This window comes from Rhizophagus irregularis, chromosome 25 (genome assembly GCF_026210795.1).
Source record: "Rhizophagus irregularis chromosome 25, complete sequence".
In the NCBI taxonomy this organism is placed as follows: Eukaryota; Fungi; Glomeromycota; class Glomeromycetes; order Glomerales; family Glomeraceae; genus Rhizophagus; species Rhizophagus irregularis.
Genome location: NC_089453.1, coordinates 3394395 through 3455118, shown reverse-complemented (window position 1 = coordinate 3455118; position 60724 = coordinate 3394395). Strand labels below are relative to the sequence as shown.

Sequence of the window (60724 nt, the reverse complement as noted above, 5' to 3'; positions counted from 1 at the left end):
CATTAAAATATATAAAGAATTCGCCACTTATTTCATCATTTTCATTTCATATATAGAAATTCTAGATTTCATTTAACCTAAAGGTAAAAATAACTCTAGGTAATCACTAATCACAAAAATTTTTCAATTATTATGTCATACAAAAATGTTAAACTACTTTCATTTTAAAATAGAATTCCATATGTCCTTATATATATATGCGATATTTTGATATTTGTTTGTTGTTTAGAAAAGTGGCTTATTCTCAAACTTCTTTTTACGGATATTCTTTGTAAAATGAAACTTGTATTTTTATATAATAAAGCCACACTAATTTTTTTTTTATGTTGTTTATCTAATAGATCCCGTGTTAAATTATTAGTACATTGGCTCGGAGATTATGAAATAATTTGCGTAAAGAAAAAATCACTTTATTTTTTTTGACAGGTGAATTTTTTTGCATAAATTTAATGTAATCACCACGAGCTTCACACGTTATCTATTATATCTTTTTTTCTCAAGGTTATTAATAATTATTCACACATATTACATTATTACATATATTTACATATATTACATATTTTTACCACGCGAATTTAACATTTAAGCCACATATTTTAAACTGTGGCTATTAATTCTATTTATAATTTTAAAAAGAAAATTGGAATATACTGTAACACACCCGGATAAAGTAATATGAAGATCTCGTGATTTTTGTGTTCCATTATTTTATATATTTTTTTACTTTAATAAGTACTGATTTATTTGCTTCCTATAATCTCCGTAATGAAATATAAATAATGTATGATGTTTAGGATAATGTGCGTTAACCAGCATATGTCGGGAATTATGCAAATAAATTTAATATTTTTTTTTTTTTTTTCTACGCAGTATTTCTTTTTTTTCTTACAGTACGATCGATACTGAAAATTTCTTTATTAAATAATCTGCATGATTTTTTAATGTATTAAAATGACGCCAAAATTGGTGTCAGAATTCTCAACTTGAAACCATCACATAAAGTTGTACGGCTGCAAAGGCCAAGTGTCAAAAAGTAAATGTCAAAGAAACCATCTTTATCATGTTGTACCTCTTGCATTGAACTTTCTTTTCGCTGGACATTCCTCTTATTAGCTGATTATGTTTAATTACTATACGAATCATTACATCAATTAACCCTTATTTAGCATTAAGGTTATAAGTTTTATAAGGTTTAATTACACACATAAATGATCACGTGTAAATCGTATCATGATATTTTTTTTTTTTCAAACTTTATCTTCTTTGTTTGGGGTTCGAGTAAATAAAATAATAAAGATGGAAATGTTCTGTCCAACTGCATTGCTTTGTTCAACCTTAAGATCATACTTAATTTATTATTATTAAAATGATTCCGTTCTAGGGAGATAAGGATTCATTTTATGCGATAAAGAATCATTCAACATCTTTCATTTCTTTCTTTCTTTTTAATTCTTTCTTTTAAAGAATTTTATAAAGAAAAAAACTTTAAATAGTAAAAAGGAAATTTTATATTGATAAAATAAAATTTTATTTGATAACAAGGAATTCTAACAACGAAAGGAAATTTTATAATTAGTTAATTACACAATTTTACATAAAATTATGAAAAAAAAGATCGACATAATTTTATTCCATATTTTGCTCACAAAAAAAAAAAAAAATAATTAATCTTTTTTTAAAAATATTTTTTTTTTAATACGTTTAAATTAAAAAAAAAAATTTTTTTTTTTTATAATAAATTAAGTAATCAATAATATTAAACTTACTAATCGTTTACCCCACATTTTTCTCATTTCCCAATTTGTTTTAGTACAAAATTTGACAGCCCAAAGAATTTCGGAAAATTTTTTTTTTTAAAACCCAAAATCCACGTTTTTTAATTAATAGAACAATCAATACATGAGAATCATATTGTTCGTAATTTCAAACAAACAAATATTTGGATGTGAATTGGTTGGGCCGAAATTTATTTAAAAGAGGAGGAATATAAAATGTGATTACGTAAGTTGTATATATTTTTTTTGACGTTTTTTACGTTAAAATTTTAGTTAATGATTTAAAAATTGAAATTATCTCAAAACTTTACTAAATTTTACTTAAGTAGGAATTAATTTTAATAATTTACATATTTTTTTATCCTTTTCGTTCCCTTTCTTCACTTTGATCTTTTAAATATTATCATCTTATTCATCCTTTATTACAATTAAAAAAATATAATCATATTATTTTACATAAATTTATTTTCATCACACAAAATTTACAAACATTTCAAAAAAAAATCTCATAAATTACAATCGAATAAATTATAATTATTATATTATACATAAGTAATTAATCGTACATTACCAAACATTAAAAATGTTTATTATTTTTCCGAAATTTTCTACAAATTACTTGCTTTTATTATTGTCTTTTATTAATTCAATTTACAGTATTATTATTATTATTCAAAGAAAATTTTAAACAAACAATAAATCTTTATACATTGTATTTAATGCGTGAAACGCATTGACCTTTTACTTACAAAATCCTTTGTATACATACTATGTTTATCATTAGAACAATTCGGATTTTCTAGCTTATTGTTCATAAAGATAAATGATAAACCTGTTTTATTGGAATATTGAACTACGCCATTATTTTTACTCAACTCTGGCCAAATTTATATTATACCCTTAACCGATCCTGTTTTATTGGAATATTGAACTACGCCATTATTTTTACTTAATTCTGGCCAAATTTATATTATACCCTTAACCGATAAATAACTCTCTGTCCTCGATATACCCAAATTGATATAGCATTTTTTTCGATTTTTTCATATGGATCCAAATATACAGTATCGTTATATCAGAGTTTGGCTATCATCGAAAAAAATACCTGTATGTATTCAATTAAATTGAATGTTATCTTTCAATATTTTAATCACAATCGTTATAAATAAAATGGTATTATTTTTTCCTTTCAATTTTTTATATTAAAATGTTCATTTCATCGCCATGTCCTTAAAAATTATGTGACAATACATTTCAATAAGCTTTATCCTTTACAAATTCCCAACTTGACTACTTTGAGTTGAATCGGTATTATTGCTTACTCTGATACGATTATAATACGAGATACGATTATAATACGAATTACCATATTCCTCCTAAAATAAGCGCTCCCCGAAAATATGTGCCTATAGCCAGATTTATGTTGATTTTGACCGGCATTATGATTCCTTTGACCAGCATTATATTCAAAAAATGGTACTTATATTTTTGGAAGAAACTGGTACTACTTTTTGCAATAGCTAAATCTACACATAGTATTATACAAAAAGGACTTTTTTACTTTTTTTATAAATACACAAAATCCTGAAAAACTTGAGTAATAATTAAAGGATCAAATATTTTAAATTATTAAGGAATTTATAAATATAACCTATATACTACTTATATATATATATATATGTATTATATTATTCATTTATACATCTAAATAGAATTATACTTATACTAATTTTGATATACTGATATTTTATAGGCATAAATATTATTATATTATTGATACATTACATTATTTAATTTAAATTATATAGATCCCAAACATCTTTTATTTATATTAAATAAAAAATTACTTCATATTGTATTTCAGTAAATATTAAAGTTAAAAAATAAAATTATTATTATTAGATTTCAACAAATTCAATATATAAATTTTATTGAATTTGAATTATTAATTAACTAAAAATCAGAGATATGTAGTTTAAAATTTTTGAAAAGTACTTCTAAAAATAAGCTAATTAATAAGCAAATTTTAAGTATAACCTATATATAAATTGGTTGAAATTCTAATTATATTATATTAATAATTTATTTAAATTTATTTATAAAAGATTTTTAATATTTATAAAATAATGTAATTATTAGATATAGTAGTAATTAAAATTTAGTAATATTTTAATTTTACTATTATTAATAATTCATCTTATTAAAATGAATCTAATGATATCAAAATTATTAAAATCTGAATTATTAGATAAATTTTAAAATTAAAAATCATTAAATAATTTTTTAAGAATATTCCATTAATATCAATCATAAAAATATAATCTTATTACTACTTAATTTACTTTAATGAAATTTGAATAATATTAAAATTATTGAAATCTAATCACTAAATAAATCTTTAAATTAAAAATTATATAATTTTTAAAGAATTACTTCTATTTTTAAATTTTATTTAATTAGTAATTTTTTAATGAAATTCCAATTTTAATAAACTTTTTTTTAATTTATAGCATTCATTTAGCTAGCTTTACAAAACAAAAAAAATTGAATCACTAGAAGCCAAAATAATTATATAATACTAATTATTATATATAATATTTAATATTTTAATAGTAATAATTTTTTTAGCCAATAAGATTTCAATCAGGTGGGGGTGGAAGGTTAAGGCTAAGGTTGCCTGCCTAAACCTTTCCAAAATCCTACGATTAGTTTCTTTAAGATTTTACTATAGTTTTATTATAGTTTCGGCAAGGTTTTGGCAGTTTTGGCCTTTATAATAAGTTTTGTCAGATTTCGCTTTTCTCTAAAGTTTCGCCAACTTTTTAATAAGACTTTCATATAGTTTTAGCAAAGTTTCGCTATTTTGGCATTTCACCAACTTGCCAAAACCCCTTAGTTTCTCCAGCAACCTTAATTAAGACTACTAATCACTGGTTAAAATAAAAACTTTCGGTCATGTGACAAATCAGCTGATCTGTCACACATTTCGGCCAAATTTCAGAAATTATTAAAAATTGGCCAAATTTCGATATATATGATTTATGGTTGATTTATTGAATTATTTAATCAAATGTTACGTGTTATACATTACGCGTATTAAAGTTTAAAAAAGGATCATCTTATACATCCTTTTTTAAACTTTTTTTAATTTTTTTCTTCCCTTTCCTTTCCTTTGTTTCCCTTCCCTGTTTCCCCTTCTTCCCCTTTCCCTTCCTTCGTTCTCCTTTCCCTTTCTTCTCTTTTTCTTTCTTTTCCTTTCCCCTTTTACTTTTCTTACTTTTTTTTATAGGTTCTGCTTTCAGGTGGGCTTCTGAAGTACAGAAACTCCAAAGATTCGTAAGTACGAATTCTTTGGAGTTTATTTTATTTTTTTAATACGAACGGTTACTAACCGTTTTTTTTTTTCTTTTTTTTATAGGTTTGGCTTTCGGGTGGACTTCCAAAGTACAGAAACTCTAAAGATTCGTAAGTACGAATACTTTGGAGTTTATTTTATATGAACGGTTACTAACCGTTCTTTTTTCTTTCTTTTTTTTAGGTTTGGCTATTCAGATAACTTCCGAAGAACAAAAAAAACTAAGATTCGTAATTATATACGAATCTTGATTTTAATTTTTTTTGTTTTTTTAATTTTATTAATAAACAGTTACTAATAACCGTTTCTTTCTTTATTTTTTAGGTTCAGGTAGGCTTTCGAAGAACAAAAACCCAAAGATAAAGATTCATAAGTACAAATCTTTACTTTTTTTCTTTTTTTTTAATTTTATTAATGAACGGTTACAGTCAACTCTCTTTATAGTCACACATTTGGGACAGTCCATATTTGGTAATTATAAAGAGATGTGACTATATAAAAAATTTCTTATATTTGTATATCATAATTCCGGCCAAAAATTAACATAATTTTAGCCAGAATTATACTTAAAACTTTATTGTATCGTAACTTCGCCAATATTAATCGTAGAGAGATGATCTTACCGCCATTCGATTCGTCTTGATGAGACGGTTCTAATGGTATAAAATACGTCGAAATCCAATTACTAGATTAATTTCCGAAATTAAAAAAATATTAATGGTTTTTGTGTAATAACTCTTCCAATATTGATCCTAAAAAAGAAGATCTTACTACCATTCGATTCGTCTTGATAAGACGAATCTAATGGTATAAGATACATCAAAATCCAATCGCTAGATCAATTTCCGAAATTAAAAAATATTAAATGGTTTTTAAGTAATAGCTCCGTCAATATTGATCACAGAGAGATGAGCCTACCACCATTCGATTCGTCTCGATGAGACGATTCCAACGAGCTATAAATCGTCTTTTTACAATCACTAGGTACCAAGAAATCTAGCAAAATGTTAAATAGTGCAGTAAACGTAAATCAAGAAATATTATAATGCCGATGTTTAACATTTTGTTGAATAACTCGTCAGCCAGTGATCGGAAAAGGATAAAACTGGCATGATCTACAACCTGCTCTGCCACTCCGATCTATTTTACCTCATTCCATTTTTCAATCGAGTTGGAAACTTTGGAAAAACCTGAATATATTTGTGCTTGCTCAGTTGGTTTCTCCTTGTGGACGTTATCTTATGAATTGGCCTGACCTTCGTTATCTTGGCATCGTTGGTCGTAAAGGACGGATCCCTAATTGGTTTACTTTTATCAATAATAATTTTCTCTTCTTCTTCTTCTACTTTACTTTTATCTTCATATTTTATTAATTCTTCTTTTACTTTAGCTTCTCTTTGTTTATTAGATCATACTGTTAAAGATTATTCTTTTTATCCTCAATGGGCTATTACTCTTGACTCTGCTACTCAAACTTTATTTGTTGGTCGTGTGTGTATCACTTATAAGAAACAAAACTCGGCTATTATGTCTCATTGGCTTCCTGTATCTACCTCGGCTGATGAACGATCCTATGACCCTTGTCCCGGTTGTGCTCTTAACATTCCCGCCTTATCCATGAAATCTGCCATCAGACAACGCTGTAATAGCGAGAAATGCTTTTTTAATGTAACCCTATCGGATACTGTGGGCTATCCTACCAGAAATGCCAAAGTTTTCGCGGCTTATCTTCCCATTACTCTATCTACTTCATGGAGCTATGCATCCTCCTTGGCTCTTGTTCATTTTTCGAACGCGTCTCCTGCTCTTTCTCCTCTTTTTAAGGATAGTATCGATAGAATTGAAGACACTATTTTACCACTTTCGGTGCAATCTTTGTACACAGATGGTTCGTTCCATCCTGCCAATGATTCTTCGCCTTCTTCCATGACTTCTGCTTGGATTGCTCTTGATGATGATGGACTTGTTCTGGAATCTTCTTCCATGCATCTCCCTTCTTACTTTCCTTCCGCTTTGCGTTCTGAAATTTCTGCTGTTCTATTAGGATTGAATGCCCTTTTCCGTGATTCGTCAATCTCTATTTATACTGATTGTAGTCAGTTAATTTCACTATGGACACGGTTTGTTGATGCTCCTTTCTCACCGAAGTTGCTCCGAGAACCTAATCATCTTCTTTGGCTTTCTATTCGACAACTTATCATGGATCGTAATCTTGATGTCGAATTGATTAAAGTCCCTGCTCATGGCGATGATATCTACAATATACAAGCGGATTCTTTGGCAAAAGATGCTCATTCGTCTTTACAACCCACTACTCTACTTTCAACATTTTGTTATGCTCCATGCTTGTTGACTTTTAACTCCTTGCCTATTGACGTGAATATTCGACATTTTCTCCGCTCTATTGCAGATGCTCGTGCTCTTTTATCTTTCTGTTCACTAGCGCGTTTTACTGCTCTTGGTGCTCCTTCACTTTTTGATTGGGCTGGTATATATTTTTGCCTTTCACAAATTAAAGGTTTTGCTTCACATAGGAATGGTCGTCCTGAATTTTGGATCTTCCGTATCAAACTTCTTTTGGATATGTTACCTACCTTAACTACTCTTCAACAACGCAAGCCTTATTTATATTCTCCTGACTGGCTTTGTCCGCAGTGTAATTCTGCTCCTGAAGATTTGAATCATCTTTGGACTTGTCCTTATATTTTACCGGAATTAAATCCTTGTTTAACGCACCGGTCTGAAGTCATTAAATTTAGAGATTCTTGTTTATCTTCTTTCCTATCCTTGAAATCTTTGGATAAATCCTTTCGTACCGATTTCTTTGCTTTGGATTGCTGGAACTATGAAGCTCCCTCTTCATCTTGTCTTTGGCTCACTCGAGGATTGTTGCCTGCGCATTTAACGGCATTTTTGAACCAATACTTTCCTCTCTCTGTTATATACAAGATTATTTCTCCTCTTCTTAATGACTTCCAAGTCACATTATATGGTGAAATTTGGCTGTGTCGGAATGTTCTTTTCCATGCTTGGGAGGAGTCGCAGGGTATCTCGGCTGCTTCCAAATTACGTGGCCCATCTACAAATTCTTTCCCTAATACCACTTCACAACAACACAACTCTTCTTTGGCGTCAGTTTCTCAGGATACCTGGATTTCTTGGATATCCTCTTCTATAATTCGGGGTGGATCTTGGATCTCGCACTTGGATTTTCTGCGCCGCTTAACAGTTCAACCTCTTAGGATTTCTTTCTGGTAACGGACTGGATTTTTGGATGTTGGATAGTTGACTCACACTGGCCTTCGGGTAAAGTTGGGGTATGCGATTCTGTAATAGTTCAGTTTTTCTTTGCTTTAATTTTATTTTAGTTTAGATTTCTTTACTTGTATGAGTCGTGAAGCTACTCTTTTTATTTTTTATTAGTTTATTTTCTTATTTTTGTAATATTGTTCGATTATTCTTCGAAATTCAAATATAAATAAAAGATAAAGTCATAAGACTGTTTGCACAGGAAAAGGATAAAACTGGGTTGGTCACCCTATCTTGGTGGTTAGTCACTGAGACCCTCATTAAGCCTGAGTATGGTGAGGTCGCAGGTTCAATTCCCATGACCACGGAAATAAAAAGAATTTTACTGCGGACGCTACAACCAATAGCGTGAAGGTACGGGGATTAGTGTAGTTGGACTGCATCGTAGTGAATTAGTGTGTACGGTTAGGCCGCACATTTCAACTAAGGGTCATGGTGTCCTTCTAACGTTCCCTATGAGGCCATTGGCATGTGCGCAGTCTTGTCCTTGAGGTCACTACTATACCTTGGGGGGACTTCCTGTCCGGGTGGTCACTCTATCGATACCGCTTGGGGTCAGTAATGGCTAGATGGTCGTCCCTAGATGGTAAAGCTGAGGGTGCAATGTCTTAGTGGTAGTTAGACCTTATGTTAGGTCTTAGACCAACCAAGGTGTTCGTGCGTAGAACAGGTAGCGTATGGCTATGGGGTTCGATTCCCTACTTTCCTGGCAGGTGCCAGGTTTGGTGATCCCTGGTGGTTGATACCCACCATAAGGGGTGATCCTGGACAGATGCCTGCTACTTCCTGTTTGAGTGGTCACTATAAAGTATACCACTTGGGGTAAACAACTGTACTATCGGTACTAGGTAATCGCGGGCTGTAGTGGCCTTTGAGTGAGACTTAGTACCTAAAATGGTGGTATGGAAGGGTACTAGATGGTTGATGTTACCTGTTGAAAGTCCTCCATGAAAGTAGATGCTCTCTAAAGGTCGTTAAATAAATTGAGTATCAGTATCGTGCAATGGGTATAGGATGAGTAGGCGGCGTGTACCTAGCTTCAGATCAGCCTAAAATGGCCCGATGGGGGATGTCTTCTATAGTGGTGCTGTTACCTGAGGAATTAAGTACTCGGTATAATGGTTGCCCATTGAAGATGATAGGACACAGACCTGAGATTAGTCTCATAAGAGGCAATGGGTGGTACTGGCCGTAAACACTTGCAAAGGAAAAGGATAAAACTTATGGAAGGGTACTAGATGGTTGATGTTACCTGTCGAAAGTCCTCCATGAAAGTAGATGCTCTCTAAAGGTCGTTAAATAAATTGAGTATCAGTATCATACAATGGGTATAGGATGAGTAGGCGGCGTGTACCTAGCTTCAGATCAGCCTAAAATGGCCCGATGGGGGATGTCTTCTATAGTGGTGCTGTTACCTGAGGAATTAAGTACTCGGTTTAATGGTTGCCCATTGAAGATGATAGGACGCAGACCGAGATTAGTCTCATAAGAGGCAATGGGTGGTCTGGCCGTAAACACTTGCAAAGGAAAAGGATAAAACTTATGGAAGGGTACTTAGATGGTTGATGTTACCTGTCGAAAGTCCTCCATGAAAGTAGATGCTTCTCTAAAGGTCGTTAAATAAATTGAGTATCAGTATCATACAATGGGTATAGGATGAGTAGGCGGCGTGTACCTAGCTTCAGATCAGCCTAAAATGGCCCGATGGGGGATGTCTTCTATAGTGGTGCTGTTACCTGAGGAATTAAGTACTCGGTATAATGGTTGCCCAGTGAAGATGATAGGACACAGACCCGAGATTAGTCTCATAAGAGGCAATAGGTGGTCTGGCCGTAAACACTAGCAAAGGAAAAGGATAAAACTGTGTACCTAGCTTCAGATCAGCCTAAAATGGCCCGATGGGGGATATCTTCTAAAGTGGTGCTATTCCACCGAGGAATTAAGTACTCGGTATAATGGTTGCCCAGTGAAGATGATAGGACACAGACCCGATATTAGTCTCATAAGAGGCAATGGGTGGTCTGGCCGTAAACACTAGCAAAGGAAAAGGATAAAACTGGTGCTAGGTAATCGCGGGCTGTAGTGGTCTTTGAGTGAGACTTAGTACCTAAAATGGTGGTATGGAAGGGTACTAGATGGTTGATGTTACCTGTCGAAAGTCCTCCATGAAAGTAGATGCTCTCTAAAGGTCGTTAAATAAATTGAGTATCAATATCATGCAATGGGTATAGGATGAGTAGGCGGCGTGTACCTAGCTTCAGATCAGCCTAAAATGGCCCGATAGGGGATGTCTTCTATAGTGGTGCTGTTGCCTGAGGAATTAAGTACTCGGTATAATAGTTGCCCATTGAAGATGATAGGACACAGACCCGAGATTAGTCTCATAAGAGGCAATGGGTGGTCTGGCCGTAAACACTTGCAAAGGAAAAGGATAAAACTAGGGGTTGGTCACCCTATCTCGGTAGTTAGTCACTGAGACCCTCATTAAGCCTGAGTATGGTGAGGTCGCAGGTTCGATTCCTATGACCACGGAAATAAAAAGAATTTTACTGCGGACGCTACAACCAATAGCGTGAAGGTACAGGGATTAGTGTAGTTGGACTGCATCATGGTGAATTAGTGTGTACGGTTAGGCCGCACATTTCGGTAAGGGGTAAATGTAGTGTCCTTAGCATTCACCTATGAGGCCATTGGCATGTGCGCAGTCCTGTCCTTGAGGTCACTACTATACCTTGGGGGGGACTTCCTGTCCGGGTGGTCACTCCACGATACTACTTGGGGTCAGTAATGGCTAGATAGGACCCCGGATATCTAATATAAAGGTCATAATGGACTTTTGGCCAAAAACACCCCTTTTTGCTGAAACTCAAAAAATCGTTTTTTGTAAATATCTCAGCATCCAGTAATTCAATTTTAATGAACTTTTTTTATTTTGTAGCCCTCATTTAGCTCTACAATTTAAAAAAAAGTTCATCAAAATTGGACTACTGGATGCCGAGATATTTACAAAACGATTTTTTGTCCTCTAAAATGGGTCAATCTGCCGAAAGTGTGACTTATGACCTGTTTTGAAGATATCCGGGGTCCTGGCTAGATGGTCGTCTTAGATAGTAAAGCTGAGGGTGCAATGTCTTAGTGGTAGTTAGACCTTCTGTTAGGTCTTAGGCCAACCAAGGTGTTCATGCACAGAACAGGTAAGATTAGCATGGGGTTCGCCCCTCGATTCCCCACTTCTGGCCCCTTGGTGCATCCCTGGTGGTTGATACCCACTATAAGGGGTGATCCTGGACAGAAGCCTGCTACTTCCTGTCTGAGTGGTCACTACAAAGTATACCACTTGGGGCAAACAACTATACTATCGGTGCTAGGTAATCGCGGGCCTGTAGGCCTCCTTTGATGCCGACTTCGTACCTAAAATGGTGGTATGGAAGGGTACTAGATGGTTGATGTTACCTGTCGAAAGTCCTCCATGAAAGTAGATGTTCTCTAAAGGTCGTTAAATAAATTGAGTATCAATATCATGCAATGGGTATAGGATGAGTAGGCGGCGTGTACCTAGCTTCAGATCAGCCTAAAATGGCCCGATGGGGGATGTCTTCTATAGTGGTGCTGTTACCTGAGGAATTAAGTACTCGGTATAATGGTTGCCCATTGAAGATGATAGGACACAGACCCGAGATTAGTCTCATAAGAGGCAATGGGTGGTCTGGCCGTAAATAACTGCAAAGGAAAAGGATAAAACTGGTGCTAGGTAATCGCGGGCTGTAGTGGTCTTTGAGTGAGACTTAGTACCTAAAATGGTGGTATGGAAGGGTACTAGATGGTTGATGTTACCTGTCGAAAGTCCTCCATGAAAGTAGATGCTCTCTAAAGGTCGTAAAATAAATTGAGTATCAGTATCATGCAATGGATATAGGATGAGAGGCGGCGTGTACCTAGCTTCAGATCAGCCTAAAATGGCCCGATGGGGAATGTCTTTTAAAGTGGTGCTGTTACTTGAGGAATTAAGTACTCGGTATAATGGTTGCCCAGTGAAGATGATAGGACACAGCACCCTAGTATTAGTCTCATAAGAGGCAATGGGTGGTCTGGCCGTAAACACTAGCAAAGGAAAAGGATAAAACTACCACCATTCGATTCGTCTCAGTGAGGCGATTCTAACAAGCTATGATACATCTTTGTACGATTATTAGATGCCAAGTATTTAATATATTCTTTATATAATTGTGATTATAAACGGTTCTTTTTAATATAAGATTTTTGAGGATAGATGTGATAGTGACTATAGATAGATTGTGACTATATAGGATAGATTTTAATAATAAAGTGTTTTGAACATTCAACTGGTGTGACTATATAGTAGAATGTGACTATAACGGGAGTGACTATAGAGGGAGTTGACTGTAATTGATTATATATTTAAAAAAAATAAAAACTTTTTTGAGTTTATTTGCTTTATTAATTATTATATAATAATTAGTAATCATTTAGCAATTAGTAATTAGCATGATTATTTTATTTATTTATGATAATATCACATTATAATTTTTCTTTTTGTATTTTTGCATTATTGTATTATTTGTATAAAAATTAAAAATGAACTCTAATGATTATCCTTAAAGTAAAGTATAGAAGCATTATGAGAAAAAATCTTTTAAGTCTGCTAGGCATTTTTTTTGTTAAATATAATTATTGTAAAAAATTTTGGATTCATAATCATTTATACCAATTAAAAGAATATTTAGCTAATAATAATAAAAAGAGTTTAGAATTGGTATATACATTTTATTTGAATGTAATTTTATTATAAGATTTTAAAAGTGAAGATACTATTGTAATTCTTTTATCAGAAAATAATAAAAAAAGAAAAATTTAATGGAGCAATAAAAGTTAACTGATTGGTTTGAAACAACTAACATATTCCCTTAATAAAAAAAAGCTTCTATTATTCATACTCTTATATATATATTTAATATTATGGTATATTATTGCAATTATTGAAAATCTATTTTTTATCAAATTTTTCTATAAATGAGATTGAGATATATTTGATATTGCATATAAAATACTATCAGATAACTATAAAATTTTGCTTTATATGATCCTATGGAATATCAGATATTATTTTTTATTAATTCACAATTTATATAGTGCAGAATAATATGAAAGAATTTTTTCTACTTTTGATTAGCTATATGATAAAAGAAGGTAACATTTTTAACAATAGAGTTTATAGCAAAAATTCATTCATATTATTTGTTTAATATGAAAAATGAGCTTTCTTATATCAACAGTAGTATATAAATGAAGAATTATATAAAATGATAAATAATTCAATATTTTTACAATTTGAAGAAAAGGATGACAAAATTGATAATAAAACAAACCCACTTACCTTAAAGATTTCTAATCACAAAATTCAAGTTTTAATTATTAAAAGTTTTTTTGATTTAAAAAATATAGTAAAAAGTTTGGATAACAATAACGAAAATTTTTATTTTTATTTTTAATATTGATAGTAATAATAATAGTGATATTGATAATAAGGATTTAAATAATAGTATTAATGATAATAGTAAAAATAAAATGAAAAGTGATTATAATATTAAAGAATTAACTTAACAACATTTATTGGATAATAATTTAGTTGAAAATATTTTATAACTAATTTTTTTATCACTTCTGAAATGTAAAGTATAAAATAAAAAGTAATTTTTTTTTTTGATATAATTTGTAATACAAAATAAGTGATTAGTACATAAAAATAATTGAATTTAATTAATTTAGTTAGTTTAATATAATAATTATATTTTGTTATTTTGGATATTAAATTAAATTTTAGAAAAAATTTCAGTTTAGAATAAGTTTATTAGTATTTCAGATTTTAGAAAACAATTTCACTTGGCATTACTATAATTAGATAAATATAGCTTATAATAATTTGTTTATATGGTATATAAACTTAAGACGTGATCTGCGAGTGATTGGCATTAAATTACTATAAAAATTGGAGGAACGTTTCACAGTTAATATCGCATAATTTAGTGATTGGATTTTGATGAATTTTTTTTTTGTAGCTTTCAATGCCCTCTTCAAAATAAAATTCGTCGAAATTGGACTTATACATGGCGAAATATGACAAAAAAATGATGTTTTTGAACATGGATGGATTTGAATATTGATCAATTAAAAGCATTATCTCATGATCTAGTGATTGGATTTTAATGAATTTTTTTTAATTCGTAACTCTCAATACACTCATCAAAAGCAAAAATTTTTTTTTGAAAATTGGACTATTATATCTGAAATAATCACAAAAAATGATTTTTTTGAAACATGAGAATTTTATGCTTCAAAAAAATCATTTTTTGTGATATAATAGTCCAATTTTCAAAAAAAAAATTTTGCTGTTTATGAGTGTATTGAGAGTTACGAATTAAAAAAAAATTCATCAAAATCCAATCACTAGATCATGAGATAATGCTTTTAATTGATCAATATTCAAATCCATCCATGTTCAAAAAAATTGTTTTTTATGATATTTTGCCATGTATAAGTCCAATTTCGATGAATTTTTTTTTATTTTGAAGAGGGCATTGAGAGCTACAAAGCAAAAAAAATTCATCAAAATCCAATAACTAGATCGTGCGATATTAACTGTGAAATATTCCCCTAATTTTTTATAGTAATTTAATGCCGATCACTCATCGAATCACGTCTTAATATTAATAAAGTATATTAAATTATTAAAAGAAAAAAAAAAGTAAGAAAGATATATAAAACCTTATATCTATTTAAATAAGAAGTGATGAATATCTATTATATATTATATGTTAAATAAAAATTCTGATTTGATTAATTATGTTTCCAAAATTGATAAATTTTCTAAATTTTATTGATCTATATGATATAACATATCGGCGGATTTGTTTATCATCTAAATATGGGGATAAGCACAGCAAAACAAGGGGATAGCCTCAAAAAAAAATTTCTTAAGTTTATATGATAATTATGCTCCAATTTATCCAAAAATTACAGTTGTAATGAAATCTCAAAAAAAAAATTTTAGATCCTATCCCCTTGTTTTGCTGTGCGTGTCCCCATATGCTGAATTTTAGCATTATGCAAGCACAGCAAAGTTAAGGATGCATTGCACGATATTCATAAAGATGCATGATTAAAAAAAAATCAATTTTGATATGATTTTAATTTTGGCCAGAATTAACATAATTTTGGCCAGATTTATGATATGTAGATCAGTGTAACATCATATGATAACACTAAGCCACTCCAATAAAATATTTTTTTTACTTTCACTTCTTTTTAATTTAATTTCTAATTTTAAAAGATACACAAGTAGTATACGAGTCTCAAGTTAAAACTAAAAAATTGATTTTTAAATTATAAATTTAATCTATTACAGTATTTATAATACCGGCTTTAAATTTAAGTATAATAAGAAACATAAAATATTTTGAACGCTCAAGTCTTAACACTTGTGACAAAAAAGTAGTGAAATATAATGATAACCATCCAAACTCTTTTCAAAAATTCACTTTCAAAATATTTTTACAATAAGTCTTCTCAAATGAATCTATATAAGCAAAAAGGGAGAATTTAGAACAATATTATTTAAAAAACTTAGATTTAAAAGGTAAAAAGAAAAAAAAAGAAAAGAAATAGAAAACTAGCCAAAAGAATAAAAAAAAACTCCAGCACTAAATATTCATACAACTCACAGACTGACATACCTTAAGTCGGATGGGTTCATATCATTTCTACTAAAAACTTTTTTTTATCCTAATATATATTATCATGTATTTATAACATAACACCATTTTACATATATACAAATAACTTTTTTAATTAATATTTTTTCAATATGAGGTAATTTAGCAATTTGTTTTTTTTAAATATTCATTATTATATAAAAGTATTATATATTATTTGAGATTATCTGCTATAGTTTTAGGTATTGAAAAAGTATCTCTGTTTACAAAAAAAGAAAATTTAGAAAATCTTAAAAAAAGAAAATAATATATAGTTTAAAAACTGACTTTTACTTAATCAATATAATTTCTGAAATTTGGTAAATATAAAGTTTATGGTAAAAAATTTACAAAATTGCAAGTAATTACAAGAGACTAAACAAAACAAAGAAATTTTATTAGAACAGTTCACAAAAAAATGGAGGAAATCAGAAAAATCAAAATTGATTATATATTATTATACAATTGGAGGTCGCACTGATTTTTACTGCCAAGATTCTTTTAAACAATTTAAAATTTTGGCTTTTAAAGTTTACTAAAATATTTTTAAGATGTTAATAAAAGACTTTAATTATTATTAGTTAAAGTATTATATTGTGAAAATGCAATGTTACATTTGACTTTAAATTTTCAATTTTTATTTAATTTAGGCCGGAATTACGATCTTGGCCAGAATTAACAAAATTTCGGCCAGAATTAAAAATTCGAAAATCGTAACCTATTAAATAAGTTATGATCAATTTTAAACTTTGCAGATATATTACATATTGGAAAAGAATGCTATACCAAAAATTTTATTATATCAAACAAATTTTTGTGGCATGACCACTGACTGATATGTTTTAGCTTCATTAATCAATTTATTAGTTTCAAATAAATATTGATCCTGAAATTTGGTTTAAAAGTGGATCAAATACAAATTATGCTGAAGCAGCTCACTTTATGGTAAATAGAGAAGGAAAGAATTGTCATTATTATTAGCTATTTTGAGGTATACTAATTTACTAATAATTTAGCATTATTATATAAAATTATTAAACTAATATAAAATTTTATTCTATATAAAGAGGAAAACGATCACTTGTAAAGATCTTGTACCCATAACAGGTCATGATGGTGTTTGAAATTAAATGTTCCTGTATATGGCCTCTCAGTAACAATCTCGATTGCAAGATTTAAAGGAAAGTCATCAAGCACAGATTTCGTACTAAAGTTTTTTGATACTTTTTTAAAAGTGGTTTTATAATTTGCCATTTATCCTGGCGGGTTGTCTTAAATTTTTCTTTAGATGGTTCTGACTAAGAAGAGTAGGCAAGAATATTAAAATTAAAGTCTCGCAAATGGCAATATGAAGAGTATAATAAAAAAACACAGTACCGAAACCCAAGCCATTTTTGGTAACCGTCTTTCAGCTTCTGTTTAACTGGATTCGTAATATTTCGTTCTGATAAATTAACTACACGATATGAAAGAGACGATTATCTTACGGACTTCCTCCGCAGCAACATGTGAAGTCTAAAAGTAGAACATAGATTAGATGAGTATACTGTAATATTTGAAGTTGCGCAAATAAGCGTTGTTACCTTCTGAGATAAATGGACGGCTTCTAGGTAGTTAGCCCGTCAATCCTCTTCATAATGCCAGTCGCTGTCCCAGCCTGTAAAAGAAAAGAAGCGGTGTTAGCTGTTATGTGTGTATATTAAATAACAGGAAATATTGCAAACCTCTGCCAATCGCATCTCTCTCCCCTTCATTTCAATTCAGCATCAAGGCTAATTGTGACTTTATTATATCCCAGAATAACTTTGAATCCATTTAAACGATGACCCTTTTAATACGCAAATAGAAGAGTATTAGCATTGTTCACAGAGTAAGAATTCTATTAATATTAAATTATATGTGGACCACAGCGAACACGAAGATCATCAGGAGAATAACACGAAGATATTCTATGTGAGTTTATTACCTCTATAAAGTTCTATGACGAACACAAAGATCATCAAAGAGACGACGCGAAGACTTCTCTCTTAGTCATAGAAGTTACAGAGACTCAACTACGACGAACACGAAGATCATCAAGAGATGACACGAAGACTTCTCTTCTAGTCATAGAGAGTACTCTAAACCGTTGTTTAAAACCCTCAGCAACGAACATTACTTGCCTTGAATGTTTATCCAAAAGAGTAGCATAATTCTTTGCTTCTGGTGAGCCGCCTTTCATAAGATAATCGAGAGATCTCCTAAGTATAAAGGTTTCCTTCTGGAACGAGCTGGGGAAGTCCTTTTCTTTCTGGAGATACTCGTAAAACTCGGAAATTTTCCATTCTTCAGGTCGTATATTGATAAAATATGAGCTGACTTTGGCTCTTGCCATGGTAATGTGTTTGAAAGACGAGTTTATGTAAAAAATTTCTGTGTAGCAATTAACACGATTATCGAAAAATTATAGTTTACGACGTAAAGGCTTTAAAGAATTTAATTCTTTTTTTCGCGTTAAAAATAAAAATATTAAAAACTAAAGCATATTTATACTTTCTTGTGTGACTTAAAAATAGTTAAAATGTAATTAAACACATCAGTGACTGAATGTTTATCATGTGACGTTGGGAAAATCGGTTGGTCAAATTCATTGGACACACTACATAAATCTGTGGATTCCTCTAGGGATCTACCAAAATCATTTTGACGGGCTTCTAAAAAACTTTTTGCGCTTCTGTGGCGTAGCCCAGTCGTACCCGCATCACGTGCTTTAAATGTTTCGATTTCAGTAATTCTGCAGAGCTCCGCAGTGAAAGAAGAATTAATTTCGGATAAGCGTGCGGTGAGTTCATTGGCGATCTTATTGCCACGTGCAGAGACTTCATCTGCGATTTTAGTATAGTGATCTCCGCAGTAATAGAAGTATTAATTTTTTTGTCATTCATCAGCATAACAGAAGTTTGATTTCATTGGTTGATCTACAAGGATTCTGATTGGTAAATCAAATTTCATAAGAACAACTTCGTAACGCCAATCTTGGAGTTTCACAAAAAGCTTTAAAAGAAATGATCATCTCTTCATATTTCAACCTTGCTCACGTGAATATAAAAGGATTTTTTGTAAGAAAAAGACCCAAGTTTCATTAATATTTTGGTCTTTAAAAGGTATAAAACCAATATACTGACTTTGTGTAACGTGTTCGTAATTCTAAAGTTCTTCCTAGTAAAACTTGGTGGAATAAAGAGATCATAGAGATCATAATGCATATAATGGTAGAGTAACAGCAGAAATATGTTCTAGTGAAATTTCGCGTCAAACGGATAGGTCTTTAATGTAGCTTAATATGACACATCATGATTTACTATATGTGCTATTCTATACGCTATATAAATAGTTCGTGTAACCAATGATTATTTAAGAAACTCTGTTATGCTATCGGAGATGCAAGGTTACGTTGCCGGTTGCTCGTTAAGGTTCATTACCATATAGGCGGTATAGCACTGCTTAAAGTATCCCCCTAAATCAGTAACTCCACATCATAAGACCCCGGTCAGTTTTTACATTCTTTTCAATTTTTCCGACTAACATTCATTTACAAAAAAAACATAAATAAAATTTGGTATTTACACCTTTTAAACTTCTTGCGGAGTATTAAATCATTTTGAGGTTTTCCTTTTTTATGATAGTAACCATCACACGACAGGTCTGTACTACAGAGGTCTTCCACTGCAACAGAAGCTCCTAGCTGATGGGCTTATTTTAAGGCGGACCTTGAAATAATTTGCGGGCGGGGTTGATGGTCATGCATTTTTCAAGACAACCACAAAAATATTAAGGATAGATAGAATTTCGTCATGTATTAGGGACTCTGTTTACTGCGGAGTACGTGTCTAACTATGTTATTTATATGTGAAACAGAAAATACACACCCTGCGTTGTGTTCATGTATTCTCAACGAAATCCTCCAGCATGATTTCGAATACCTCGATATACTCGCCCAATATTTACTTTATCAATTCCAGTTACGCGTTGTGCTTCGGCTATGAACGGAAATTCTTGAATAGAACCATCATCAAAAATCTGCTTGACGGCACGTTTGATAGGGTTATTGCTGCAAAGCCCAAGACGTACGGCATGTTGAACGTTTTCTTTCGGTGTACACCATTAATTCACAAAAATTCAGTGTCTCATCCTTAGGAAGGGTTCAGTTTACCAACGGCTTAATTACCAATGGATCATTATATAAAATCTATTACCGAATTGGCTCGATTCATAATGTGAACTATATTGACGGTAACTCCACAAACAACAGAGCGTCTAATTTCCTCTCCATTCTTCATCAGGATTTCGTTTTACAGAATCTTCATAATATATCCAACACCAACCACCGGAGGTATTTAATTTTTTACTACAAATTGCCAAAATGCTATTTTTTTAGATTTTAAGTGTATCACCAGCAATGCGGATGGAATTCCAGACTCGAACAACATTTCCATCTAATGTTTTCTGAATGATTTACCTCGACCACGACTAGGATTTGGGAATACCCTACATTCAGCATTTTCTTTAGGGGTCACCTATTCCAAATTAACAGCCCGATTATCATGTCTGATTGTCTGATGCCATTAATATGATTAACTTGAGACTGATTAGGAATGAATGTTCGAGCAAATAAAATATGAACACTGGTATGTTTACGAATACCATTAACCTTAAACTCTATTTGTATATAACCATTTCTTTTGCAGGGATTTCGCCTAAATATCATACCTTTTTTGTTTTTGATGCGCCCAAGGTTGGAAACTAGTAAGTTTGGGCAGTTACTACTGGCGACCAAACTTCCATTACTATTCCCTGTTAACTAATTTCTTTAATTTGGATTGCAAGCTCGAATAGAGGATAATTTACTGCGACACACATTACTGTACCTGTGACTTGCATGTCTGTTATAGTGTAAAAATTAAAGTTCCAAAAACATATATTAATAAAGTTTTGCCCATATCAGGCCTAGTGTTTTTTTTTAACATGTGTGATGGTGCAAATGTGATTCTGTACAATACCATGTATTATTCCAGAAAAAAATATAGTTATATCTATTTAATCTGTGTATACTGCGCATGGCATATTATGCGGATATAATTCACATTAATTAATGACGACTTACTGCGCACGATATATGCGTCTTTGGCTAAGCCACCCACGTGATTCGAAAAAAAAGAAATAATAATTGAGGTAAAAAAGAGGTGATAGTGAACTTAATAGCAAAACGTAAAAGAAAGGTATCCGGGTATATATCCAGGGGATAAGTCTTCTTTGGAATCATTATATAAAAATATGGAAGAAGACATATCTTTTCTAGATATATATTCGGATATGTACTCGGTATGGTATGAAGGCTTCTCCGGAATTATCACCCTATATATATTTGGCAATTCTCTGTCACTAATTAAATTGAAGGCATGTGATTGGTCACGTGGAAGGTGTGGAGATCGCGTCGCATCCCCCTGTATCACTGATTTTTCACTGATTTTTCATGTATATTTGCGCAGTCTCTGTCACTAACAAGATTGAAGGTGAGACACAGTGGTTCGAATCCGGGGGATGATTTTTTTTTTTACATTTTTTTTGATGAGGTCACGAGACACGGGTTCGAATCCATATATTTTTTTGACATATTTCGCAAGATCACGGGTTCGGATCTTTAAGCCAAGCCAAGCCGATCAAGCCAAGCCAAGCCAAGCCGAACTTCAAGCCAACCCAAGCCAACTCGTATTGGCTTATCAAGCGAAATCATGGCAAAGTATATCGGCTTAAAGGATCAATCAAGCCAAATTTTATCAACTTAAAGGCATTCAAGCCAAACCAAGCCAAAGCGTATCGGCTTAAAGGGCATTCATATATGTATACTTTCGTGTTAGTGCATGTAGAGACGTACACGTGATAAAGTGTATGTAAATGCGATCAAGTAATGCCGAAGCAAAGCCAGCCAACCGATGGAGCCAAAATATATCACGTGATGTTGCACAAATTTCCAAAAAAGGAAAATTTGAAAAATGAACTTTTGAGTTACACGAAATTTCTCAAAAAGGAAATTTCTTTGCAGATCAATTAATTCCGGCCGGAATTAAAGATTTATTTAATTACGCAAAAATCTATCACGTGACATTACGCAAATTTTCAAAAGAAAATTCTTATGCAAATCACAATTCAATATTTAACTTTTAACAATACTATATATTCCAATACTATATAACAATATTACAATACATATTAATAAAAATACAGTTTTTAAAATTCTAATAATACTTTTATAATAAATACAATTTATTTTTAATAACCAAAATTAATAAAATACAATATTTAAATTTTAATAATATCTTATAAATAAAATTTCATATTTGATTTTTTAACAGTACTATTATCAAACTAATATTTCAATTTACTCATCAACAATTTATTATTATTACCAATTAAAAAAGCATATATTAAAAGCACATATAAATTGACATTATACCAAACTTTAGATTAATGACAATTCAACTGACGCTCCAATCAGTAAAAAACTTTCAAGATTATAAGACCTTCTTCAACTGACGCCTCAACCAGTAAAAAACTTTTAAAGTTATAAGACCTTCTAAGTCAAAAATCTAATTTCATCTATCTGATAATAGACATATTACAATACAACTATTTATTACTATATCTAACACATAACTTCTTATGTATCAAATATAAAAAATATTAAGACAATAATAATACCTGCAAAATATATTTTCAAAAAATGCTCCATTTTACAACTAAATACAAATCCATATTAATAAAATCTTGAAAATACAGTCAACTCTCAACATAACAAAGTAGATATCCAAATTTATCAAAACTTTCATTATAAGAAAATTCGTTAATGCTATAATGAATTATTCAATAAATTACCCATCTTTAATAAAAATTACTTATTTAAGAAAAAAATTACATAAAACCAGCATCAAACTACCCTTTATATTAAAATTTATTTTACAAAAAATTCATTTTTAAAGAAATTCATTATAATATATAAGGAGTTACTTACATTTGTGAATTTGGAAATTTTTTTTTATTCAACATTATACTGCATTTTATTAGTAAAATTCAATATAACAAATTTTTAAGATTTATTATATCATGAAATTTATTATATTAAAATTTACTATAAAAAGAGTTGACTATATATTAATATAATGCATTTAGCTATAAATATGAGAATTCAACAACAACAAAATAATAAACAACAAAATTTTAATTATTTATTACAAATTGGAGAAGGAAAAGAATCCACAGATCCTGATATTAATAAAGATATTGTAAAATTACATTTAATAAAAAAAATCTTGAATTATTAATATTTTAAATCTTTTATAATATTAATAAAAAGGCCATTTCAAACTAATAATTAGTTTAACGTTCTTTCCAGCTGAAAAATTTGAGGGGGGAAGGGAATAATTTAAACAAATATAATATTTAAACATATCAAAATTTCTGGAAGTTTTCAGTAAAATCAGAAATATTCAATATACCCAATTTCTTTTTTTCAGAAAAGAAAGGAAGTACTTTAAACATATATAAACATATGGGTGCTTTGCAGTAGAAAGGTACAAAACTATTAAAAAAATAAAAAATGAGTTAATATAGCATTTAAAATATTTTTGCCATATAAAGGAAAATTTGAATTTTTTCAGTGGTTTCGTTCTTTTTTACTGGAAAGCACCCATATATATTTAAATTATTTTAAAATTTAAATATCCTAATTATAAAAATACTGATAATAATATTAATTATATTAAAGATAAAGCAATAAAATAATATTTTAATATTTTTCCTAAAAAAGCTAAAGAATTCTTATTAGCAAATTCAATTAAAAATAAAGATTTAGTTTATCAAAATCTTTATCCTATAGAATTCTTAAACACTTTAACAATTAAAACTCCTTCCTACAAATTGATTTTAAAGTTAGTACTATACCTATCATACTTTTAAGAAATATTAGTTCAATAGAAGAACTTTATAATAGCAAACTAATAGTTAATAAATTTCAACATGTAATAGATGCAGAAATAGAGGTCTGCAAATGGAACCCAGAACCCAGAAACCTAACTGGCTCAGACCTGAATCCAGGTTTAAGCTGACAAACTTTCTTTAAAATTCACTTGGGTTGGGTTCAGGCTGGCACATGATTTTTAATTAAACCCAGATTTTCGTAATTCTGGCCAAAATCTTTTTAATTCTGGCCGAAATTAAATTGAGTCAAAATTAAGTTATCCGATTTTTTTTGTTTTTTACAACAAATGTTATAATAATAATCTAGGTCCAGTCCAGGCTGGGTTTTTAATATAAATTTGGACTGGACTGGGCCGACACTTTAGGTCAATTTTCAAGTGTGGGCCAGACTGGATTAGGTCAATACAAATCTCTATACAGAAATTTTAATAAATCATATATATATTTATCATTTTAATTAATACATTATTAATTTTCAGTTTACTTAGCCTTTACAATAATAATAATCAATAAAATTCAAAAACAAATAATAACATATATAGGATTAATCCTGTATTTGCTTATGGCAATTATATGTAGTATTATTAAGGATTCAATTATAAAATAATATTAAACTTTTAGTAAAAAAATATTAATAGATGAAATATATATATAAAAAATATTGTATATAATAAAATTTTTTAATATATTATATATATAATTTAAAAATTCTTTACATTTATAAAAATTTTTACTTCAAATCACCAGAATGATCATTACTATTAGCCAAAATTATTAATTTTTACCGGCACTATATTTTTTTAATAATACCAGTCAATCATCATAATTTCAGTTACCAGTAATCATCACCCCAGTTAAAAAAATTCTTTATAAAAATAAAAAGTAATTTATTTTATATATTTGATATAATTCATATATAAAATATTATTTGGGTTACTTTTAGTATAATTTATTATGCAAAATATTATCTGAACTGCAAAGCAGTTCAGATGATATTTTGCATAATAAATTATACTAACAAAATTAATTTTACTAATTATATTAGTAGGAGATTTAGGATCAATATTAGTTAAGTTTAGGGAAAGTAAGTAAAGTTGATTATTAGGATTAGAATTTTAGTATAATGATTAGAATTAAATTGTTTAAAAATTGATTATAATATTAAATTATAATAGTAAATTAATAATATTAATCTTATATAAGTTTGAATTTAAAAATAATTATTCTTACAATTTATTTTCTAATTTAACCTCTTATAAACCAAACCTGAAAATTTCATCAACGTTGACGAACCCGGGGCAACGCCCGGGCCTACGGGCTAGTTATATAAAATATTGGGAGAAACCTTAGGATGTTATTCTTTACCCCTTTTGGTGCAAATATATAGGATATTTCGTCAACCTGTTAACATGTTAATGTGTTTTGCCAAGAAAAATTTTTTATTAATACATGCAAAAATAAATACAAATTTCAGGACTGCGCAACGTCTATGCTAATGTATTCGATTATTTTTTTTAAATTATTATTTCTTCTACACGGCGCTTCTTAGTTGCGGGTTCCTCACTATCCATTACTCTATCCTTTAATAAACCTACTATGACCTCTAAAACTTTCTTCATATCTTACGCAATTCTGTATCATCTTTTGAGAGCATCTTCTGTAAGTGAAATTCGATACTCAGTCCTGCTCGTACAGTAAATGCCCTCGGTACTATGAAGGATGAAGTACCAATCAGTTCCAGTACTGACTATGCCATAGACGTAATTCGGTATCAAATGCCTCATCAGCCTTTCGTTTTTTCTTAGTTCATCTGAAAAAACAAGCAAAGTAAGTTAGCAATACCGAATAATTAACTATAACGAAAAAAATGATGATACTTACATCACACGCACTTCGACATTGTACTAAGTTCTGGCAAATACCTATAGTTGACTGATTTTGCTTCCCCTCGGTTATGCAAATTATTTCCTCCAACATCTCACTGATAATTCTCTTGATTGCGTAGTCAACACGGCCGGTGTTTTCTTCACCAATTATGTTCGCCTGAGGGGTGATTACCAAATCATTGAGAATACTTACAGCCGTGTGTAAGATTGTAGAAATGTACTCGCGCCGCATAGCTTCATTACTATATACAACTGGGCTCATATTTTTTATCCTGCGGAGAATATCATCAATGCATAGCTTAAATTCGGGGGCGCTTTCGTTAATTGAGTGGGTGGCTGTAATACTGATATGTGAGTTTGAAATATTTTAATAAAGAACCATTTGACAGGAGATTGCTTACGTGGAATGAACTGTGGATTGCGAGTTATATCCCCGCTAACGAACTCATACTTGCTCAACACCTCACTCAAGTCTTTCTTAGTCTTGAACGACCTCAACTTCTTTTCCAGACCGAGAATAATATCAAGAGTCAACAGCTATAGTTTAAAAAAGTTGTAAAAACAAGAGTACGTTGATAACTACAAGCATACAGTTTAAAAAGCTCATTGTTATACTAAAAATTCAAAAAACCAACGTTAAAAGCTTAATAAATTCTTTTTCTTCACGCAAAATTCATATTTTCTTTCATACTTTTAAAAGGATTTTCACGTAAAAAAGTATAAACTATTAAATCACATGATGATCTACCAAATTACTTTAATTAGAATTAACAAATTTATTATAATAAAAAATATTATATGGGATTGCGTCAGGAGATAAAAAAGAAAAAAGAAAAAAGAATTTGGAGCAAGACTAAGAAAAAAAAGTATTGAAAAAAAAATAAAGATACATTATCGAAATTGAAGTTTTGAAAACAATATCTAGAACTCAGATCACACTGCCATTAAAAGAGATTTTGAATTTATCTTTCTTTTCGGCCTGAACAACAAACATTCTCGCTAACCTATTACCTTGTAATGATAGATATGCTACTTGTATTGCGGCTAACCGTCTGGAAATTGTTAGAATTTTCGCGATCAGTTATTAAAAAGACAGCGTCGGACGCTATATTATTAGCGTTATAATGGACCACGGAATTATTTACTTGAATCACTAATCAAAAGGATAAAGTCAGATGATACAGTACAAAAAAAAACAGTATAATATTTTCAAACATACATTGAGTAATATTATTTTTCTGATTTCGCGTGACATTATCCTGATGAGTAAAAGAGGATCCATCTAACTAACCCAAGGGTTTCATTTTGGGTCTCTTCTTTAAATATCTTCAAATCTGGCATTTCTTTACTGAATAAATTCTTAGAATACAATTGATGAGAATAAAAATACATACGTATATATATAAAATTGGTTCGGAAGGCAGGCTACATAAAAAAAAAATTAAACTTTCGACTACATTCAGATTGATAAATAATTTTTTTTTTAAATAGTAACAAATCTATAATCCTAGCCTTTTTATTTACAACGTGAATTAAGCTATCGAATTACTATTAAAAAAAAGGGTTATTTTTAAATATTATCACATTAAATCTTTAATTTTTTTTATAATAGACGCGTTTTTTGTACAGAAATATCTCAGTATTATTTTATTATTTTAACCAAAATATTATGGCTTTTGTATTTTAGTTTAAAGTTCTGTAAAAATTTTTATTGTTTATTAAAACTTTTTAATAAAATATATATAAAACATTTTATTTAATTTGAATGCAATGTTAAAATATTAAAAATATTAAAATTTTGGTTCTTGTTATATTTGAAATTAAAATATTTTGAAGTTCTTTCTCTTAGATTTTTTCGCGTGAAACGGCAAAAAATATTTTCTATTTAAAAAAAAAGGGGGTACAGGATAATATTTTATTAAATTCCAAGAGCGATTTACGAAATCAATTTTTTGTTGCATCGTAAGGAATTAATAAAGAAAATGTACTTTAATATGTATTCCAAATTAATTTTATTTTATTTTTTTTTAATCAGTTGTAAAAAATAATAGTGTTTAGTGAAATTAATAATGTACATAAATAATAAATAGAACCTAAATATTTATACTGGCAGTTAAAAAATTAATTTTTTCTTGGTAATAAGATTTGTTTTGTTATTTTCAAAATTTTTCTCACTATGAACATTAAATAAGTTTAGCGAAAACGTGAAAGACTAAACCGTAATTCGACATGGTTTCACTACACATTTAGTGTAACTTTCACCGGGTATCAATTAACAAATATAAATGCACTTTCCCTGTAAAAGATTTTTCTTTAAACTTCTAAAAAATAAAAAAAGTTTTTCTTAAATTAAACTTTCTAAAGTAAAAATAAAAAAAAAATTTTTCTTAAATTAATATGAGTAAGTGGATTTTGGAAAATAATAATGATATTAATAGATTTAATGTTATTTTCCACGTTCATTTGCCAGAGGGTATTGAAAAAAATGGTTACCCTATAGTTCTTGGCGATGGAAAAGAATTAGGATCATGGGAAACCCCTATTGTAAAACTTCACCAACCATTTTCTCAGAATTCAACATATTGGCGATCTGATCCAGTTATTATTTCGTTATCAAATGTCAACGAAAATAAAGTTATTCAGTATAAATACGCTATTCATATAAAAAGGTATCATCATAAACTTCGCGGGACAATTGCGTTTGAAGGAAATAGCATTCAAGACAATCGCATGTTGGATATTGAGAGGAATGATCAATTTGACATATGGAAAAATAATTATAGTTTCTCCGAAAAATATCACATAAATAATAATAATATACGCGACTTTGCCTTTGTGGATTATATTTATAATACTATCAAAGAAAATAACCTTAAAGAGAAAGTTTTGGAATATCAATATCTGTTAACTCATCACAAGGAACTTACGATACGCGCGTTAACTTTCAAATTCATTATAAATCGTGTCGATATTAGATCAAGAGAAAAACGACTTTTCTTATGTCTCCTTTTAGGTTATTTTATTTCAATGCAAGGCGAGTTTTATGAGTTGCCAGATCAATTTCCATCTGCATCATTGCTCAAGGCGCTACATGGATATAAATTAGAAGATTTACCTTCAGACGCCAAAGGCCATATGTATACTGCTATTACGTTTTTAGTCCAGAATAATGCCTTTCAGATGAAATTTGATTGGCTCATTATTTTTACAATTGCTTCTGAAGTCGATCCTAATTATGATTTCATTGAACGCTTAAGAGCTCTAAAATATTCTAATGAAAATTATTTAGCGAATTTTATTAAAAAAGCTGAAATGATTATTAGACCTAATATTCATAGTAATGAATTTGAAACTTACGTTAAACTTGCCAAGGTAAGATTTAAATATTTTTGTGTATTAATTTCGAAATTTTATGAAAATGGTTAATAATTTTTTTTTTTTTAGTGGTTGATTCAATTATGTCATAATATGGATTCTCTTTTTAAACTTTGGGATGATGTTCTTTTACATAATAATAAATTTGATGAAAGAGTTTCTAAATGTTTTACCGAACGAGTTCGAGCGAATATTTCTCATGCTGATGCTGTAGCTTTGGAATACCTCTTTAAAAGACTTCCAAAAGATTATCGAGACCGTGTCTCTGAAATTTTCCGAGATCAAGTTATATTTTTACTTGAAAGTCCAAATAGAAAGTGGACATACGAAAACATCAATTCTATTAAAAAGTTACTTCATGACAATTGTCTGAATTGGCGCAGAGACGATGTAATCCTATCATTAGAGTTAATATCTCAGTCACATACTTTAGAATTATTAAATATATTTTCAGAAATTTTGGATGATTGGTTCCATAGTGATTTTTCAGATACCAAAGAGAAAAAGATACCAAAAATTTGTGTAATGTGGTTTAAAAATCTTTTACTCAAACTTGATACAAACACAAGCAATAAAAAATTATCAAATGAAAGCAATTTTATTTTTTCGGTATTTCAACAATTAGAACTTATGTATCCTTTGCTTGGTCAAAGGATTAATATTTGGCGAGATTTAACAGCAATTGCCATAGATAGGGTGAAGAATTACTCAGAAGACCGAATCTTTACTGCAACAAAATTAATAGTACAAATAAAGCAAGATAATGTTAAAGTATTATTTTTAGAGATGGTAAAAGACATGTTAAATAAGTCTACTCTACAAACTCACGATCAGTTGTTAAACAAGATACGCATTATTTGCGATTGCAAAACAACCAAGATTCTGGACGTTCCAAACATGTAAGTTTTTTTTTGTAATAATTTTTTGTCTCTTAAAATGCTAATGCTTGAATATTTTTTTTTTTATTGTTATTAATAAATCGTTAGGATAAGCGAAGATATTTTGTATCATATTATGACTAGATTACAAAGCCAATCGACTTCTTTCAGCGCTTCAGAACATCATTTGAGTATTTTAAAAGCTAGTAACTTTTGGAATATTATATTACGCGCTACTGGAAACGTTGCAAAACTAAACTCAAACCCATTTGTTAAAAATACTAAAATCTCTATTAACGAACTTGCTGGATTACTTCTTGAAAAAGCGATAGATATCCAATTATTACAACAAATTTTAGAATATGATGACGAATATCTATTTCAACATTTTGATGCGGCTGTTGCTAAGAAAGTATTGGGAGATGTAATCGTTTCTCGAGATGAAATTGCAAAACTTAGAAGGATATATAATGATCATCAAATTCAACTCGATGTACTATCCAAGTTTTATAGCAGATTTTGTCCATCCGAGAAAGTAATAGATGTAGCTGATTATATTCGAGATGTAAAACAGAATCTGCAATGTTTAGATAAAATAAAGGTGAAACAAGTATTCTCATCAGATCATTGGGCATTTCATGAGAAAACTTTGGACAGTGCAAGACGTTGCTACAAATTTAGTCGATCTCAATCTTTTCGAAATATCTTTGAAGCTTGTATCCGGAATGATACTGCTGCAACAAAAGTAGAATATATAGCACAAACATTAATACCGATTGTGTTTGAAAAGTATAGTGTTATGTGTAAACAACTCGAAGAATGGAAAAAGCTCAAATGTTCGGATGCGTTTTTATTTTGGAAAAATGTTAAAAATATCAATGCAGAACTCGATTTAGTGGAAGGCTGTGAGAAATATAGAAGTCAAGAATTTATACAAACCCTTGAACGACTTCCAAACTGGATTGGAAAATTCGAGGAACTTGAAAAGGTTGTGAAAATCTTCGGAGTACCGCATAATGATGATATTTTAAAAGACATCATAGAACTTGGGCAAATAAATAATTTTTTCGATTGTCCTTATAGAAGTCTTTCTAACGTTAATCAAGATTGCTGGGAATTGATAAGAGTGCTAGCAAATGCTAATGATTTTATAATATTCTTTAAAAAAATTTATAAGCATGATATTAAAAATTTGATTAATGGCATTGATGAGGTTCAAGAAGATATGGTTTCACTACTTATTCAAGTCAGGCAATTTTTATTTCCTCTTATGAATAATGAAATGGGGGGTATTGACAGTTTTTTAGTTGCATTATTAAATGTTGTGAAGAAAGATCCCACTTTAGGGGAGAAGATTGCATTATTTAATTGTAACAATATAGCATTACGAAACATGTACAATAATATTCAATATCGTGAAGATATTTCGGAAAAAATTGAAAATGCTGTATTTAATGGTACTTACATTTTTACACGTGAAGAAAAAGATAATGAGTGCTTTGTTTCATTAAAATATTTTTCTAAAACTAACGTGGTAATGTATAATATGAATGACATCTTGGATTTACGTGAACAAGCTCTTTTGGTTACAAATGAAGAATTTGTTGTTCAAGTTAATATTGCGCAAGACATAATCAATATAATGTCTTCGTTGATTCAAATTGGTCATTTTGATTATAGAAAGTTTGAAAAGGAATTGCAAGGAGCAGATAATATGAAAGATTATCAGAAATTATTGAAAGATGAATTCAAAAAATGGTAAATATGTCGTTTACATTATTACTTATTAATTATCTCTATGAATTAATTTTAGTTATACAAATTAATAGGGAAGATATAGTAGACCGTGCGCAAGAAAAATGTTATTACTTAACATTCTTTACTACTCGCCAAATTTTGGCATTTTATGATTATTTCACGTCGGAAAAATTAGACAAGGAAAATGAAGAAGAGTGCAAAACATTGATTAGATTTGTGAACAGTAAAGCTCAATTACCATCACATGGAGATGTTCGAGGAATTTTAAATGGATTTAAAGATCATTTTGAAATTCTTTATGAGATTGGAAACGAATTAGAAAAAATTTTTAGAGATATTCCCAAACAATCACGTATACTTAAGGGTTTTGGACATGATATCATTACAATAGGCAAATTATTTGTTGTTACTTATACTGATAAGATACAAGTTCCAAATACTATTATGTCATTATATGCTAGTTATGGATATTATCCTGAACCATGGCAAAGTTTGATATGTACATCATCAACTACAATGGAGGAACTCATGATTTTCGTTAAAAGAAGTTTTTTTGCATCAAATAATGGATACAAAAATCGCATGTTCTGTATCATAAATTTAGAACTATTAGATTTTGAATTGCAATATAATTTTATAAACTACATCAAAATAATGCAATTGGAATATAAGAATGAAGATTATCTATTAGCCCTTCTATGTTATCAAAAATCTGAATTGTCTAATTACATCTTGGATCAATTTTCTTTAAAAGTTCAAGAGATTAACGAATTAGATGCTGAAACATTGAAGGAAGTTTATCAGGAATTATTTATAAATATAACATGTATTTCTTCTGATTTATCCGGTCAAGGGAAAACTGAGTGGATAAAAGAGGCTAGCTATTCTAAACAAAAAATTCCACTCAGTTTCCTAATAAGCGATAATATGGATCTTGAATATCTTGTAAATAAGCTTAAAGCTTGTAAACTTAAGCAGATACAAAGCTTACATATCAATATTTTATCGGCTGAATATCCTGAAGAAGTGAATTTATTTTTATTTGAACTATTTTTTAATTTAGTTTCGTATAATAATATAAGAGTTTCAATTCCCGATACTTTTATATTTATTGAGATATCATCTTCAGTAAATCGAAATTTTCTTCCAATGTTAAGATTTCCGCATCATAAACATTTATCTTGGAATATTAAAGATTTTAGAGTATCTCAAGAAGCAACAAGTTCAATTCAGATTGTTTGTCGTTATTTGAAATTATATGATCTTGGAAAAATTGATACAAAAGAAATTTTCGTTCAAGCGCAAGAATCTGCCAAAGATCCTTTATCACAAGATATATGTCAACATCTAATTATGAAATATTTTTTGAATGAAAATGATGAAAATGATAAAAATATTTCATCATTTAAATATATTGAAATCTTTGTTAATATTTTATCGAATCAATTAATTAGACTCTCGTTAAGTCAATGTTTCACAGTAAACGATTTAAAATTAAATTTTAAAGAAACTAATATCATATCGACGATTATCAAGTCATTATTAAGTACTTCAAAAAATTTCATAAATCAATCTATTAATGTAAAAACGACTCAACTTAAGTCCTTAACTCCTAAATATGAAAATGAGATTATTAAATTCGACAATTCATACGATTACATACTATTTTTTGATTCACAAACTTCAAATTCTTTCTCTGTATTATATCACGACAAGGATAAGGTTCCTGATAATATTAAATTGTTACTAAAGAGTCAAGTACCTGTTAGTCCGGAAAATTGGGAATTGGGTGATTATAATGCAATGACTGCAAATGAACTTTTATTGAAACTGGAAGCAATAGCACATGGTTCGAACAAAGAATTGTGTCTTCCAGAATATGCTTTATCCGCTGATAATCTGACGAAGATGGCCTTAATTTTTCTGAGAGTACGTGCAAGCATTCCAGTTGTGATCTGTGGTGAAGCAGGATGTGGCAAAGTAAGTATATTAAATAATTACAATTTTGTTATTAATATATAGACTATTTGACAGACTTTATTGCATTATTTAGACAAGTTTGATTACATATTTGGCTATGATAGTTGAAGTACAATTCTATACTCTTACCATTCACGCTGAAATTGATGAAAAATCTATTATGATATTTATGAATGATGCTTTGAAAAAAGCGGAAGGAGCTGAAATTTGGATATTGTTTGATGAAATAAATACGTGTAATCATTTAGGTTTACTTGCAGATATAATATCAAATAGAAAATTTAGGGATAAACCTATTCATCCAAATGTTCGGTTATTTGCTACTTGTAATCCATATTGTCATCATACAAAAGATCGATTGACGAATAAGAGTAAAATATACGATGAAAACCAAATTAATCTTATTTATCAAGTCAAACCTCTTCCTGATCAAATTTTAGATTATGTTTGGGACTTTGGTATTATAAAACCAAATTATGAGTACAGATATATTCAAATTATGGTTGAAAAAGAATTAAAAAATTATTTAGAACATTCCGTATTTTCTGAACTCTTATTTGCTTCTCAAAAATTTATACGAAAATTAGAGGAACAATATAGTGTTAGCTTACGTGATGTTAAACGAGCTATAAAATTGGTGAAATTCTTTTATAATTCTCTTGAGAATCGTCCGGTTTACAGAAAAGGACATATTTATCCGCCATCTAGTAATCCAACAATAAGGACTAGATCCTATGTTCTAGCACTTAGTCTTTGTTATCATTCTCGGTTACATAAACAAGATTTACGTAAGCAATATCGTCATGAAATGGAACAAATATTACAAAATCATAAAATTAATACTGGGGAAAACATGTTTGCTAAAATTATTCGCGAAGAACAGGAAGATTATATTAGTAGAATGCGATGCCCACCTAATGTAGTAAAGAATGAAGCTTTATTAGAAAATGTTTTAACTACGATTGTTTGTATTTTGACAAGAATTCCTGTATTTATTATTGGAGAGGCTGGGTTTGTAATAAATTTTTATTAAATTATTTGATCGTTAATTTTGCAAGCATTACTAAATATTTTTATCCTTATTTATCATATGTATTTATTACAGAACATCTAAATCTTTAGCTATTCGTCTTATAATTTCAAATTTGCGTGGATCTGATTCTAAAGATGAGTATTTTAAATCTTTACCACAGGTATATTAAAATTATAAAATTATACATTTAATAAATTTGTAAATCATCTTTAAAATTAATGTCTCTTTATAAAATAGATTTATCTAATTCCGCTTCAAGGATCCCCATTTTTGACTTCAGATAGTATAGTAAAGGCGCTTGATAAAGCTAATAGATATCAGGAAATCTCTACAAAGCAATTTCCTGTTATTAGCGCAGTTCTACTTGAAAATGGTAAGTATCATATCCAATAGTCATTTATTTTTATTTATTTAGACGAAAATTATTCAATCAATGATTTATTATATAGTCGAATTGGCTGAAGCGAATTCTATCAATCCTTTAAAAGTACTTCACTCTTTGCTTGAACCAAATTTTCCGGCCATTGGGCCAACTGTTTCCATTATAGGAATATCTAATCGTTGCCTTGATGTTAGTAAAAGTAGTCGTGCGTTACTTGTTCAAAGGTATTTTTTTTATTAAAAAATAAAATAAGTTGTTGGGATACAATTTATTTATAATTTCTATATTATCTTTATAGGCCAATATTTGATTTGGATGATTTGGTTAATAGTGTATTAAATACTAAAATTATTTGGCCTGGAGAAAGAAGTGCTATAGAATGTTTAGCTAAAGCATATTTAGATTATGTAAAATGTGGCCAAGCATCGCTTAATTTCCACGGTCTTCGTGATTATTATGCATTGATCAATCAGATTTCATTAAATGAAGTGACTCCGGAGAATATTCAAATAGCATTAGTTCGTAATTTCGGAGGAACAAAAAATATCAAATTATGCGAGAAATATTTTGGAGATTTTATTAAAATATTTAATAATAATCATTCATGGTTTTATAAGCAAATTCCAACCGAACAATTAGTTAATTCAAATTTAAATTATCACGATGGGCGTCATTTAATGATTATCGATGAAAGTGACTCAATTGTAAATTTATTAACTTATCAATTAAGAAATTTGGATCCAGTTTTAATTTTTGGATCACAATTTCCTGACGATCAGAGTGATTATTCTTATAGTGTTATGAGAAAAATCATGGTAAGTAATTTATTTGGTTTCAAAATAGAATAGATTTTATTTTGGTTTATATATTACATATATTAATATTATTTTGCTACTTTAGATGTATGTCGAAGAAGGAAAACTATTAATTTTAACGGATCTGGAAGTAATTTACGGTAACTTTATGTAATAATTATTAATGTAAAATTATGAGATCTTAAAAGAAATTTTTATTTGTATTTTTAGGAAATCTTTACAATTTATGGGATCAAAATTGTAATGCAACTGGAAACTTCGGATTTGTTACAAGGGTCACATTAGGGACATATACTACCCCTATGCTGTAAGTACTAAGTAGTTAATAAATTTGATAGATATTTTTTTGAATTAGAATTAAAATTATTTCATATTTTATTAGTCACGTTTCGCCAAGTTTCAAATGTATTATTGTCATGAATGAGAATAATTTGGCTTCAGCTGATCCTTCACTTCTTAATCGGTTTGAAAAACAAAGGATGTCGGTAAATGATATACTTAACGATAGACAAAAATTACTTGTAGATTATTTGAACAACTGGGTAAAACAAATGTTAACAACTTCGATTAGAATTAATTCAGCAACTCGGTTATGTAATATTTTTGACCAAAAGGATTTATTCGTTGGATTTAGTGAGAATGAAACACTACAAAGTTTGGTTGTAAATGTTATAATGAATAATCCTGAAGCAAACGATGATACGATTTTAGAAAAGTGCAAGGAATGCTTAATTACAATAGCCTCTCCAGATGGAATTGTAAGGTCGGAACTATCATCCTTAAAGCGAGATGAGATTAATCGGTGGAAGCATATTTATTTTTATCGACAACATCATGATAGTCTTTACGATTATTTTTATGCCTCGCTTAGTCAAGAAAAGTCATTGACGGATCCAAAAAGACAATTGATAATTATTAACACATTCTCTAAAATCAATACAGATATTAATTCTTGCCTAAAAGATTTTTTAAGATATCAATTGTATAATTTGTCCATCTTTAGAACTGAAGCTCAGTTTTCAGATTTGGTAAAAAAATTCTTTTTCGAGTCAGCAGATCAAATTTTATTTCTCCAATGTGATGTTAAAACTATTAATACAAAATGTATCAAATTAGTAAAATGCATTATTGAACAGTTTCAAGATGAATTTTTTACTAAACGTGACACAAACATGCCTATGAAGCATGTATGTGTAATATTACACATTCAACGAGGATATGAATCAGTAACATCAAAATTTACTTGTGACTGGAAGCAAGTTACTATTGAATCTTTAGAACCACCCGAGGTACCATCAATAGATCTACTGGATAAGTCATTATATGATATAATTAACTCAATACTATTTGAAAAAATAATGAATTCGACAATGCCATTCGAAAAACTTTTGCATGATGAATTATTATGGTGCTTATCATGCATAGAATATCAACAATCTGAATATTATGAAGATTATGTTAGGTATGATTTTTACTAAATAGAATTATTTTTCGATTTGAAATTTGATTAATTTCTTTCCTTTTTGTAGTACGTTGAACAAACAAATTCTAAATGATCCATACTTTGTAGAATGCATAAAAACTAAAGCCTTTGAATGGATATCAGAGAATTGTAAAAATTGGCAAGATGAAGTAGCTTCAAACAAAGAGTATTTATCAAAATTCGATTACTTTTCAATGGCTTTACAAAATTCTGTAAGAATAATTATTAAGCAAACAATTGCAAAGATTTTATATTCACTTGAAAAATTATCAGCAACGTCTACATTTTTCAATAATGAAAATAGGAAAGAATTTGATGAGGACGAATTATCTGGTTTATGGAAACGATTCTTTATGGATAATACAATTATTAATATTGATAATTTATGTGAACCAAAACAATCTATATATAAAATACCGTATTTAATTAATGATCTTGAATTTCCTTTTTCATGTTATTTTATGAATCTAATTAATTATTATGAAAAGTATTATTATGAAGAATTAGATATATTAAAACAAGTTTCGGAAAACATTAATAATGAATTGTATGAAGATCATATAGAAGATTTTAAAAATAATTTGATTTCTATACATCCAAATTTTGAATATCTACAAAAATATTCAGAATTTTATTATAATGATTTTATTAGAATTATTTTATCAATTTATTCTATGAAATTGACTAGTAAAGAAAATTTAGATTTTATTTTAAGAAATTTAATTGGAGTAACTGAAGATAAAATTATTGATCCATTTATTCTTCATATTTATTGGTGGAAGTATTCAAATGAAATTTTGATTCAATTAAAATTGGTTGAAACTTTTCCAAATATTATTATAAAAGCTCAAAATGACTTCATTGTTCACGGACAACTTGGTCAATATCTCTTTAGGGAATCAATTAATACGATTTTACAAAATATATGTGATGATAAACCATGGAAACAAGATATGGATTATATTTTATCCATTTTACCTGTAATTAAAGAGATTGATAATGATTCGAAAAAATTTTCAAATTTAAATTTATTGCTTATATGTGGTGATTTGTTTAAAATAAATTCAATTTCATCAGAAAAAATCAAAGAAATCATTTATTTAGGAAAATCTGGCAAAAAACATGAATTTATTACGACTGAAATTATCAATTTAGTTTTCAGTAATCTAAATAATAATAATATAAATCCAACTATATCATTTATTACAAGAAGCCTTAAATTTATCCCTTTAGAATCTGATGCTCGTTTAATTCTTTACCAAAATATATTTTCACGAGGTTCGTTCAAATTAATGAGTAGTATAATTATGAAAATATTTACTACTGAAATTCAGCAAAATAAACAAATATTTTTCGCATTAATTAAGAATTCTGAGGAAGCTTTGCAACTTTCAATTAGATTAAAAACTATTGATGATAATACCAAAAATATTGACTCTCATATAATGGAACTTTATAGTGAAATAATACAAACTATTTTTAATGAATTTGAATTAGATGAATTATTACTTTATTTCAAAGATTCAATTGAAGTAATTATAACACAAAAAGATTTATCTTTACAGCAAATAACTTCAATTGCATTTATGAAAGAATTTATTAACAAATTTTGGAATAACTATTTTCAAAAAAATAATTCTATATCCAAATCATTGATTCAAAAAATTAACGAAGCTTTAAAAAATATCCATCCATCTATTAAACTTATACAATCTTATTTTGTATTAAATTTATATCAACAAAGTTCGTTTGATATGGACCAGCTCGAAATATTAAAGAAAGAATTTATATGGCTTGAAAATTTTACTAATGTAGAAACAAAAAATCTTCCTAAACTTTGGAAATCAATTAGAAAAGCAAATTTTAATGACTTTTATAACTTTTGTAATAATTTAGTATTAGACAAATATCCTTTACTTTCAGTATTTTTGAAACATTATGAAAAATTAAAGTTTATTAAGTTTCTACATCCAATTATTAAATTTGTGAAAATTTTGAACTTCAAACTTGAACATCATTTAACTAGAAAAGAGGCACAAAATATGACATTTCATGAATTTATTAAAAAAGAATCTGCAGATGATGATGAATATGCTAGTAATCTAAAATTCTTATTTGAAAAATTTGCTTTTAGCTGGAATTCTATTATTAATTATATTTTTGAATATCAATGTAAAGAATTACCTTATAATAAACCAATTATGAATCTTGAACTTCCAGTAATTTTCGGACTAATTGATCAAAAAGATACTGGAATTTATTTATGTGCTATTATAGATTTTTTAATTAAATTACATAATGAATTTTTGGATAATATTAAGGTTATTTTTGCTAATAAATGTGAAAATCTTAAATTCTTTGAAGTTTTATCTTGGAATAATTTAATTTCTGAAACATATTGCATTAAATCAAAGAAGGTAATACTGGCACAAGACAATAATTTTATTAATTATGAATGGGATGATAAAATTTTTAGATATAATCAAAGAGATATGAAAGTAAAAGATGATATAAATTATATTTTTGATTTACAGAAGATTGAAATGAATTTAGCTAAAAAATTGGTTTTTAACAAAGTTTATTTTGAAATGGAAGATAACCAATTTTATATAAAAGATTTTTTATTCAAATATGAGTTATTTCATAATTTTCCAAGAATTCTTTCTGATATTAAAAAGATATTACCACAAGAACCTATTCCAGCAGACAAAATGTTAATGACTTTAGCAATGTTTCAGCCATCAAATTCTTTATTAATTTTAAATAATTCATTAAATTCAATTGACTTATTTGAACTGATATTTCATTTTGAAATAATTCTTTGTTTTATTAAAGAATTATCAATTAAAAATAATAATATACTTATTTTAAATTTTATTAATCAGTGGTTAAAATTAGAAAGCTATAATATTACATTTATAGAAGGATTTTCTTTAAAACATATTATAGTTTTTTATGAATTAATTGAAGAACAGATTGCTAATTCAATAATTCATAATATTGATGAAAAATTTAAAATTCCATTAACACAACAAATGAAGGATTCAATTAATAATATCATGAATTATTATGATACAGAAAATCAAAATCAACAACTTATTTCTGCTAAAGCATTTGCATTTGCTTTAAAAAGATTTATTTATAGGTTTTTGTTAATTGATTCTAATATTGAAAATTTGAATTTAAATATATACCTTTTAGATTTTACATTAAATTTATGGAATGATGTTGAAGAAAAATTAATTGAAAAATTGTTTCCTACTTATTTACTAGTATCACATGCTTATAATTGTTATAATTTTATTGTTGCTGAAATTGAGGTATTATATTTTATATTTTTATTTATTTTGTTTAAATGAAATTATTAATTCTTATTATTAATATATATATTAATTTATAATAATAGAAAACAGTAAATGAAAGGCAAAATAATACATCTGCATCAACTTTTAGAAAAACTTCAACAAGAACTAAAAAGTTTAAAAAATTTACAGGTTAAAATAAATTGGCTTAGTATTTTAAATATAGTAGTTATATATATTATTTGCATATTTTTTTTTTAAACATAAATTACTTTATAGTTATTTTAGAATAAAAAATTTTATTGGTATGATTTTACTTAGTACTATTTACATTATATATAAAAAGTTAAAGATTTGTAATTTTAGTTCTAAAACTAATTAGTAAATTTTTTTGGCTGTACTTTACTTCTTATATATATAGCTTGAAATTCTTTTATATTATTTATATTTTTTTGTTTCATCTTAAATTCATTTTACCATTAAGTAAATTGTTTATTTGTTCTCAATATTTATTATTATAAATATTTATATTTAATAATAAAAATGAAATTTAAGCGAAACCCATTAATTGAATGGAGTTTCTGCCCATTTATTTGCAAAAGTTACAGTAACCAATAACCAGGAATGGTACAGTCACCTCAGAAAGTATTGCACTATTACTTACAGATGGAGGTCATAATTATTTGGCCACTATGATTATCCTAGTATCCAGTGATCCGAATTTGATAAATAAAAGCTCATTGGATTTGTCACATCAAGATGAGTCAAATGTTAGTTGTGTCATATTTTTAGGATCAATAAATGCCAAGATATACCTTAAAACATTCTAATTTTTCAGAATTCTGAATTTCACAAAATCAGGAATATCTCACTATTCAATGGTCCGATTTTGATGATCAAAGGCTCATTGGATTTGTCTTATTGAAAGGCGTTGAATGATAGCTGGATCATGTGTATAACATTAGTATATCACGGGTTAATATCCAAAACGTCCAAAATATGTTTTAATGCACACTTTAGCATATATTGATTCTAGAGGTATGTGCCAATCACCATTCAACTCATCTTGATAAGATGAATCCAATGAGCCTTTGATCATCAAATTTGGATCACTGGGTGTCAAGATAATTACAAGTGGCAAAATTATTATAACCTTCATCTTAAGCCAAAAATCAGCTAAAATTAAATAAAATTGCAACTACTGATTTACCAATAAATTTATTTGGTTTAAACCAAGTAAAGAACAATTAGAAAAGATCCAATATATTGCCCAGAAGTGTGACCACCTTCCAAGAGCTGTAGGTGAACTTAAAGCTGTACTGAAGGAAAAATAAAAATTTAAATAGTTCTGTTTTTGAAAAGGCTGCCACCCTGGCATTGTGAAAATTTGATGTAGTATAGGAAGCAAACTAGATATAAACTTTTTATTAATACATATACTAGTGGAAAAATATGAATATTTTTATTTTTGTCTTAATTTTCAAATTGAGCGATACTTTCCGAGGTGACTGTACCTATAATAGTGATTATAATACTATAAATTTCATTTGAATTATAAGAAGTGCCAATATTAAGTTTATTTTTGAACTGGAAAATTTATTAAATAAATTAAAGAATTTTTCTAACTATCACGGGGTGATGATCACTGGTGACTGAAATTATGATGATCGACCAGCATTAAAAAAATATAGTACCGGTAAAAATTGATAATTTTGGCCAACGGTGATGAACACCCCCGGTGATTTGAAGTAAAAATCTAAATTGAATTAAATTAATAATTATATTAATAATGTTTCATTTTTTAAAAGCACTACTTTGTTAATATTACAGTATATTTGCAGAATTGCAGATGTAATTAATTTGTAATATATCTTTTCAAAAATGTAGAACAACTTTAAGAATAGATTGAGAAATGTAAAATTTATTAAATAAATACGATTTGAAATAAACTATTAAAGAATAAATATAAAAGAATAAGAAAAAAAACAATTAAATTTGTATCAGTTTATAAGTTGCAATAAGTATAAGTTATTCAAAAATATAAGTTTTATTTTATATAACTATCATGCTTTGCTATACAAACTAAATATCAGCATTTTTGATATAAAATTACATACATTAATTTTTTTTGAAAAAAAAAAAATATTTCATGGAGCTCTCCAGGCTCTGGGAGCGTTTCTAACATGTGATTAACAATCATTAATGATTTAAAAAATTAAAAAATTAAAAAATTTCCTGGCTATTTAATCAGCTGCAATTTTGCAAATTAGTATTCTGAACAATCCACGTCTACATTCCAGCTGAAAGAAACGACGAGAGATTACAAATATTATTAATGTCCAAAATAATTATTCTGGCTATTTTGTAGTTATTTTTGAAAATAAATACCTTTGCATGATAATTATATTTTTCTAGAGACATTTTTTTATAATTATATGGATTTGTCTTATTATTATACAAGCTATAGTTTCGTAGTTATCTGTTATCGAAAATATCATGAGTCGCTTAATATTAAAAGAGATAATAACTTCTGTAATATCTTTAAAAGAAGTATCATCTTCATCTTCCTCAGCTTACTTTTTTTATGCGAGTTTAATTTTTGAGCTTATAAAAGACTGTAATACTGTAAATACCTTTTTTGCGATTAATTTATATAACATTTTAATTTATTTAGAGTTCTGAATAGGTCAAGTAATATTGGATGACCCGTTTGAGTTGACTTTGTTATAATTATTTTTTTTATTTCTTTTACAGTTTTTATCTGTTAAACATATATTTTTTATTTAATTTTTTTATTTTATTTATTTATTTTCTTTTATTCGCAATTCTGCAAATGAAGTGTCGATGAAAAATTGAATTTATATATCAAGTAATATATTACATTTAATTAATAATTGAAGAATCTTCATTATACTAAAATAAGTACATTAGAGAGCAGGTAAAACATTTCGTTCATGAGCAACATACATCCATGAAATGTTGACAGTTTAACTTTTGGTCCAGTTCTATTTGCGCGTGTAGCTCCTGTAGGACTATAATAACGATAGACAGTTAGTTGTCTTTATACACTCCTATGTACGAGTTCTACTAGCTATAAAATAAAAATAAAAATAAAAAGAAGGTAGGATCAAAACATTCGTTTTTGGAGCGAATTTCAGCTTGATCAATTCTTACAATATTCAGAGGAGCACAGCTGATTCATAAATTCTTTCACTTTTAATATGACCAGGTATTTATTTCTCGCTAATTTGGAACAGTGATCCATAATAAGCATTCCTACGTTTCTTTACAAGAAGGAAATTGACTGTTGCATATACTGTATATACTATATAACATGGATCAGTTTCTTGTTTTTAACATGATTTAGGTCTTCTGTTTTAAATTGATTAATAATGTGCAATACAAGTTTAGCAAGGGAACTCCATCTGAGGCTATAAAGTAGTAAATAGTACCTTTTTTGTTGGCGTAGTGAGACATAACGTTTAGTATGAATGATGACATATCGATTTTCATTTAATCATAATTTAATAAAATGTTAATTTATGAAAATTGAGAACTTTCTAGAAAGAAAATTTATGTGGAAAGAATATTCTTCAATGACTTCTGGTAGTACTTCGATTTGTATCTGGTTCAATCCAGATTTTTTTTCAGATATCCAGCTTTCATCCAATCCAGTTTGTAAATTGGATGAAAAATACCTAATTTGTACCGAAATCCGGTGAATTTGTGTTTTTGTTTTCTCATGTAAACACCATTTCTAAAACTTAAATTTGATAAATGAATAAAACATAAATAAAACTTTAAAGAAATGTTAAAATAATATGTTGAGACAATGTTAGGACTGTTTCAACTTAGTTGTTTGTTTGATGACCAGATTTTTTTAAAAAGTCTAGAAGGAAGTTCAATTTGAATAAAAATACAATTGGGATATTATCACTTAATAGTGTCAATAAGGCAACTCACTCTAAAAGACGATAAAATCAACATCGGTGTTAAACAAACAGTACAGTTAGGTAACAGCTTTTAAAATAATACGTCAATATTTGGCATGCTGTACGAATAATGTATGGGCAGTGTGGCGCAGCAATTTTGATTTTTAACTGCGAATCGAAATTTTTTTTTAATTTGATATGTTTTGTTTATAATTGTACAATAGTTTCGATAATTCAGGAAAATTGGAATTAAAATTTTATTAACTCGATATACACATAATTTATAATAAAGCGTCACTGATCTAAATTTTATCTGGAAATGTGCTTCTATTGCTTCGTGTGGTTATGTTTTAGATATTTGCATTTTCCTGTTCGTGAGGATAAAAAGAAATTGGTGATTTATGTTAGTACAAACAGTTACTAAGTTGTATAAAAAAAATACCTATTATGTAAGATTATATAGATATTCAGTACTGTTGATCATTTTCCAAAATTCCGTACCGTACCGACCGTACCGTACTATATTAATATTAGAGCTAGTACAATATGGTACAGTTAATTTTTTTTTTATATATCCAAATAACTACGGACATTAATGTCCAAATAACCACCATAGTTAAATGGACATTGAGTGTTCAAATAACCACCATAATTAAATGGACATTGGTGCCCAAATAACCACATATAATATGGACATTGATGGTACATTAAGATAATCGACAGCTTTTTCTGTTGTTGCTGAGGACATTATTTGAGACAATGATTTTTTTTTTTCTTAGAAAAAATTAATTTATTATACTGATTTGTAGCCACAGCCGTATGATAACAAATACCCTTATTTGGCAAAGTAATATGTCATGCATTTTTCATTGTTTTAATTGATTTATATTTATTTAGCATGATGATTATTTGGACACTAATGTCCATTTAACTATGGTGGTTATTTGGATTATTGGATATTAATGTCCGTATTTATTTGGACATATAAAACCGTACTGTACTGGCTCTATATATAATATATATGGTACAGTACGGAATTTTTGAAATTTTTTTTGGAGTATATTGTAAATTAGTACTGTACGGTAATACAAATTAGTACGGACGTTCAAAAAAAAAAATTAATTTTTAGACGGACCTTAAAAATAAATTTTGATTTTTTCGTACTAATATTTTACATTGTAACATCATGTGATCAAATTTTTGAGATGAATATGTTGCACACAATATTTGAGTAATATAATAATTAACTACTCTTCTAGTAATAAAGTAATATAATAATTGTGTAATGATCAATCTGATTAATTTATGAATTTGTAATATAATGATTTTAACGTTCTGTCATCGTAAATATCTCTTTTAATTTTTTACTTCTTTGCCACATAATACCAAAAATTATATTTTGTAAATGCTAAATATGGTTGTCTAATTTATATATAAAATAAAATATGATAAAGAATTGAAAAAATTAATTATAAATAAACCAATAAAATTTAGTTATTATTTTAATGGCCAGTTTTATTATTATGGAGCTGAATATATTAAAGGAATGAAAATTTATAAGCTTATCTTCAAAGAATTTTGTTAATTTTATAATTTAACATTGAATTTTATAATTAGTAAGATATTTTGTTAAAAACAATATTCGAAGTTGCACAAAAATACAAAAATGCAAAGTCGTACGATTGTACGAAAACTCAAATTAGTACGAAAATTTTAAAACTTTCGTACGTACTAGTATAAAAAAATTGATTAGCTGTAAATGTACGTACGAACAATAAAAAACATACGTACGTACTAATTTGCGTTACCGTACGGTCCTATTTTACTCAATACCTTTTTTTTTTGGGAAATTTGATCAACCCGTACCGTACAATTCGTACTAGTACAGAATATCCTACTATCGATGGAGTAACGGTTTTGGTATGGAGGAAAGTAATTTCGTTACCAAACTTTAGATTGTATTTTATATATTTATATGTTCTTTATCATATAATTAATAAAGTATCTCATTTTACCAAAAAAAAGAATAGCCTACTACCTATTAAGTAAGCCTGATAAAACAGTTACTCGACACACGTGACTTCATAACTGCGGCACTATCGTGCCTTTCATGTATTTGCAATAAGAATTTGCTGAGTTGTTATTCATCCTACGTAAATCATCAGGAGGTGGTCAGACAACAGTCACTTTCCGAATAACTATTAATTCCTGTTTCATAGAACAATTACCGAACCAAAAACAAAAATATATTGTTTTGGTGATGATCAATGTTTCAGGTAGCGCAAGAACTAAAATAAAATTAGTCAAGTCTGTTTCGTAATTAGTAATGATAATCTATATCGAGTTAGTATTTTCTTTTTGTTTCCAAGTTTGTTACGACTTTTCATGAGCAAATATATAATTAACGCCAAAAAATGTGGTGTACGTATTCTTTTTTCTTTTTTTTTTAATTATTTTTTTCGATAATTGATCATTTAATTTGCTAAATTAATTAAAGTAGCAATTTATTTTAAACAAGATAATTAACGAACATGAATGATTGGTTTACTCCATATCCCGGTAGTAGGTTATATAATGAAATCCAAATTACTTTCCATGTTCACTTGCCAGAAGGTGTTGATAAAATTGGACAACCTGTAGTTCTTGGCAATAGGAAGGAACTAGGTTCATGGGGAAACCCTATTGTAAAGCTTCGTCAACAAAATCTAACTTATTGGAAATCTGATCTGATTACTATTTCTTTGTACAAACCAAATTTCTTTCATATTATTCGCGTTGAACTTATTCAATATAAATATGCTGTTCACATAGTACCGTCTATGTTTTCTAAAGGAAATGAAAAAATTGTATTCGAAGGATTAGAAGAAAGTTTTCAAGATTGTCGCACGTTGGATATTGAAAGAGATAATCAATTTGATATATGGAATAGTAATCATCAATATAGCTTATACGCTATACATGATTTTGCTTTTGTAGATTATATTTATAATTCTATCAAGGGTAGTAACCTAAAAGATAAAGTTATGGAATATCAACATTTATTATCCCTTTACAATTATCGTACGATCCGCGCTTCAAGTCTTGACTTCATTTTCAGTCATATTGGTGATAAATTCAAAGAAAAACGGCTTTTCTTGTGTCTTATCTTAGGTTATTATATTTCAAGGGAGAAAGGCACGTTCCATGAACTGCCAGTTAGTTTCCAATCTAAATTATTACTTAACGCACTCGAAAGCTATAATCAAGAAACTTTACTTTCAAATACTAAAGACCTAATGTATACTGCTATTTTAGTTCTAGTCCGACATAATGCTTTTCAGATGCAATTTGATTGGTCAGTTATTTTTACAATTTCGGCTGAAATTGATCCTAATTATACCTTCATCGATCAGTTAAAAACCTTAAAATATTCTAGCGAAAATTTAGCGAAATTTGTTCAAATAATCGGACCTTATATTGAAAATATTGAACCTCAAGTTTATATTAAAGTCGCAAAGGTAATTTAATTATTGACTATATAATTTTTTTTTCTTAAAAAAAAATTTAACTATTGTTGATTTTTTTTTTAAGTGGTCAATTCAATTATGTCATAATACGAATTCCCTTTTTAAACTATGGAGTGATGTTCTTTTGCGCAATAGCAAACTGGACAAAACTATTTTTAGGTGTTTTATCGAACAAGTTCGAAAGATTATCTCTCATGATGATGATGATGCTGTTGCTTTAGAATCCCGGTTTATAAAGCTTCCGATAGGCTATCGATATGATTTGTCCGAAGTTTTTCAGTCCCGTACTTTATTTTTACTTGAGAATTCAAGCAAGGAATGGACAAACAAAAATATTGCTTCCATTAAAAGACTCCTTCTTAGTCTAAATTGGTGTGATGAACAATTTGTTAAATCATTAGAATTAATATCTAAATCTTATATTTTGGAATTATTAAATATATTTCCAGAACTGTTAGATAATTGGTTTCGTAGTGATTTTTCTGACAAAGAGAAAAAGATTCCAAACATATGTACAACTTGGATTAAAAATCTTTCGTCTAAACTTTACGCAAGCAGTTCATTAAACGAAAGCAAATTTATTTTTCTGATATTTCAACAATTAGAACGGATTCATCCTTTGCTTGGTTACAGGATTAATATTTGGCAAGGTTTAACGGATACCGCTATGAAAATAGTAAAGGAATGTTTAGAAATTCATATCTTTGCCGCAACGATATTAATAGTAACGTTAGATCAAGATGACGTTAAAAAATTATTTTTGAACTTGGTAAAAGAAATATTAAACAAGACCGTTCGACAAGCTAGTGATGAGTTATTACACAATATATTTGTAATATGCTCTCACAAGGGCGAGATTTTAGAGGTTCCGAACTCGTAAGTTTAAATTATTTTTTTCTTTCAAAAAGAAGTACTCCATAATTTAAAAATACTTAACTAATTTATTATAAATTTTAGGATGAGCGAAGATATTTTATATCATATTATGACTATATTGCAAAATCAAGCATCCGCATTTACTTCCTCACAACACCATCATTTAAATATTTTAAAAGCTGGTAAATTTTGGGACGCTATATTATTTGCTGACGGGAATGTTTCAAAACTTAATTCACATCCATTTATTAAACGTATTGGAGGGTCTATTAACGAACTTGGCTTATTATTCGTTGAAAAAATGATTGATATGCAATTATTACAACAACTTTTAGTATATTCTGACAAAAGACTATTTACATATTTTTGTTCGGCTTCCAAAAAGAATTTTTTAGGTGATATAATTGTCTTTCGAGCTATAACTGTCACTCGAGATGAAATTGCGAAAATCAGAAAGCTTTATAATAATTATCGATTTCGGAATGCCATACTTCTTACCTTTTATACCGAATTTTGTCCAGTTGCTCAAGTAACGGATGTAAATGATTATATTAAAGATATAAAACAGCACACGACAAATTTAGATAAAGTAGAAATGAAACAGGCGTTAGCACCAGATTATTTGGCGTTTCATGGGAAAACTTTGGAGTGTGCAAAGCGTTGCTACAAGTTTCGCCAATCTCAAATTTTTCGAAATATCTTTGAAGTCTGCATTAAGGAAGATGCTGCAGCAACAAAAGTAGAATACATAGCACAAAAATTAATTCCGATTGTTTTTGATAAGTATAATGCTCTTTATAAACGACTTGAAGAATGGGGAAAGCTTAAATGTTCAGAAGCATATTTACTTTGGAGAAACGTTACGGATATTAATTCAGAGCTTGATTTAATAGAAGACTGTGAGATGAGCGAAAGATTACTAAAAACTCTTGTCAATTTCTCAAAATGGATCGAACGACTTGAGAAGCTAGAAAAAGTTGTGGAAATTTTTGGAGTACAACACAACGATGATGATTGGTTATCTAAATCAATCCGTAATTTAAAAGATGATTCCATGGAACTTGAAAAAACAAATAATCTTTTCGATTATCTTGATAAAAATTTGATTAAGGTTAATCAAGATTGTTGGGAATTAATAAAGGAGTTATCAAATGCTGATGACCTTATAGGATTTCTAATGAAAATCAGCAAACATGATATTAAAATTTTGTTTAATGATGTGAACGATCATTCGGATGAAAAATTGACTCAACTCTCATTACTTGTTCAAGTGAACCAATTTTTATTTCCTATATTGGATAAGAATAAAGAAACTATTAGTGATTTTCTGGAAGAGTTACTTCGTATTGTTGAGAAGGATCATACTTTAAGAGAAAAGATTGCATTATGTAATAGTAACAATTCAATATTTCAAAATATATACAATAAAATTCAAAATGGCGACGAAGATACTAAAGAGAAAATTAAGAATGCTGTGCTTAATGGAACTTACACTTTTGCACGTGATGTAAAAGGCAAATGCATGGTTTTCTTAGAATATTCCTCTAAATCTAACGTGAAATATAATTTAAATGAAATGTTAGATTTACGTAGACGAGCTCTTTTGATTGACGAGTCAATTATTAGTAAAATAATAATTGACAAAGAAGAGGAAGTGTCAAAGAATGTTTTGGATGAATTTATTCATCAAGTTGATGTCGTACAAGAAATAATTAATACAGCTTCCATGTTGATGCAAATTGGACATCTTTGTTATAGAAAATTTGAAAAGAAATTACAAGGAACAAATAACATGGAAGATTATCGTAAATTTTTAGATGATGAACTCGAAAAATGGTGAATGTTTTATATTGAATTACAGTTGTTTTTTATTCTTTATTTTAGCATTGCAGGGAAATTAATGAGCTTTACTTCACAAATTTATAGGCAAGTCATATTGGATCAGTCGCATAAAAGATGTTATTATTTAACATTCTTTTATTCCCGCCATATCTTGTCATTTTATGATTATTTTACATCGGAAAATTTAGATAAGGAAAATGAAGAGGAATGTAAAGCGTTGATTAGTTTTGTTAACAGTAAAGCTCAATTACCATCTCATGGAGATGTTCAAGGAATTTTAAATGGATTTAAAGATCATTATGAAATTCTTTGTGAAATTGGAAACGAATTAGAAAAAATTTTTAGAAATACTCCAAAACAGTTACGTAAAATTAAAAATACTGGACAACGTGAAATCATAACAAAAGGCAAATTATTTGTTGCTACTTATACTGATAAGATACAAGTTCCAAACACTATTATGTCGTTATATGCTAGTTATGGATATTATCCCGAACCATGGCAAATTTTGATATGTACATCATCAACTACGATGGAGGAACTTAAAATTTTCATTAAAAGGAGTTTTTATGCATCAAGTAATGGATATGAAAATAGCTTGTTCTGTATCGTAAATTTAGAAATATTAGACTTTGAATTTCAATATAATTTTATAAACTATATCAAAATAATGCAATTGGAATATAAGAATGAAGATTATCTATTAACCCTTCTATGTTATCGAAAATCTGAAATGTCCAATTATATTTTAGATCAATTTTCTTTAGAAGCTCAAGAGATTAATGAATTAAATGCTAACACATTGCAGGAAGTTTATCAGGAATTATTTACAAATATAACATGTATTTCTTCTGATTTATCCGGTCAAGGAAAAACTGAGTGGATGAAAGAAGTTAGCTATTCTAAACAAAAAATTCCACTTAGTTTCTTAATAAGCGATAATATGAATCTTAAATATCTTGTAAATAAACTTAAAGCTTGTAAACTTAAGCAAATACAAAGTTTACATATCAATATTTTATCGGCTGATTATCCCGAAGAAGTGAATTTATTTTTATTTGAATTGTTGACTTTTAAATTAGTTTCATACAATAATTTAATAGTTTCAATTCCTGATACTTTTATTTTTATCGAGATATCATCTTCAGCAAATCAAAATTTACTTAGATATCTTCCTATATTAAGATTTCCGCATCATAAATACTTAAATTGGAACATTGAAAACTTTAGAGTGTCTCAAGAAATAACGAGTCCAATTCAAATAGTTTGTCATTATTTGAAATTATACGATCTTGAAAAGATTGATACAGAGGAAAATTTAGGACATGATATTAAATATCCTTTACCGGAGGAATTTTGTCAACATCTCATTATGAAATATTTTTTGAATAAAAGCGACAAATATATATTATCGTTTAAATGTATTGAAATCTTTGTAAATATTCTAGCGGATCAACTAATTAGATTTTTATCAAGTCAATATTTTACAATAAATGATCTAAAATTAAATTTGAAAGAAGCTAATATCGGATCAACAATAATCAAATCATTATTAAGTACTTCAAAAGATTTCGTAATTCAATCTATTAAAACAAAATCAGCACAATTTAAATCTTTAACTCCTGAATATGAGAATAGGATTAACCAATTTGATAATTCAAATTATAATATTTATTTTTTTAATCCTTATACTTTAAGCTCCTATATTTTATATAATAATAAGAATGAAGTACCCGATAACATCAAATTATTGTTAAATGGTCAGGAATTAGAAGATTATAATACGATGACTACAACTGAACTTCTTATAAAATTGGAAACAATAGCACGTAGATCAAATGAAGAATTGAATTTTCCAGAGTATGCTTTAACTACTGATAATCTGATGAAGATGGCCTTAATTCTTTTAAGAGTACGTGCAAATATTCCCGTTTTAATTTGTGGTGAAGCGGGATGTAGCAAGGTAAGTTTAATTATTTAAATCGTTTTACAATTTTGATATTACTTACTATTAATTAATTTCCATTGCATTCATTATTTAGACAAGTTTGATTACATATTTAGCCATGATTGTTGAAGTTCAACTATGTACTCTTAATATTCATGCCGGAATTGGTGAAGAAAATATTATGATATTTATGAATGATGCTTTGAAAAAAGCAGAAAAAGGTGAAACATGGATATTATTGGATGAAATAAATACATGTAATCGTTTAGGATTACTTGCAGATTTAATATCAAATAAAAAATTTAAGAATAAGCCTATACATCCAAATATTCGGTTATTTGCTACTTGTAATCCATACCGTTATCGTAAAAGAATTCAAATTGAGGCAAGACATGTTGAAAACAAAATTAATCTTGTTTATCAAGTCAAACCACTTCCTGATCAAATTTTGGATTATGTTTTGGACTTTGGTATCATAAAACCAAATGATGAGTACAAATATATTCAAATTATGGTTGAAAAAGAATTAAAAAATTATTTAGAACATCCCGTATTTTCTGAACTTTTATTTGCTTCTCAAAAATTCGTACGAAAAGTAGAAGAATCATATAGTGTTAGTCTACGTGATATAAAACGGGCTATAACGTTGGCGAAATTCTTTTATAATTCTCTTGAGAATAGACCGGCTTATAAAAAGGGACATATATACCCACCATCTGGTAATCCAACAATAAGGACTAGATCTTATATTCTAGCACTTAATCTCTGTTATCATTCTCGGTTATATAAACAAGATTTACGTAAGCAATATCGTTGTGAAATGGAACAAATATTACGAAATCACGAAATTAATACTGGAGAAAACATGTTTTCCAAAATTATTCGTGAAGAACAGGATGATTATATAAATAGAATGCAATGTCCTCCGAATACAGCCAAAAATGAAGCTTTATTAGAAAATGTTTTGGCTACTATTGTTTGTATTTTGACTAAAATTCCTGTATTTATTATTGGAGAATCGGGGTATGTTAATTATAATTATTAATTTATATTATTTATAATTTTCTGAATATAATTATTTAATATTTTTAATATATTTTATAATAGCTCATCTAAATCTTTAGCTATTCGTCTTATAAATTCAAATTTACGTGGATCAGATTCCGAGGATGAATATTTTAAATCTTTACCACGGGTATTGTATATTATGATACATATATGAATTACGTCCATTTTGTTAATTACGTTATATTATAAATAGGTTTATTTATTTCCCCATCAAGTTTCTTTGTCTACAACTTCGGATGATATAATCAAAGAGTTTAATAAAGCTAATGAATATCAGGAAATGAATTCTAAGCAATTTCCTGTTATTAGCATAGTTTTGCTTGAGAATGGTAAATAATTTACAATATACGTACTTTTTTTTTTATGTTTTTAATACAAATTATTTTTACTACTGTTTTGATAGTTGAGTTGGCTGAAACAAGTCCCTTCGATCCTTTGAAAATGCTTCACTCTTTGCTTGAACCAAATTATCCAGCTATTTGGCCAACTGTTTCGGTGGTGGGAATATCTAATGATCACCTTGATATTAGTAAAAGTGGTCGTGCATTACTTGTTCAAAGGTATGCTATTTTTTTTTAAATGAATTGTTGAAGCTTATATCCATTACTGATAATTTATTTTCCTTAGGCCAAAATTTGATATGGATAGTTTAGTTAGTGTCACCAAATGTTTCTTAAGTGCAAGAAGTACTGAATTAGAATCTATAGCCAAAGCATATTTGAATTATGAGAAACACGGTCAAACCCCACCAAATTTTCATGGTCTTCGTGACTATTACTCCTTAATCAAGCAGCTTTCATTAAATGAAATGACTCCAGTTAATATTCAAATGGCATTAGCTCGTAATTTTGGGGGAATGGGGAGTAGTGATAAATTATGCGAAACTTATTTTGGAGATTTTATTAAAACCAACAATAATGATGATAATCCATGGTCCTGTAAACAAATCTCAATCGAAAAATTAATTGACTCAAACTTAGATGATTCTGATGCGCGTCATTTAATGGTTATTGGAAAAAGCGATTCAATTGTAAATTTATTAACTTACCATTTAAAAAGAAGAAATTTGGATCCAGTTGTAATTTTAGGATCACAATTTCCTAATGATCAGGATGATTATTATTATAGTGTTTTAAACAAGATCACGGTAAGTAATTAATTTCATATATGAAACGAACTTTATTTCAACATATTAAATTTACATATACTGTACCATTTTGTACTTTTAGTTATGTATTAAAACAGGCAGACCATTGATTTTAACAGATTTGAAAATGATATATGGTAATTTTTTTACTTTAACGATTAATGACGGATATGATATATTTTAATTGTAATTAACCAGATATTTTGATGTTTAATAGGAAATCTTTATGATTTATGGAATCAAAATTATGTCATTATAGAAAATGATGGAAATGCCAAATATTTTACAAGGATTACACTCGGAGCATGTGACAATCCTACGCTGTAAGGATTTTATATGTTAAATAAGTTTTTAAATGTAATTTTTTTGAAATTAATATTTTTTTATTAATTTATACTTTATTAGTTTCGTTTCTTCAAATTTTAAATGCATTCTTGTTATGGACGAGATGGATTTGCCTTTAGCTGGTCCTCCACTTCTAAATCGATTTGAAAAACAAAAGGTGTCGATTGATGATATACTTAATGAAAGACAAATGTTAATCGTAAAAGATTTATTTAATTGGATAAACCAAATGTTAACTTCGTTTGAATCTAATTCAGATATTCAAACACACAATAAATTTACCGAGAAAGAATTATTTATTGGATTTGACGATGACGAAACCTTACAAAGCTTAGTTATTAATATTATTAAGAATAATCCTGAAGTTAAAGACGAAGTGATTTTAGAAAAATGCAAAGAATGCTTGATTGCAATAGCATCTCCTGATGGAGTTTTAAGAGCTGAACTATCAACCATAGAACGAGATGAATTTAATAAATGGAAACGGGTTTATTTCCATCAACAATATCATGATAGTCTTTATGATTATTTTAACGCTTTGCTTAATCAAGAAAATGAAAATTCATTGGCGAATCTAAAAGAGCATTTAACAATTGTTAACACATTCTCTAAAATTAATATAAATTCTAAGTTTTGTTTACAAGATCTTTTAGGATATCAAGCGTACAATTTATCGATATTCAGGACTGAATCTCAATTTTCAAATATGGTGAAAAATTTCTTTTTTGAATCAACAGATCAAATTTTAATTCTTCAATGTGATATTAAAACTATTAATACTAAATGTATTAAATTAGTAAAACACATTATTGAACAATATCAAAATGAATTTTGGGCCAAAAATGAACAATTCAAAACGAATAATCCCACTAAACACATTAAATATGCGTGTTTAATATTTCATATTCAGCAAGATTATGAACCAAATTCATTATTATCTAATTTCATTTGTGGCTGGAAACGAATTTTTATTGAATCTTTAGAACCACCAGAAATACCATTAATAGATTTATTGGATAAATCATTATATGAAGTAATTAATTCAAAACTTTTTGATAAGATAGTTAATTCGACAATGCCATTTGAAAAGATTTTACAAAATGAGTTGTTATGGTGCTTATCATGTATAGAATATCAACATTCTAATGAAGGTTATGAAAATTATATCAGGTATATTAATTTTATTTGTGATATCATTTTAATTATTAATAAGATATTAAATTTTTTTTAATATATATATATATTGCCTTTTTTTTATGTAGTTTATTGAGCAAAGGGATTCTAAATAATTCAAATTTCATACAATGCATAAAAACAAAAACCTTTGAATGGATCTTAACTAATTGTAAAAATTGGCAATGTGAAGTGGCTTTAAATAGGAAGAATTATTCATCAAAATTTACTTGCTTTTCATTAGCTTTACGAAATTATGTAATAATAATTATTAAGCAAACAATTTCCAAGATTTTATATTCACTTGAAAAATTATCAGCAATGTCAACATTTTTCAATAGTGAAAATGGTGAATCAAAAGTGAAAAAAGAATTATCAGAATTGTGGAAAAAATTCTTCATGGACAATACAATTATTAATATAGATAATTTATGTGAACCAAAACCTTCCATGTATATAATGTCACGTTCAATTAACGATCTTGAATTTCCTTTCTCATATTATTTTATGAATTTAATTAATTATTATGAAAAATATTATTTTGAAGAATTAGATATATTAAGACAAGATTCGGAAAACATTAATAATGAATCGTATGCAGATCATATAGAAGATTTTAAAAATAATTTGATTTCTATACATCCATATTTTGAATATTTACAAAGATATTCGGAATTCTATTATAATGATTTTATTAGTATTATTTTATCAACTTATTCTATAAAATTGCCTAGTAAAGAAAATTTAGATTTTATTTTAAGAAATTTAATTGAAGTAACTGAAGATAAAATTATTGATCCATTTATTCTTCATATTTATTGGTGGAAATATTCAAATGAAATTTTGATTCAATTAAAATTGGTTGAAACTTTTCCAAATATTGTAATAAAGGTTCAAAATGATTTCGTTGTTCACGGAAAACTTGCTCAAGATCTTTTTAGAGAATCAATTAATTCGATTTTACAAAATATATGTGATGATAAACCATGGAAACAAGACATGGATTATATTTTATCCATTTTATCCGTAACTAAAGAGATTGATGATGACTCAGGAAAATTTTCAAATTTAATTATATGTAATGATTTATTAAAAATAAATTCAATTCCATTAGAAAAAATCAAAGAAATTATTTATTTAGGAAAGTCCGGCAAAAAACAAGAATTTATTACAGCTGAAATTATTAATTTGGTATTTAATAGTTTAGATGATAATAATAATGATATAACTCCAATTATATCATTTATTTCATTTATTACAAGAAATCTTAAACTAATCCCTTTAGAATCTGATGCTCGGTTAATTCTTTACAAAAATATATTTTCACAAAGTTCTTTCATCTTAATGAATAGTATTATTGAAAAAATATTTACTATTGAATTTCAACAGAATAAGGAAATATTTTTTATGCTAATGAAGAATCCTGAAGAATCTTTACAATCAATTAGATTAAAAACTATTAATGATAATATTAAAGATATCGACTCAAATATAGCAGAACTTTGCTGTAATATAATTCAAAAGATTTTCAGTAAACTCGAATTCAATGAATTATTACCTTACTTCAAGTATGCAATTGAATCATTTGTACAAGAAGATTTGCTTTTACAGCAAATATTCATTTTACAACAAATAACTTCAATAGCATTTTTAAAAGAATTTATAAATCAATTTTGGAAGAAATATTTTTCATTATCTTCATCAATGATCAAAGAAATTAATGATATTATGAAAATTAATAATGATAATCCATTTATTCAATCTATTCGATCTTATTTTGCATTAGAATTAAATTCCTTTAATTATATAAAACAACATGAGATTGTTAAGGAAGAATTTACATGGTTAGATGATTGTAAGGATAAGAAAATAACTTATCTTTCTAAACTTTTAAAACCAATTAAAAGAATAAATTTTGAAGTTAGTACTAGAAACTTGGACAAAAATTCATTTCTTTCAATATTTTTTAAATATCATGAAAGTTTAAAGCTCATGAAACATCTTTATCCAATTATCAGATTTGTGAAAATTTTAAGCTTTAAACTTGAACATCGTTTAACTAAAAAAGAGGCTCAAAATATGACATTTCATGAATTTATTAAGAAAGAATCTGCAGATGATAATGATTATGTTAATGCTAATTTAAAATCTTTATTTGAAGAATTTGCTTTTAGTTGGAATTATATTATTAATTATATTTTTGAATATCAATGTAAAGAATTACCTCATAACAAACTATTTATGAATCTTGATCTTCCTGTGATATTTGGATTAGTTGAACAAAAAGATAATGGAATTTATTTATGTGCAATTGTAGATTTTTTAATTAAATTACATAATGAATTTTTGGATAATATAATAGCAATTCCTATTGGAAAATGTGAATACCTTAAATTTTTAGAGGATTCATCTTTTAATAAATTAACTCCTAAAACATATTTCATCATACCAAAAAAGGTTGATCAGGCACAAGATAATAATTTCATTAATTATGATTGGGATGATAAAATTTTTAAATATAATCAAAGAAATTTGGAAATAGAGGATGATAAAAATCTTATATTTGATTTACAAAAAATTGAAATGAAATTGGCTAAAAAGTTAATTCATAACAAAGTTTATTTTGAGATGGAAGATAATCAATTCTATTTAAAAAATTTTTCATTCAAGCATGAATTATTTTATTATTCTCCAAGAATTCTTTTTGAAATTAAAAAAATATTACCACAGGAACCTATTTCAGAAGAGAAAAGATTAATAATTTTAGCATTGCTTGATCCATCAAAATCTTTATATAATTCATCAAATTCAATTGATTTACCTGAAGTAATCTCTCTTTTTGAAACCATTCTTTGTTTTATCAAAGAATTATCAATTAAACATAATAATATACTTATTTTAGATTTAATTGATCAATGGTTAAAGTTAATGAGGTATGATATAACATATGCAGATATACTTAAAGAATTTTCTTTAAAACATATTATATCATTTTATGAATTAATTGAGGAACAAGTTGCTAATTCAATAATCGATAAGATTGATGAAAAATTTAAAACTCCGTTAACACAACAAATGAAGGATTCAATTAAAAATATCATAGATTATGATGATTCAGAAAATCAAAATCAACAACGTATTCCTGCTAAAGCATTTGCATTTGCTTTAAAAAGATTCATTTATAGATTTTTATTAGTAGATTTTAATATTGAAAATTTAAATTTAAATACATATTTTTTAGATTTTACTTTAAATTTATGGAGTGATGTTTATGAAGAATCAGTTGAAAAATTATTTCCTACTTGTTTGTTAGTATCTCATGCTTATAATAGTTATAATTTTATTGTTGAAGAAATTGAGGTATTGTATTTTATATTAAAATATGTTTATTTATTATGTTTTAATTTATTTTTAACTTATTGACTTATTGTTATATTAATTTATTTTAATAGAAAACAATGAATGAAAGGCAAAATAGTAGAAGAGGTAAATACAAAAAACATAAAAAGTATACAAGTTGAAAGATTTATTTGTATTATTAACATAGTAGTCTTGTTATAAATTTATTTGTAAACATTATTAAAATTCAATAAATAAAAGTTCTAGCCTTTAACATGACTATTAATTAATAATTATTATATGATTTATAATAAAATAAGCCAAAATATGAATAATATATAATAAAAACTGTTCATTATTTTAAAATATTAAATATCTACACTCGAGATAAAAATAAGATTTAATTTTTAAAATGATCCAAATCAAGCCCTAACG

The 60724-nt window shown here is 28.0% G+C and overlaps 3 protein-coding genes across 3 annotated transcripts; 2 read left to right on the top strand and 1 right to left on the bottom strand.

Annotated features, from left to right (window-relative positions):
* Positions 1-26027: 26027 nt before the first annotated feature.
* OCT59_017136 (uncharacterized protein) lies at positions 26028-27448 on the bottom strand (the record flags this gene model as incomplete). Its single annotated transcript, XM_066146165.1, has 7 exons — positions 26028-26031; positions 26103-26112; positions 26351-26443; positions 26509-26644; positions 26743-26750; positions 27119-27159; positions 27399-27448. 7 exons carry the CDS (start codon positions 27446-27448, stop codon positions 26028-26030), a joined length of 342 nt encoding a protein of 113 aa, XP_066003886.1.
* Positions 27449-28504: 1056 nt separating this feature from the next.
* OCT59_017135 (uncharacterized protein) lies at positions 28505-41310 on the top strand (the record flags this gene model as incomplete). The annotated part of the gene is made up of 15 exons (XM_066146164.1): positions 28505-28990; positions 29288-29479; positions 29552-30381; positions 30469-32118; positions 32190-34098; positions 34172-35109; positions 35204-35291; positions 35369-35504; positions 35581-35737; positions 35812-36328; positions 36414-36468; positions 36539-36635; positions 36711-37790; positions 37858-41131; positions 41218-41310. The coding sequence occupies 15 exons, from the start codon at positions 28505-28507 to the stop codon at positions 41308-41310; spliced, it is 11502 nt and encodes a 3833-aa protein (XP_066003885.1).
* Positions 41311-47576: 6266 nt separating this feature from the next.
* Positions 47577-60471, top strand: OCT59_017134 (uncharacterized protein; the record flags this gene model as incomplete). The annotated part of the gene is made up of 16 exons (XM_066146163.1): positions 47577-48045; positions 48340-48542; positions 48616-48779; positions 48915-49427; positions 49509-51263; positions 51354-53232; positions 53312-54240; positions 54325-54412; positions 54479-54614; positions 54689-54845; positions 54913-55432; positions 55515-55569; positions 55650-55755; positions 55838-56947; positions 57040-60310; positions 60403-60471. The coding sequence occupies 16 exons, from the start codon at positions 47577-47579 to the stop codon at positions 60469-60471; spliced, it is 11424 nt and encodes a 3807-aa protein (XP_066003884.1).
* Between the last annotated feature and the right edge of the window lie 253 nt (positions 60472-60724).